Genomic DNA, 71068 nt, shown 5'->3' on the forward strand with positions numbered 1-71068 from the left:
TCTGTTCTGCCCTCAGAAAGGCTGTAGTTCTGCAACTCCTTCTTCCTCTTTGTTCTCACCCATATCCTCTCCCTTTCTCTTTCCCTTCCTCCTCCTCTTGCATTTTTTTCCCCAGAAGGGTCTTGTTCAATGCAGCCCACTAAATGCCTCGACTAAAGCTTGCTTAAGTATCTCAGGCTGGCTGGCTTCAGGCTTGACATTCTCCTGCTCTGACTGGGTCAACTGATGGGTGCCATTAAGTCTGCCCTCATTATTTTTTTTCCAGACATGGTTTCTCTGTGTAGCCCTGGCTGTCCAGCAAATCGATCTGTAGGCCAGGCTGGCCTCAGACTTGGAGCTCCAACTGCCTTTACCTCCTGAGTGCTGGACTTAAAGGCCTGCAACCACCAGTGGCCAGCAACACCATTGCTTTCGAATCACTGGTGTAAATTTCAACAGAGCAGAAAAAGCAAACCATATCCTAGCATTGTTGGGGGAGGTCTCATGGGTACCCCAAAAGAAACTTAGGTTCTGCTCTATATTAAAAAAAAGCATTTTCTATTATTTTTAAGTGTGTGTGTGTGTGTGTGTGTGTGTGTGTGTGTGTTTACACGGGAGTCTGTGCATATGATTACAGCATCCTGTGGAGGCCAGAGGTGTTGGATCCCCTGGACATGGAGTTACATCCTGGAGCTGGAGTTATGGAGGTTTGGAAGCTGCTGTGTGGGTGCTGGGAATTGAGCATGGGTCTTCTGCAATAGCAGCAAACGCTCTTATCCACCGAATCATCTCTCCAGCTCTCTTCTGCTCCAGATTTGTATGCTAGAAGAATACCTTTGTTCGTTTAAGGCATAGGTAATTAGGCTTTATTCATTTTTTTATCCTATCAGAAAAAGTTGGACTTTATTAAAAACACATTTTCAGCACAGATTTTAAGCACAAAAGAGAGGGCGTTGGGAAGAAGGCACGCAAGACAGCACAGGTGTGGGCTTCTCGCAGGAGAGTAGCGACCACGCCACGTGACTAGGACTTAGGCTTTTCAACACAGACTGGCTGTGCTGGATCGTTTTATGCTAACTTGACACAAGCTAAAGTCATTTGAGAGGAGGGAACCTCAATTAAGAAAACACCTCCCGGGGCTGGGGATTTAGCTCAGTGGCAGAGCGCTTGCCTAGGAAGCGCAAGGCCCTGGGTTCGGTCCCCAGCTCCGAAAAAAAGAACCAAAAAAAAAAAAAAAAAAAAAACACCTCCCTAAGATAGGGCCGCAGGCAAGCCTGTAAGGCATTTTCTTAATTAGCAGCTGGTTGGGAAGGGTTTAGCCCATTGTGGGTGGGGCCATCCGTGGGCTGGTGGTCCTGGGTTCCATAAGAAAGTAGGGTGAGCAAGCCATGAGGAACAAGTCAGTAAGCAGCACCGGTCCGTGGCCTCTGCATCCGTTCCTGCCTCCAGGTTCCTGCCCTGTGTGAGTTCCTGTCCTGAATTCTTTTTTTTTTTTTTTTTTTTTTCCGGAGCTGGGGACCGAACCCAGGGCCTGCCTTGCGCTTCCTAGGTAAGCGCTCTACCACTGAGCTAAATCCCCAGCCCCTGTCCTGAATTCTTTTGAGCCCCCCACAACTTGCTTTTATTCATAGTGTTCCGTCAAAGCAATAGCGACCCTATGACAAATTGGTACCAGGGTAGTGGGGTACTGTTGTGACAGGCCTGCCTATGTTTTGGGGAGAACTGTGGAAGGACTTTGGAACTTTGGGCTAGAAGAGCCATGGAGTGTTGAGAGCTCAGTGAACGGCTCTGTAGGAGCTTGGAGGATCAGAATATTGAGAGCCATGCAGACATTGGAAGCCTGGCTTGTGAGGTTTCAGAGGGACGCAAAGGCTCTACCAGGTCGTTTGTGTGAAGCATCTGAGGTTCCGGTCAGCTGGAACTGAAGAAACAGCTGTGATTAACAAGAGACCGGCACTGCTGAAGTAAAAGCTTTGTTTTTCTGGGACAATTGATGCTGGCCGGCTGGAGCCAAGAGGTTAGCAGTGACTAAGAAGAGACCAGCATCACTGAGGTGAAATCTTCTGGGAAGTGTTTCCTAAGAGTCAGCACACAGAAGCTGTGGTCCAGAGGTGACCAAGGTTGTACCTCGTGCTGGTATAAGAACTTGGTAGTGTGAGAGTCACCCAGGTGGGACTGTTTCTGAACAGTTTTAGAACTGGGTTATGGAGAGCAGCTGAGGCTTAGCACTGAGAGAGGCCAGGAGAGGCCATGGGTGAAGGGGCAGCCTCAGTGTCAGTTGAGGGCCCAGGATTGAAGGGGTCCTACTGAGAAGTTGAGGCTTTGCATCATGGAAAGAGACCAGGAGAGGCTATTGGTGGGAGAGCAGCCCAGTTGCAGCAGAAGACCCTAGCATGTTGGAGATGCCAGTACCATGGGATGACCACCAAGGACAGCAGCAGTCAGGAGTGGAGCCCTCCTGAGTTTGAAAGACTGGCTGTGTGTGCTGCAGAGGGCAGAGCTGGAATCGTGACCCAAGCCCCTTGGAGGATCCCCGAGAAGACAGTGAATGAATCCCAGATATTGGACATTGTTTGGATTTGATTTCTAATTTTGACTGTGCCCTGCTATTTCTCTCCTGAAGGATGCATTTAACTTACTTTTGATTTTATAAGGAGCCTACAGTTGAGAGACTGAATTTTAAAAGAAATTTTAGGGATTTTCTTTATTTGCTTGGTTTTTTTTTGGTTTGGTTTTGTTTTTTGAACATCGTAGCTCTGGTTGTACTGGAACTCACTTTGTAGACTGGCCTCAAATCAGAGATCTGCCCGGGTCTGCCTCCCAAGCGTCTGGGATCAAAGGCGTGTGCCACCACAGCCCGCTGAGATTTTTAAAAGAGACTTTGGGTTTTTAAAGAGGTTGCGTTTTCAAAATGTCTGAATTTGTAAAGACTGGAAAAATGTTAACTTCGTAAAATATTTTCTATGGTGGTGGTGTTAACGTGTGACCTTAAGGATAAAATGGAAAGGAAAGGATAAGGCTTAATGGTGACGTGCTTGTGTCAAGTTGACAAGGGATCAGTTGTGCTAGATTGTTTAATGTCAACCTGACACAAGCTGGGGTCATCGAGAGGTGAATGCCTCAGATAAGAACATGCCTCCATAAAGTCGGGCGCAAGTCTTTTCTTTTCTTTTCTTTTTTTTTTTTTTTTTTTTTGGTTCTTTTTTTTTTGGAGCTGGGGACCGAACCCAGGGCCTTGCGCTTCCTAGGCAAGCGCTCTACCACTGAGCTAAATCCCCAGCCCCTCCGCAAGTCTTTTCTTAATTGTAACTGAAGCAGAAGGGCCTAGCTCACCACACATACCACCCCTGGCCTGGAGGTCCTGAGTTCTATAAGAAGGCAGACTGAGCAAGCCATGGAGAGCAAGCCAGGAAGCAGCATCCCTCCATGGCCTGTGCATCAGCTCCTGCCTCCAGGTTCCTGTGCGAGTTCCTGTCCTGACTTCCATTGGTGATGAACAATGATGTGGAAGTGTAAGCCCAATAAACCCTTTCCTCCCCAACTTACTTTTTGGTTATGATGCGGTTAGGTTAGAAGACAGAGGCAGGTGGATCTCATAGTTCGAGGCTAGCCTGGTCTACAGAGTGAGTTCCAGGACAGCCAGGGATACACAGAAAAACCCTGTCTTGAGACACCAGAGAAGCCTTTTTTGACACCTACATTGAAGCTTACAAGTGTATATGATTCTTTTTTTTTAAGTGTCCAAAAATTTAACACTAGGTCATCCAATGTTCTTGCACATGGTGGACGTGTGTGTGTGTGTGATGACACTCACACATATAAAACAAAACCGCATAAATCCCTCTCTAAAAGCCTCATGTTCTCAGTATCTTTGTGCTGTACTCAAACGTAGATAGCATGGCCTTCTGAAACTGTTCTGCATGGAAATCAGGACAGCATGCTCCTTTGTACCTTAACTCCCTTGTTCCCAACTGTTGCAAATACAGTGAATATTAATTTGGTCCAAACCCACAGATAGCAAGGGAGAACACACCAGACTCCGAGTCTGTTCGGACTGCGCACTTCACAGCTGAGACCCGGGGCAGGTAAGTTACTTGGTATTTCTGCGTCTGAGGCTCTTAGATGTCCTTTAACTATTGCGGGAGGTAAATCATTATAGCACAGTGATCTTTGCATAAAGGTGCTTCAAAAATTTTAAATTGGCTTTGGTTTGGTTCCTAGAGAATTTTGTGTAGAGTCTAGAAGCCTGCTTCCCCTTTGCAGCATACCTAGTTTCTCCTCTCTTCAATTCTCCTTCAGTGGCCATAACTTTAGCTTCAGGCATAAGCCCCTCTGGGACTCGAAATCACTCTGAGTGTCTTCTTGTCCTGTGACTTCTTTTTCTTATGCTCAGAGCCATTTAAGTGGAGGACTGGGTATACTGTTAAGTGTGTGTGGAACATCACCGCGAAATTCAAAGCTAGCTAAAAATGATCCATTAAAAAGATGATGTTGGTAACTCCTTGATTTTGAGAGAGGTTAATCTGTTCATTTTGGATATCATTGGTGAGGTGACGTTACTTTATCTATTGACTACGCTGTTGAGAACACGCAAGCTGGCTTAGGATGAAAGCTACAACTTCAAACAAGTCAGAAGTGTGACTGGAAGGGCACAGTTTGTGGTAGTTTCTGTATTGGATCCTCTAAAGTTCTGAGGTCAAATTAGAATAGGACCTTTGTAGGTGGAACTGACAGAAGTTTTCTCTTTATTTCAGCCTTCTCAGTCTGACATGGCAGAAAAACCAATCAACACGTTGGTGCAAACCCCTGGCAGTGAAGATCCAGTTGAGTGCCTCTTTTGTATATCCCTGTGTATTATGTTCTTCAATAAGCAGTTTCAAAGTAATTGACTCTAAGTTGATTCAGGTCTGGACAGCAGAAGAGACTAGGAAGCGGACAAACCTTACCATTGGTTAGACTTAAATGGAAAAGCTAGTTTAAACAATAGTCAACAATGTTTCTTCTTCTTTTTTTTCTTTTCTTTTTTTTTTCTCGGAGCTGAGGACCGAACCCAGGGCCTTGAGCTTGCTAGGCAAGCGCTCTACCACTGAGCTAAATCCCCAACTCCCTCAACAATGTTTCTTGACTCTGTTGGTATGTGTTTGTGTTCAGGTGTATGCAAAACACTCATTTAAAAGCAAAGGAGACTACATCAAGATTTAAAGTTTTGCATCACTGTAACAAAGTACTTCAGGGAGAAAGAGGTACAGAGACCCACTCACTGTCTGGAGCTATTCATATTGTTCCTGGCACCACCCTCTGCACCCCTCCTTCCCAGATGGGAAAGCCCAGGGAAGGCAGGAGGCCCTGTTACAGCTGTGTGAGATCTGCCTCTCCCTAAGACCAGGAGATTCTCACCCCCCACCACACACCCCCGGAGCTGAGGACCGAACCCAGGACCTTGCGCTTTCTAGGCAAACACTCTACCACTGAGCTAAATCCCCAACCCCAAGACCAGGAGATTCTAGTTAATCGATCTCCAGTCAGATGACTAGCTGGAAAAGATTTCCTCCCAAGCTGTAGTTTGTTTCTTCACTTGTCAACCATTTCCTTCGATGTGCAGAAGACTTCTAATTTACTGAAACTCTACCCATCAATCTGCCTTCCACAGCTCTGGTATTCTGGGAACTTGTTGCCAAAAAGTAGTTGTGTGAAATGACTCACAACATTTCTTTCTCGATATCCCAGCTGACTTTCTGAGCTGCCAGTCTTGAAGTAAATCAGTCCTTGTTTACTCTAGGTGTCACAGACCAGTTTCTGAACTACAAGAAGCTCTCAGTGGGTTTGTAGCAGATGTTTTCCACCAAGGGAAAACTGTGTCTCAAGGTTGAATTGGTATTCAACTGAGGGGGGCTCCCAGTGACAGGAACACCAGGAGTTGTGACTCCTAGAGAAACAAGTTTAGGGATCTTCTCAATATAGCTCCCCATGATGCTTCTGTAAATATCATCTTAGAGGGAGTTGGGGATTAGCTCACTGGTAGAGCGCTTGCCTAGCAAGTGCAAGGCCCTGGGTTCGGTCCCCAGCTCTGAAAAATAGAAAAGAAAAAAAAGTATCCTCTTAGAGAACACAACTTCATTTTCGTTTTCTTGAGACAGCCCTGGCTGTCCTGGAACTCACTCTGTAGACCAAGCTGGCTCTGGCTACCCTTGCCTTTGCCTCCTGAGAGGCACAGGTCACCACAGACTTGGCTCAAGAACACAGAATTTCTTGAGTGTCAGTTTCTATGGGGATCCCATTTGCCACTGTCTGAAGGGACAGCATTTCAGTACAGTGTGACTCCTTTGATGGGTCCATTTAGGTTCTCCCTCATTTCTGACCCTGTTCTCTGCTAAGTGGCTGCATCATTAGTTCTGGGGCTCCCTCAATTCCACATCTAAGGTCTCTTGAATTTCTCCAAGCTTGTCTGAACTTTTGGGCAGCCCTCTAGGTGTTTTGATTCAATCCTCAGGAGAAATTGGTGAGTGCTGAGGGCTCTAACCTGCCATCTTGGATCTGTTTAATGTCCTTTTATATTTCTGTGAGGTCTATTAGAATGGATCCCTTTTCATCTTTGATTTTGTTTACTCAAGCCTTCTCTGTATTTTTTTTCACCAAAATGCATACTAGATAACTATACCAAAACATTTTAGAATTCCTCACCAGACCTTCCTTCAATACCATGGTCTTTGGGAACTATTGCTAGAAAGTTACTGTGTTCTTTTGGAATCGCCAGGTTACTTAAAAAACCGTATTTCCTATGCATCTGCATTCGTATTTGTATGTGTGTTAGGTCAGTTGTCTTGATCACGTTTAAAAGTGCCACAGTAGTATCTTGGCGTTTGAATTGGTGTGTGTCTTGACTTTGATTCCAACTGGACATGGCTGTCTCTCTACAGCATCTATGGCTGTAATTAATGGCTTTGGGGACAGTTCATGCTGTGATTGTCTGAGGAGAGGTGGTTGCTGAGGGACACTAGGGGTGGGGACATTCTAGCTGTTCACACAAGTGTGGTGCACACAACCATGAGTGCTCAGTATCCTTTTGTGGCTAGTCTGACAGTGGTAGCAGTGGCACTGAAAGTGGTACCAGGCTGGCCTTGAACTCACAGATATCCACCTGCCTCTGCCTCCTAGGTGCTGGCATTAAAGGCATGCACCACAACTCTCAGCCCTGTTCAATTTACAACGGCTAGGATTTTGCCCTGCACTTTTCTGTTTTCAAGTAATTTAGTTTTTAAGCTTCTTCACATGAGACAAAATGTGATACATTTTTTCTCCATGACTGAATAACAGTGACATGGGCCCAGTGGATGGACTCCTATTTTGAGTTTCAACACCCGCCGTCTGAGATGTGGACCCCGAGTGCATCCCTAAGACTGTAAAGGTCCTTTGCAGACACTAACCAGTTTAGAAAGCAGCCATGGTAACCAGGAGGCTGCCTTCAGCCTCAGTACCCAAATTTCAGGTATCATACTATAGGACAAAATCCTATTCATTGAAAGTTGAACAGGGGCGGTGGGGAGAGGCAGAGGCAGAGGCAGAGGCAGAGGCAGAGGCAGGTGGATCTTTGAGTTGAAGGCCAGCCTGTTTTACATAATGAGTTCCAGGATAGCCAAGGCTATGTAGAGGGACCCTGTTTCAAAAAGAAAGGCAAAAATGAAATGGGAGAGGAGGGGCGGGGAGGGGCGGGGAGGGGCAGGGAGGGGAGAGGAGGGGAGGGGAGGGGCGGGGAGGGGAGAGGAGGGGAGAGGAGGGGAGGGGAGTGGAGGTGAGGGGGGAGGAGGTGAGGGGGAAGGAGGGGAGAGGAGGGGGGAGGAGGGGAGATAGCAAGCACAGGACCACAGGACTTCAGCTTAGAGTCCAGTGCCTGGTGAGTAAAAGCTAACACTGGGCGAACTATCACAGTACCATCACAGATGGAGCTTCTGGATCAGCTACAGTGTCAGAAGATCTGTGGCTACAATCTAGTGTGTAGTTCCTACTATCCCATTTAAGCTCTGGGTGGACTGCTCTACCAGCCCCGTCCATGCTCCCTTGGATCTGCAAATGAAACACACACACACACACACACACACACACACACACACACACCCACACCCACACCCACACAGAGGCTTATTTTCGATATGCTTTCGCTCAATGGGCGGGCTCTTCTAAGCCTTCCTCAGCTATTGAACCCATACCACCTGTGATCTCACATGGCTGGTGACTCTCTCTCCCTCCAAAGCATGGTCAAATTTCTTCTCCTCCCTTGCATCTGCTAGCCCGCCCATGAGAAAACTGGAAGTCCTGCCCATTTAACCCAGCACATTGGCCGTGAGTGTTTTTTATTGATCGATCAAGAACCAATTGGGGAACAGGACCTTCAGCGTTCAGAACGTCAGAGCCACTGCCTACAGACTTCCATTCTATCGCCTTGGGACTCAACTTGGGAATTAATATTAATGTAGTTCCTTACATTGTGGTGACCCACAACAATAAAATGAGAGCAGAGTAAATAAACCTGACCAGTGCAGGGTGGACGCAGGCACGACAGCCATTGATTGATACAATTAATGTGCATTAACATTTAAAAAGCCCTGTAATAAATATATCTTCACTATGTTTTTGTGGAATTTTTAAATTTGTGACAGATTTCCATGCATAAAATGAATTAGATTATTCACAAAAATATATTTATTTCTTTTGAATTATTTTTCCGCCTTCTAGAATTAGCCAGTTATTTAGGTAAATGTTGGTGTACCTTCTAATACTCTTGGGTGGTAGCGTTAGCAGAAGGTTTCTTTCTTCAATCCGGTATAAGATGAGTTGTCCTCAAAGGGTGTATAAGAATTTAAAGTTGAAGCCATCTGCATAGCTTTTTGAAGATTTATTTATGTGTTTGTGTGTATATGTGTGGGTGGGTAGGCACATGCATGTATACACACACATATACATGCCCTTAGAGGCCAAAAGAGAAGTCCTTTTCCCTGGAGCTGGAGATAAAGGATGTAAGTGCTGGAAACCAAACTCCAATCCTCCAAAAGCGCAGGAAGTGCTCGTAACCACTGAGCCATCTCTCCAGTCCCCTTCTTGCTTAACTTTATATTTCCAATTGACTTTGTCTGTGCCACGTATATTAACAGGCGCTCGTTTCGTTTTGAGACAAGGGCTTCCTCTGTGTAGTCTTGGATGGCCTGAAATTCACTTTATTAGACCAGGCTGACCTAACCTTCCGGAGAGCCACCTGCCTTTGCATCCCTCAAGTGCTGGGTTTGAGGGCGTGTGCCACCATGCCAGGCTGTAATTGGTTTTCTTTATCATCACCCCCCCCTTAAAAAAAAAGGGTTTACTCTATACAGTCCTGCTGTCCTGGAACTCACTCTGTACACCAGGCTGGCCTCCAACTCTAAGATCTGCCTGCTTCTGCCTCTCAAGCTCTGAGATTGAAGATGTGCACTACCACATCTGGTGAAGATTTCTCTACTATAGAGATCCCATGTTTGGGATGGCTTCAAAATCACTAGGAAGCCGATGCTGGCCCGTAGCTTCGGATCTTTCTGCTTTCATTTTTCTGAGTGCTGGGAACACAGTTGTGTACCACTATACCTCCCTTATGTCCTTGTACTATAAATACGCACTGAATATTATTAAAACTTTTAATGCAGAAAAGCCATTGATCTTTTAGAATACTACCCTGGGGTTTCTCATGGTGTTTTCTTTTCTTCAATTTCTTCCTTGCATTTTAGAAGCATAGCCTCTTAAGAGTGTGATCAGAGGCTGGTCCAATTATTTATAACACGAGTATGAGCATCTTTGTGAGTTCTTTTTGCACAAATTCACTTCATGCATTTGCATCAAGCAGACAATAGAGGGATAACTAGTCCTGATCTTTTTTTTTTTTAAAAACATAATCAGCGTTGTCTTTTCAAATGATGTTATTTCTGATTCTAATGAGAACCTTTCTGTTTCTGTTGTAAGGAAAATGAGAACATCCGTTGCTTAACCACTCTTGGCCATTTTGGGTTTGAATGTTTGCCCACTCAGCTGGTGAACAAATCAATCCAAAAAGGATTCTCTTTTAATATTCTCTGCGTGGGTAAGTGCCAGACACTGCATTTAAATTATCGTTCCATTTGTCTCTTACTCATTTAAACGGATACCAAACAGCATAATATTGATCTTCAAGACCATTTTTATATGTATGTTTGTGTGTGTGTATATGCATATATATATACATACATACATATATACATATATATACAATACACATATATGCATATATACATATATGTATATATATTGGTTTTTTTCTCCTCTTAGCTGCATTGTTTAAATATTTAAGAACATTTCCGCCTCACCTAGTGGCAAGTTTCTTTAATCTCAGCACTTAGAAGGCTGAGCGGACAGATCTCTGTGTGTGGGAAGAGGCACTGTGACCACAGCAACTCTTATAAAGGAAAGCGTTTAATTGGGTCTAGCTTACAGTTCCAGAGGTGTTTAGTCCATGATCATCATGATGGCAGGGAGTACAATAACATGTAGGCAGATAAGGTGTTAGAGAAATACCGGAGAGTTCTACATCCTGATACACAGGTGTGTGTGTGTGTGTGTGTGTGTGTGTGAGAGAGAGAGAGAGAGAGAGAGAGAGAGAGAAAGCACGAGCGACCCCACCTTGGACTTTTGAAACCTCAAGGCCCACTCCCAGTGACACACCTCCTCCAAAAAGGCCACACCCTTCATCCTTCTCAAACAATGCCATTCCCACTGAAGCCAGTGGTTGAGGCTCAGCCTACTCCTATGCTGACACTTTTATGGTGTGTTTACATTCCCCACAGGAGAAACTGGAATTGGAAAATCAACTCTGATCAATACACTGTTCAATACGAATCTGAAAGAGGCCAAATCTTCCCATTTCTACTCGAAGGTTGGACTGAAGGTGAAGACATATGAACTTCTGGAAAGAAACATTCCCCTGAAGTTGACTGTTGTGAAGACGGTCGGGTATGGCGATCAGATAAACAAGGAAGCCAGGTTAGTGGTTTCTTACTTGCTTATAAATTAAATTGTAAAGTTAGCACAAAAGGCATTTGACTTTTTTTTTCTTTTTTCTTTTTTTTGGAGCTGGGGACTGAACCCAGGGCCTTGCGCTTGCTAGGCAAGTGCTCTACCACTGAGCTAAATCTCCAACCCCCCCCCTTTTTTTTTTGAGTCAGGGTCTTACTATGTAGCACTGACTGGCTTGGAACTCGTTATATAGAATCAGAGTGACCTTGAACCCACAGATATCTGCCTATCTCTGCCTCTCAAGTGCTGGGATTAAAGGCATGCACCACCATACTTGGGTTGAAGCCAGCCCCAATTAAAGGTTGTCCTTATAAGAGTTGCCTTGGTCATGGTGTCTGTTCACAGCAGTAAAACCCTAACTAAGGCAGTTTGATTCTTGTTTTCTCTCTTGAACCTGGGATTTTGCTATGTAGCCTAGGCTAGCTTTGCATTCACTAGGTAGTCCAGGCTAGTCCGGGTCAGAGCAATCCTCCTGCCTCAGCCTCCTGGTGTTAGGATTATAGGAATGTGTCGGACCAACTGACTTTGAATTTTAAAGTTTCATCTGTAATCCCATGTCCCCTAAAATAAAATCACACTCTTGGGGATTAGGACTTAGATATCATGCCTTCTACTGACTGAGCCATCCCTGTCCCTGGACCTGAAATTCTATTTTATGGCTGTGAAATGCATCAATTTTATCCAGTGGCAAACTCTTCAGAGCACACGGTGTTGCTTATCTCATAGTAAAAGGTCAGATTTTGATTTTAGCAATGTTCTGCTAAACGTTTAATTTTCTCTCTTTTTTAGCTACCAGCCAGTCGTTGACTACCTGGATGCTCAGTTTGAAGCGTACCTCCAGGAGGAGCTGAAGATCAAGCGCTCCATGCCGGACTACCACGATTCTCGCATCCACGTCTGCCTTTACTTCATCACCCCTACAGGACACTCCCTCAAGTCCCTGGACTTGATAACGATGAAGAGCATCGACAGACGGGTGTGTGAGAACTGCACGGGTCTCTTCAGGGTTCAGTGTATCTTGAAGCATATTTATACACTATGTGTGTGTGTGTGTGTGTGTGTGTGTGTGTGTGCGTGCAATATTTGAATATTTTTTTCCTGTTGCTCTTGAAAGCATTTGAATGGATTTTCTAGGACGTTCCCAACAAAATGCCATAGAGTGGATGGTTTAAACACCTCTTTGCTTTTCCTCACGTGACCTAGCTTCTGGTGTCTGTCTGAACATTTTTTTTTTTTTTTTTTTGAGACCGGGTTTTATGTTAGATCAGGCTGGCCTTGAACTTGCTGTGTGGCCTTTGACATCCTGCTTTTCCTGCCTCGGTTTTTCAGTGTTGGGGTTTAAAGCATGCACCCTTACACAAGGCCAAGTTTCTCCTCCTTGTAAGGTTGGTAATCATTCTGGATTAGACCCCTCTATAACAGTCTAACCTAAAAGTATCTATTACAAGCACTGATACATTTTTGAGAGATAGAAGGTTAACACATCCGTATATAAAATTTAGGGGAAGGGAAACTTAACATTTGATAGAGTTCATCTTTGGCTTTCGTTCCAGGTAAAATTAATTAAAACAATGACTGCTTGGAGCATGAGGATGCACACCTGCAATCTCAGCATTTACAGGGATGAGACAGGAGGATAGCTGTGAGTTTGAGGCCAGCCTGGACTGCACAGTCTTCAGGCAGCCTGAGTTGTAGAGTGAGACTTTGTCTCAAAAAAAAAAAAATGGGGCTAAGGAGATGGCTCAGTGGTTAAGAGCACCGACTGCTCTTCTAGAGGTCCAGAGTTCGAATCCCAGCAACCACATGGGGGCTCACAACCATCTGTAATGGGATCTGATGCCCTCTTCTGGTGTGTCTGAAGATAGCTACAGTGTATATAGTAAATAAATAAATCTTTAAAAAAATCAACAGCAGCAATAACAAAACAAAACAAAACAACAACAATGTTACCTGTTTGGAGAGAAAGAGATGCAGGAAAAAAACACTAAAATAAAACGATTTTTCCCCCCTGTGACTAAATTCTAATCAGATGACAGCCATTTGTGTATGTTTTTTTGAAATTGAATTTACCGTATGGTACTATAAAATAATCCTATGAGCCCTTTGACTGGTACCATTGATCAAATGAAACATGAAGTTTTTCTGATTCTGGTTTCAAATTCTCTCAGTGGAGACTCAGCATACAAAACACACATGGTAGTTGCAGTCTGCTCTAGACAGACAGACCCCAGACAAAACCTTGAGGGATACTAAGAAACCTGAGGACTTTCTTCATGGAGGGACTTGATTTGTAGCTCAAGTTGCTCTAGAATTCATGGTCCTCCTGCCTCAGCCTTCCAGGTGTTGGGATTACAGGTACTACATAGGAAGTTGGACTTCCTTTGACAGACTTCTTATCTCTAGGGTTTTAGAAGATTCTTAACATTTTTATGAGTCTCTGGTGTAAGGCCAAGATAAGATCCTTGCTCTAGGTGCCAGAACTAATGGCTTCATTCTTAAGGGAGAGGGTGTCCTGTAGTTGAGGCACAGAGGGGCTCTAGGCTCTTGCCCATAGCATGTATCTATAGCCACATGATGTACATACGTGACTTTCCCTCTTATCTAGAATGTACTGGAGGAATGACCAGAGCCTTAACCGTGTACATGATCCTGTCCTTCTGCTCTGACATATTCAGCCTGTTCTCCAGTTTGCACAGAGGTCCATGCTATATGGAAGAGTTAACTGAAGGCTAGGCTCACCTTATTCATAAGGACAGGGATTGGACAATAGATGATGGGCGCTTTATCTCCAGTTTTCTCAATCTCTTTAACACCTCGAATTTAAAGTTTTCATCTGCTTCTAGAAGACCACTAAGTTTTTAACCTTAAAAGTGGCCATTTATAGTAAAGTTGCATGGAGACACAGGATACACTGCTCACAGCTTCCTCAACTTCTCCTCAAGATCAGCACTCATGCCAGAATTCTTTCATTTCTAAACTTTATTTTCATTTTTCATCTCCACTGCTTGAATTTGTTGTGAGCATGTATTCTCATAGAGGGTTAACTATATTATATATCATATGTCATATATATGCATAATAGGTCATATATATAGTATATCATCTATTATATAATATCTAATTATAATATGTATATTACAAGTTTAGATTAAATTCTTTTCATTTATTTTTTTCTACTCATTTATTAGATCCACACCTCCCCTCAGTTTAACACGTTTGGAAAATGCGGGACTTGCCCAAGGATTTGAACAAATGTGATTTGAGCTCAAAGCTAATATCTATTCATTGCACTGTATAAAGGACTTAAACATATGAAGCTTTGAATTGGTAGAGCAAAGGTATATGAGGGAGATTGGTTAATATACACAATTATGGAGAAATGGTTAAATGAATGACGGCTAAGAGAGAGACTCCCTCCCCCTGCCCCCATTTTATTGAAAGGTCTTCATCTTTCAGTTTGATAAGTAAGTGGTCTACTGAACCCTACCGCTTAGGTCATACTAACAGAGGCCTGGGGACATGAGATGTTTAGAAAAGATACAAGATCAAGACTTCTTAACCTGGGTTCTGATGAAAGAAGATGAGGGTTCAAAATATAGCTCAAAGGTAGAACGTTTACCTAAAACAGTCAAGGCTTGAGGTTTAGTCCTGGGCGTTTCCCCAACAGAAAATTCTCTGTGGCCAATCATGATGGGGCACACCTGTGGGTACGCCCAGCAGTCTTCCCAGAATCCCATCGAAGATCCCGTCACAGCAGTAGCAGCAGCAGCCGCAGCAAACCATACACACGTTTCGTTTCTTGTGCTGGGTTTAGATGGAAAGATGAAGACAGTAAAATTTGCTCCCGCTTCCTCCTTAACAGGTGAACATCATACCGCTGATTGCCAAAGCGGACTCGCTTTCTAAGAACGACCTGCAGAGGTTCAAGAACAACATAATGAGCGAGCTGAGCAGCAATGGCGTCCACATCTATCAGTTCCTGGCGGATGACGAAGCTACTGCTCAAGTAAACAGCTCGGTAAAACGTTTATATCACCTGGGCTTTATTCTCACATGTATCTGACAAGCAACGTATTTTTTCCTCAAAGTACATTGTGGGGAAGTGTTTTGTCCCCTTCTCTCACCTCCCCTCTGTCCCTTCAACTCTCCCTCTTTCCCTCTTCCTCCCTCCCTCCTCCTTTTCCTCTCCTTTCTTCCCTTCCACCCTTTCTTGGTAGGCTTTCGTGTAGCCCCCTAGGCCCTGAATTTACTGTGGCATCCTGAAATCCCCAATTCTCCTAACTTTACCTCCTGAGTACTGGGATTTCTGTCCCAGAGTCCTATTGTAGATGCACCTGTAGGGACTGGAGTCCCCGACGCTACATTTTTATTGGTCGTGGTTTTCTATAAAGGTCTCTATCTGTTGCAAAGAGAAGCTTCCTTGGGGTTGGGGATTTAGCTCAGCGGTAGAGCGCTTGCCTAGCGAGCGCAAGGCCCTTGGTTCGGTCCCCAGCTCCGAAGGGGGGGGGGGGGAAAAGAGAGAAGCTTCCTTAATGAGAGGGGTAAAGACTTTGCTTATCTATGGGTATAGGACAAATATTTAGATGGTAGTTAGGGATTAAGCTGGTTTAGCAAAAATGGTGGCTGTAGATTCTTCTCTGAGATCATGATTTCATGGGTCCTGGGTGTTTGGCTAGGTTTCGACGATCAGACATGATTTCCTTTTGTTCATCAGGTTTTTTTTTTTTTTTCGGAGCTGGGGACCGAACCCAGGGCCTTGCGCTTGCTAGGCAAGCGCTCTACCACTGAGCTAAATCCCCAACCCCTGTTCATCAGGTCTTAAGTCCAACTAGGGAGTTGTTGGTTACTGCCCAGGTATGTGTGTCACTAGTGCACTATGGCTTTTTGTTCCATAATGGTTCTTGTCGTCCATAGGTGTCCTATTTGGCCAGAGCCTTTGGTTGCTTCCCTCCCTCCCTTGGAGACTTGCATGACACCTTCTTGGAAGCATGACACCAAGTCCCCGAGGAGGAAGCTTCATGTTAATTCCAGCTTAGGGTTTCGGGCCCTATGTCTGAAGGGCAGGGTATCTTTGGCACCTCTGAGGGGCAACCAAGGACAATAGAAATAACCTGTAATGTTTTGGGGGTTCTTTGGACAACTCTGACCAGCAACTGAGAATGTTTTCTCATGCTCGGTAGTGGGGTTTTGGATAGAGGGAACATTGTCAGCCCAGAGGAGGAAGATCAGTTACAGGTGTATATTTAAGTACCAACTTATGTGTAGTACAGGTATTTTTATTATATGTTTCCTCTTCTGGGTATTTTCTGTGAATGAACCACAGGTAGTCTTTTTAATCTATTGTATTCAATTAGGGCAATGTTTTCAAAATTTACAGTATTGCACATCTCTCTCTCTCTCTCTCTCTCTCTCTGTGAGTGTGTGTGTGTGTGTGTGTGTGTGCGCGTGCGCGCGCACATGCATATGTGGAAGCCAGGACACCACTTCTGGTGGTGTTTCTCCATTGTCTGCCTTTTGTCTTTGAGATGGTCTCTCAGTGGCTGAGATCTTACTGAGTAGGCTAGGGTGGCTGATTGGCAAGCCCTTGGGATCCAATGGCCTGTTCTCATTTCCCTAATGCCGAGATTGCAAACGTGTCTCACCATGACTGTTTTTCTTCAGACTCAGGTCCTCATGCTCATGCAGGAGTCATGTGATCAATGAAGCTATCTTCCTAGCCCTCCTGAAGACATACACAATATTGTCTATTAGCATATATTAGGCTGTGCATTCATTAAATAACAATAACAACAATAATAATTTTTTATAATAATAATTTTTGAGACAGGATCTCACTGGTTGGCCTGGGCAGTCTTGGAACTCACTCTGTTAACCAGCCTGAGATCCACCTGCTTTTGCCTTAGTGCTGGGGATTAAAGATAATGCACCTTTTAAGCCTAGCTTAATTTTTATTTTTTTATTTTTTTTTAAATTTTTTTCTTTTTTGAACCCAGGGCCTTGCGCTTGCTAGGCAAGCGCTCTACCACTGAGCTAAATTCCCAACCCCAATTTTTATTTTTAATAGTGTCTTCTGTTAACTTATACACCACCATTAAGAATAGTTTTCAGGGGGTTGGAGATTTAGCTCAGTGGTAGAGCGCTTGCCTAGCAAGCGCAAGGCCCTGGGTTCGGTCCTCAGCTTTGAAAAAAAAAAAAAAAAAGGAAAAAAGAAAAAAAAAAGAATAGTTTTCAGGGGTTGGAGAGATGGCTCAGCAGTTAAGAGCACTGACTGCCCTTCCAGAGGTCCTAAGTTCAATTCCCAGAGACAACATGGTGGCTTACGACCATCTGGAATGGGATCCGATGCCCTCTTCTGGTGTGTCTGAAGACAGCAACAGTATACACACATACATAAAATAAATAAATTAAAAAAAATAATTTTCAGCCGGGCATGGTAGGGTACATCTTTGATCCCAGCATTTGAGAGGGCTAGCCTGGTCTACAGAGCAAGTTCTTAGGGCAGCTGGGATTACAAAGAGAAACTGTTTTGAAAAGACCAAATCAAATCAAACCAAAACACAAAAAGAAAAAAAAAAGACAAAAATAGTTTTCATATCAACTCATCAACATTGTCTTTGTGCTTAGTATAAAAGATAATGTGAAATAATTAATATGTATTAACAATCCAACTCTTTTTATCTTTGTACTGCGTGCATCAGGATGCCTTGCTTTAGGAAATACTCGGTAGGTAGCTTTTAATTATATGCCAGCCTGGGATTAATGTTTATAAAAATCAATTAGTACGTATTTTCTGCTAAGTATTCAAACAGAACACAGGATCGATTGTGCGGTTAAGTGCACTAGATGAGCCTCACCTCTGTACTTTCTACCCAAGAAAGAAAAGAGCAGCAGAATAAGCCATGTTGTTTGGAGAGAGCTTAACTTGTATCTTTTATGCTTGTTTCTTCAGGGGCTGTTACCCTTTGCTGTGGTGGGGAGCATGGAGGAGGTCAAAGTTGGAAAAAGAATGGTCAAGGGCCGCCATTACCCTTGGGGCGTTTTGCAAGGTAAATATGAGACTGTGATTCGAGATGATGAAATCATTATGGGCTGTGTCATCGATACTCTCAAAATTGTGTTTTAATCTGAGCCGTGGTGATAAAACTCTAGCCGACTTGTAGTTAGTGACTGATGATGAGGAACACTGATTCCTTTCATTTGAGCTTCTTTTTAGAGTGACTACGATCTCTTCCTATATGACATTGGTTCTCAACCTTCATAATTCTGGGACCTTTTAATACGGTTCCTCAGGTTGTAGTGACCCCCCCAACCTTCAAATTCTTTTCGTTGCTACTTCCTAACTGTCGTCTCGATACGACTATGAGTAACAGTATAAATATCTCACATACAGGATATCTGATATGCAGCCTCTCTGGAAGGGTTGTTTGACCCCCAGAGGGGTCGAGGCCCACAGGTTAATAACTGCAGACTTAGGGCAGCTGTGATCCTTCTCTATAGAAAACTGCCATCAGCTGACTTCGACCCATAGCTACCAAGTCTCCGTGTTTAACCAGTAGGCCACATGCACACGGTCTCTGTCTTCCTGAAACATGCCAGTCGCAATGCTGGGACTCGCTTTATCAAAGCTAAGGAATAAATATTAGTACCTAAAGGTGTCACAGAAACTACTATCTAGATCCACCTGCCCAGCGTGGCACCCCCTGAAGCAGGCCGGCACCCTCCTACATCAGTTAGTAATCAAGAAACTGCCCAGCAGATATGGCCACAGGCCAATCTGATGGGGGGGCAACTCCTTCCCAGGTATGCCAGGTTGATAACCAAGGTCAGATATCCCATAGACTAAATCAATAGGAGAAAATAATCAGGGAGCTGATAGGTTCTGTTGAAATATACAAGACAGGAGAAGGAAGAGGGAGAGGGATGAGGGGAGGGGGAGGGGGAGAGGAGAAAATGGAGAAGGAAGAGGGATGAGGGGAGGGGGAGGGGGAGGGGGGAGAGGAGAAAATGGAGAAGGAAGAGGGATGAGGGGAGGGGGAGGGGGAGGGGGGAGAGGAGAAAATGGAGAAGGAAGAGGGATGAGGGGAGGGGGAGGGGGAGGGGGAGAGGAGAAAATGGAGAAGGAAAGAGGGAGAGGGATGAGGGGAGGGGCAGGGGGAGGGGGGAGAGGAGAAAATGGAGAAGGAAGAGGGATGAGGGGAGGGGGAGGGGGAGGGGGGAGAGGAGAAAATGGAGAAGGAAGAGGGATGAGGGGAGGGGGAGGGGGAGGGGGGAGAGGAGAAAATGGAAATGAATGAGGAGAACTTGGAGACCTCACTAAACAGAGCAACATGTTTGGGTTGAGAACACCCAAGTGGTGTAGAAAGCTTCTCCAGGAAAATAATAGAAACCCTCCGTACTGAATTTTTTACTGCTGATTATTATTTTATTTTGACCAGTGGAAAATGAAAACCACTGTGACTTTGTGAAGCTCCGGGATTTGCTTCTCTGCACCCATATGGAAGATCTGAAAGACCAAACCCACACTCAACATTATGAATGTTACAGGAGCAGCAGGCTGCAGAAGCTGGGTTTCAGTGACAAGGGCCCCAACAACAAGCCAGTGAGGTGAGGGCACACAGGGCTGGCGGGCAAGGAGAGATGGCTCCATGGTTGGGTGCACTGTGGAAGAGAGGGCCCGGGTTCAATTCCCAGCATGCACATGGTGACTCGCGGTCATCCGTGACTCCAGTCCTAGGTGACCTAACACCCGCTGCCGGCTTGTGTGGCCACCTGGCATGCGCAAGATTTACATGGGCAAATCAACGCTCACTCACGTAAAGTGAAAAGTAAACCGCTTCAGAAAAATGGCTGTTACGTAGAAGTCGATCATTTAGGATGCTCGCAAAACCACAAGGTACGCTCGTTCAAGAATAGGGGTTGGGGATTTAGCTCAGTGGTAGAGCGCTTGCCTAGGAAGCGCAAGGCCCTGGGTTCGGTCCCCAGCTCCGGAAAAAAAAAGAACCAAAAAAGAATAAGGCTGCGGGCTCTTCATGAAGTTTTAGGTTTTTAATAGTTTTGGGACATAGATGGAGACAACTCATGGGAAATACCACCCTGGTGATCTCCTGACCTCACAGCCAATTCCACAGTCTAAACATGTCTCTTCCTACAGAGTGTCCTCCACCCGCCACAACCGCTGACTCCCTTTAATACAGTCGGTAGGGGCTCTCAGAAATCTCTGGGGTTTTTCTTGTTCTCTTGGGTACGAGATCTCCTCTTTACCACCCTCATGAGGTGGCCATTCCTTCCTGAGGTGCAAATACTTTCATTGGGAGGGAATGTCACAACTGGCAGGCACATGTCCTACAACAATTTGTTGTGGGTTAGAAATGTTTGTTGGATGTCTTCTCTATCTGTGTCTTTTGGAGACAGGATGGCTCATTAAATTTGGAGGTCACAGATTTGGCTAGGTTATCCGGCCAGCAAGCCACAGGGGTCCTCCTGAATCTGTTTCTGCAGCCCTGGGATTATGGGCATGTACGGCAGACACCTAGCTGTGAAGGTTTTTCCTTTGGCTTCTGAGGATCCAAACTCAGATCCTCGTGAGCATGCGTGATGGGGCCACTTTACAAGACTGAGCCAGTGATTCTCAATTTCCCTAATGCTATGGGCCTTTAATGCACTTTCCCATTTTGTATTGATTGATGTTGGTTGTAGGTGTCGCAGAAGAGAGAGAAGCCCGTCAGGATTCTAAGCCTTTGTTTCCTGAAGGGGCAGAGGGGTTCACCCTTGGAAAAGACTGATGCCCAGCTACCTCTCTCAGTCCAGTCATTTTATTCAAAGAACTCTACAAGGTTATTGGGCCTGGGAAAGATTCCAGCTACCAATGTTATCTTGTCCTTGCTGCCCGTGAGAATAGACAGCCCACAGAAATCTCAATCCCTTCTGACCATGGCTAGTTGTAATCAAAACTAAGAACTCCAGGTTTGCCAGGAGTGTGTCTTAGGACCAAGATCTGTGCAGCTGCGAGCTCCCACGTTTTACCCGGTGCAGCCCTTCCGGAGAGATAACATTCTTCAATGTTTCCTGATTAACTGATTAACTCAAATACAGCAAAGGCTTTACTGAAACATCTCAGTCAAAGCCAGACCCAAAGGCTTTCCCGTGAAGTCAGACACAAAGCCTTCACTTTACATATCACTACAACGTTGTGGTGACCCTTATACCATACAATTATTTTGTTACTACTTCATACCCGTCATTTTGCTAGTTTTGAATCATAATGTAAATATCTGGTATTCGACCCCTATGGGGGTCATGACCCACAGATTGAGAACCACAGCACACCAAACCCTCTCAACCTAAACCATATCAAGTGAATTGTATTTTAAGGGACCTCTTGATTGCTTTGTTTTGAATTATTTTGAAAACAGTCTCATACCTTAGTTTTCCTAAAATACTGTTGTCTAAAACATAAGAAACATATATAGCAGAGGACGGACTGATCTGACCTCAGTGGGAGAAGATGTGCCTAACCCTTGAGAGACTTGAGGCCCTGGGGAGTGGGGAGTCCTGGTGAAGGTGGTACATCCTTTTGGAGACGGGGGGGGGGGGGGGCGATGGGATGAGAAACTGTGGGAGGGGGGATTGGGAGGGGAGCTATGGCTAGACTGTAATAATGATAATGATGATGATGATGATGATAACAACAGCTGGATGTGGTGGTATGTGCCTTTAATCCCAGCACTTGGGAGGTAAAGGTGGGTAAGTCTCTTAAGCTGAAGGACAGTTTCTTCTGCATAGTGAGTTTCAGGCCAGCCAAAGCTGCCTCAAAAAAAAAAGAGAGCAGCACAAACAAAAACTTAAACCAAACCACCACCACCACCACCACCAACAACAACAATATCAACAAACCCCCAGGGAAATAAAATTTATCAACTACAGGAGTAAAAAAAATCACTGACCCTGGTGTTTCAAATTTTAGTGTTCAGTCACATACTCACACAATTAATGTCTCATTGTTTTTTACACCCCTCCTATAGAAATTTGGGGGTGTCGCTACACAGAATATTGGTGAGTGCCACTTTAGAAACACAGATTTATAGTTCGAATGCTGATTCACGTTAGCGTTTAAAAATAATTTTTTTTTTTTGGTTCTTTTTTTCGGAGCTGGGGACCGAACCCAGGGCCTTGCGCTTCCTAGGTAAGCGCTCTACCACTGAGCTAAATCCCCAGCCCCTAAAAATAATTTTTTTACCTCATTTATTTTGTATGCGTCTGTGTGTGCACACGTGGCGGAGGTCAGAGGACCACTTGCAGGAGCTGGTTTTCTCCGACCATGTGGATCCTGGGGGGGTCAGCTCAGGTCTAAGCTGCCCCGCCATCTCCCTGGCCATTTATTAGCACTTAGATATGAGAATAACAAAGTGATAATCCTTCTCCCCTTCAGTTTTCAAGAGATGTATGAAGCCAAGAGACAAGAGTTTCACGATCAGTGTCAGAGGGAGGAGGAAGAACTCAAGCAGACGTTCATGCAGCGCGTCAAGGAGAAGGAGCTGACCTTTAAGGATGCGGAAAAGGAGGCATGGATTACCCACCTCACGCCCACTTTCTACTTTCCTGATCCTCTGGGGGATAAGTTTTAGAGACCTAGTGGATTTTATCTTGGATGAAACTTTACATCTCTCTAAAAAGCAGCTATTCACTTGAATAGGATCTTAATATAGCCTTTATGAAATTATAGGGTGAGATTGTATCTTTTTCCGTGAGCATTCTGCTTTTTTTAATGCTCCATGCCTCTGATGCAATTGGGCAGGGGCTGCACTCTCTACTCACCCATCACCTCTGCTGTGTGTAGCTCTCCCAGCATGGGGTTGCTTGCTAGGAGCTGACTTCTAGAGTTTTACTGCTATGAAGAGAGCCCCACGACCATGGCCACTCTGGGGCTGGCTTACAATTCAGAGGTTTAGTCCATTATCACAGTAGGAAGCCTGATAACACACAGGCAGACAGTGTTGGAGAGGTAGCTCCTCTCCATCTTCTACATGGGGTGCCACAGGCAACAGGGAGAGAGGGAGGGACAGAGAGAGAGGGGCAGGCTTCAGCAACTGAGACCTCAAAGCCCACCCCCTAGTGACGCACTTCCTCCAACAAAGCCACACCCACTCCAACAAGGCCACACCTCCTAATAGTGCCATTTCTACCGATCTGTGGGACCAGTTTTATTCAAACACCACAGGGATTTTTGGGGACTGCCTCATCTCCATAGCTCCATTAGGCATTGTCAAAAGTGGAATCCCTCTATAGCAGCTATAATCCTGTGACAGGGCTCGGGGCTACCTATGATACCTTCTGAAATCTATGTGAAGACTTCTTGATCTCACAGCTCTTGCCTTGCGCATGTACACAGAGTTAGCATCACCAGGTAGAACCCAAGATTTATAATTGGTTACCTTCAAGGGCATCAGATGGAGCCATGCCTGGTCTCCCGTGATACTGGCTGGGGTTACTAAGGAGAACTGTGGCAGGACACAGCATGTAGCCCAAGGTCATTGGGATGCCAAGCTTCCTGCAAGACCTCTCAACCCCCTCAAGGCCATTCTCCATTATATTGATGAATACTTTATTAATTTCTAACTCTATTAATCTCTTTAGCAGAGGATTACCTGGACATATCCTGAGCATTATTTTGAGAACTTCCTTAAATTGCTGATTTCAGTTGCTGATTTCAGCTTTCCATAACTTTTACTATTTCTTTTTTTTTTAAAATGTGTTTACTTATATGTTTATGAGTACGCTGTCACTGTCTTCATGCACACCAGCAGAGGGCATCAGATCTCATTACAGATGGTTGTGAGCCACCATGTGGTTGCTGGGAATTGAACTCAAGTCCTCTGGGAGAGCAGCCGGTGCTCTTAACCACTGAGCCACCTCTCCAGCCCCCAACTTTTACTATTTCTACTTAGTTATGAATTCAATCTTTAATCTCTGCTGTCTCCCATTTTACTATGTGCAGTTTTATAAAAGCTCCACGGCACCTTGTGTGTTTTGCTAATTTAATATCTTTTTTGCACTTAACCACCAGGTCTCACAGACTGAATTCGATCCCCGGAATCCACATTCACACTGTAGCACTGTTCAATCAACCCATTAGAAATAATTTAATAAGTATAATCATTTTTTTACAACATCTTTAAAAAATATAAGACTAAACCAGAGTGGAATCACCATGTTAAATGACATAATCAAATACAGCTTCAAAATGGACCAGTTGTAGTCCAGCATAAGGTGACTTAACAAGTATAAGGGTGCTTAAGCTGAGCCTGGTGACCTGAGTTAGATCCCTGGGACCTCCATGGTGGAAGGAGAGAACCCATTGCAGACAAACTCTTGAGAGAATATAGTCAACCTGAGTTAGCAAATAAAGCTTCTCTTTTAAACTTGTAAAAAAAAAAAAAACAACTTTTAAACACCCATCTGGATTTTGTCCTTGGTTTCTGTGTCTCTTCTGTCTTTAAATGATCACTCTGCTCATCCCCTTGGCATCCCATTATATTTTGTATTATTATATAAACTTATATAAACTATTTATAAAATTATATAAACTATTAATATAATAGGTCCACAAGAATGGCCCATTGCCTGACTCTAGAAACAGAAATAGAAGCCAATTATTAGAATTATTAGAAGCTTAGTTTTTAAAAATTTATCTTTTGACTTTTTGGGCCACTCGAAAGGTGACTGCTAATGACTTCCAAACCTCGAACAGTAGAGGAACGGTACCCTTGATGCCTCTTTAAAAATTTCTGTATTCGGGGTTGGGTATTTAGCTCAGCGGTAGAGCGCTTGCCTAGCAAGCGCAAGGCCCTGGGTTCGGTCCCCAGCTCCGGAAAAAAGAAAAAAGAAAAAAAATTTCTGTATTCCTCATGGAAGCACAAGGATTTTTAAATAAGTTTTGCTAGGGCTAGAGTCTGCCTTTTGGATTTTACGAATCTCTGTGACAACGGTTACTTTTCATTGTCTAGCTGCAGGACAAGTTCGAGCACCTGAAGAGAATCCAGCAAGAGGAGATCCTGAAGTTGGAAGAAGAGAGGAGAAAACTGGAAGAGCAAATCATAGATTTTTATAAGATGAAGGCTGCTTCCGAGTCAGCACAGGCTCAGGTGTGCATGAACGTAAAGAAGGACAAAGATCGTAAGAAATAGTCTTCTCTTACCTTGCCGTCTGATTTCAGAATGTCCCGTCTGATTTTAGAACCCATTATCCTCTACTCCTATACCTGTGAGCTTGTCTTCATAGCACTTAGTTTTGACTGAAATGCTAATCTTTTTTAAAAAGTGACTCCGCACATGTCGTTCTCCACAAGAGTGTCAAATACTTGGGAAGAAGATACGGTTTTTTGTTTGCTTGCTTGTTTCTTTTTTTTTTAACAAAATTTCAATTGTGGGAGGAAGATATGTTGTTGTTTTTTTTTTTTTTTAAAAGCAAAATCTCAAACATTCGATTTTACCGATGAAGGCTCAGGAGTCAGATGCTGGGTGAAAGCCTGCTAGCTCAGAGAGGCAGAGAGAGAACCCAGCTGACCTTTCTCCAGAGCTGAAGTGACCCTCACTGAATTCCCCTCTCCCATGCCACCTCAAGTAACCTCCAAACTGAATGTTCCTCCCTTCTGCTTCCTGTGCAGCTATCTCTGTCCTGACTCTCTATGGTTTTTTCCCTTAGTAATTCTATGTTCCCGTCCTAACAACTGGCTGCTTGCTCTATCTCTTGACCTATGGTTGACTTTATTAAATCTTATCTACAATATTCAAGTAGAAAGCTCTTGGATCAAAGGTGTGTGCTAAGGCTGAGCTGCACCACAACTAGAAACAGGCTTTTCTATAAATAACAAAATCTCGGGGTTCGCAGTGTAATCAAATATCCTGCAGCATTTCCCCATTTTTTGTCTAAAAAGGAAAGGTTTTTTTTTTAACTCTAACACAGTTTAGAACTGCTTTAAGTTATAAAAATAAAGCTGATTCTTTAATTACACCATTATTAGAAGTTGTGGCTATAGAGACAACAGTTTTAGAGACATAGTCTAAAACTGTTTATAACAATGTAGCTATTTCTGCCGAGCTTTCTACAAAGTCTAGCTTGGTTGTATTTTGCATTCGTATGATTAAATATTTTTTAGTTCAAAGTTCCTTAAAATGTTTCTGTCAGTCTCATATGAACTCAGCAATTTGAATATCCTAGTAGTTTTTAGTGTGAAGCCGATCTTTGGGTGGTGTTTGTCAGATAAATGGCAATCCTGATCAGGCAGAACACAGCAGTCAAGCCCAAAGGCATCCATTGTTCGCACATCAGTAGCAAGAAAGCTATCCTGGGACAAAGTCTCTGGTGTTGTGCCTTTCCAGGCTATACCCATTGTAGCTGAGCAAGATGGTGGGCTGTCTTCAAGATGCTCATTCCCGAGTGGAGTCCACCACAACCCTAACTCTAAGAGTGGGGGTTTCCTTTTTTGGCAGGTTATATCTTTTCTAGGGCAGAATGTTTTTTGGCAACAGAGAAAGTATTATGTTTTGATTGAAATTAGACTCTTGAAAATTTGAAACTAAATATACCTTAGTCTGAGTGGATAAATATACCCATATTCCCCTTTCTCTTTGTATATTGATTTGAGGCTTAAGTGTATTTATTTTTAGATCACAATGGACATTCACTTTAAATTTCAGCCTGCCTTTTTTGCAAAGCATCTTTTAAATCAAAATCACTGTAATTCTTATGGGCCTGCCTCTCAAATGTTGGGATAGAAGATGTGAACCACTACCTGGCTATGGGTCCCTTATAATAGTCCTTTTCATAGGGTTGTCCTGCTTTAATTTGTTTCTCCGTTTCTCGGTATTTTTTTAGTGTTAAGGGTAAACGTTGACTTACCTTGTTGATTCATTCTGAATTTCTTCTCTAGCAAATTTTAACATTCTAGTCTTAATTAAACACGATGCCAATTTATCCACTATTTTATTATTTTCGGATGTTTTGTCCATCTTGCCTGAATGGACCACACTAAATTTAATGCTTTTGCTAAGTTTTGATAGGTTTTCCACTTCCATTCATATCTGCTAGTTAGTGGTTTATCCATTTTGATGTCCGTATAGTTAAACCTTTGCACACACACCATGAATTGGATAGGATTGTGTGGTATACCTGTAATATGCTTTATGTTGTAATATGCAAAGAATTTCATTTTACTAGAGACCTATGCCTAGAGCATTATTAATTTGTACAGGTATCTGCCGCAGACCACCCAGGGGAGTGTGTCAGCAGAGGGACCAAGGCTTGGATTTCAGGTAGAGAACGGATTCGGCGTGACAGACAGACACAAACTTGAGGTGTGTGCTGCTGTGAAAAGCTTTACTTCTTGGCATAGATTTAAGCAGTTATAGAACAGGCACCTCATAATTGGCAGTCATCCAGCCCATTCATTCAGTCATTCATCACCCAACCCATGTCCCTTGCAAAGAGGAAAGCTGAACGTACAGTCTAGGAAACAGTTCTCAACTGCAAACAATAGTTTAAAAAACAGCAGTTATACTGCCAGATTTGTGGGCACCAGGTATGTGTTCATCATTTATCTTTGTCATAATAAGGTTTAAACTCTATATTTATGGCCCCTCAGATTAGTAAGGAAACTTTTGTAACCATAGTTAACTCTTGATAAGTTTGTTCAACTTGTTGGAACTTGTCTATGATCTTTTTAAAAGAATCATTACTATTTTGAATCATGCTAAACAAAACTTTTCCAAAAGGGGGGAAAGGCTTTTCTGGAACAGTCATGTTGTTAGTAACTGCAGGGAGCTAATGGATACAGCAGTTGAATTCATCGCAGCCATTGAGTTTATCAGGATCATGGTTGATGTGAGACGTTTCCGTCTCTGAACTTTCAGTTCCTGAGACATCTGAAGGTACATGACCATCTTCCCACACTGCTATATTCTTAAAATCAGATATTGTTGACAGGCTTAAAGTTGCTAAGATCACCAAGGCTAAAACACAGAAGGTACCTCCACTGCAAGCAGAGACCCTAGTCATCATCTATTTGTAGGGAGACTGCCAGGGACCTCCAGGAGGCCAACCCATTCTAGGCACATGCCTCTGTTCTGGATAAAAACAAAGCATAAGAGTTTCATGTCGCACAGACTCTACTGGAGTGGGTGTGGCAGGTATCCTCATAATAGCCACAACTTCTAATAAAGGTGTAATTAAAGAATCAGCTTTTTTTTTCTTTTTTCTTTTCTTTTCTTTTTTTTTTTTTCGGAGCTGGGGACCGAACCCAGGGCCTTGTGCTTGCTAGGCAAGCGCTCTACCACTGAGCTAAATCCCCAACCCCAGCTTTTTTTTTTAATAACTTAAAGCAGTTGCTTATTGAAATCCTGAATACAGTATGGTACAATACTTTAATTTTCCAGACTCTGAAAAATGAAACAAATCTGTTTGCCAAACTTCATTTCTTTGGGTAACTTTTGGATTACTTCCTACAGGTAATGGAGTTTGGTTATACACAGAACAGTTAGGACACTTATAATTTCTTGGCTTGTTCCCAAGTGATAGAAAACCCTTTCTTCAAACTTTTGCTGTTACAACGTTTCTTATAAAATTCTGAAGCTTCTAGCATGTTTCCTATGAGTAGCTGCTCAATCTTATCATTGCCTTGTGCTAAGGGGCCTTGTAGACCCGTATGGGATCTGATATGTGTTATATACAATGTATGACTTCTATTTCTGATTACTTGCTGCTGTTGCATAAATACAGAAGTTAATCTTGAATCATCTGGAATAAGCTTAAAGGTTTCAGTGTGTAAAATAACGCTTTCTGACCTATAAAGAGTCAGTAACTATATTGAGAGATTCAAGAAAATCAAATACTATGCGGCATGTTTCTTACGTTTCCTGACTTATAACCTGCCTTTCCTGATTTATTTGCATCAGTATAGAATGTAAGGGCTTCAGAAATTGGTGCTGCCTTTACTGTATGAGGCAGGGTTCAGTTATTTTTATAAACTGAAGTCTCATGTTTTGGGGATATTTGTGTTAATCTCTCCCAACTGAAGTCTCATGTTTTGGGGATATTTGTGTTAATCTCTCCCAAAAAGTTGTTGCAAGTTCTTATCCATAATAATCTGGAGGATATCCATAGCCACCTCTACCTCCATGCCCTCGATCTCTTTTTGGAGCGGGCGTATGAGGTGGACCATAATAGTAGTAATCATTATATATTTGACTCTTTGCTGCTTGCCTCTGAGCTTTCCTTTCTTTCCTCTTTCTTATCTGGTGGCTTAGCAAAAACAATTTCAATATTTTCTCCCTCCAAGTCTTTACCATTCATTTCTTCCATAATTTCTTCCTTGATAGCACCATCTCTCTCTTCTGTTAGTGTTGGCAAGGTTGCGTACAAACAGCACTTTTACCTTTGCCGTAACTTCAGGATCAGGATCTTCAATAGGATCATTCAACAGTTCCAACATTTCCCCAGGCTTTAACTTTACCACTCATTAGCCTACGCCTTGCCTGGGCAGCTGTTTTGTGATCTTCATATTCAAGAAAGCAAAAGCCTCTGTTTTTTTTTTTTTTTCCTTGTCATCGGGTTGGTGGTATAAAATGACATCTGTGAGATCCTCTGTCACTTTACTAAATTCTTCAAGAATCTGTTCCTTGGTTTTACCCTTAGGAATAGAGCCCACGAAAAGCCTATTGTTGGCAACGGAGATGCAGACACCAATATGCTTCCCAGAACGAATTTCATGATTCGTTTCAGCCTCTTGTGCTGCTTCTTTTGTACAAAAAGGGACAAATGCATAATCTGTTGAGACCAGTATGTGGATCCATCATTAAACGAAGATCCCATGTAGGTCCAGCTTTCTCAAATCATGGAACAAGTTCATCTTCAAATAGATCTCTGGGGATCTTCCCCACAAATATCTCAGTGCCAACAGAAGGCTGCTGACCTGAATAAACAGAATCTGGAGGTGGTCCCCCATCCCATACTTCCTCTGACCTGTAGTCACATGAAGTGTGTAGCCTGTTCTTTCCAAAAGTGCCTTAATCTTCGCCTCATCTGGTCCTTTACTAGAGTCTGCTACTTTGGTCCCTTGTTTCTCTCTCTGCCTGTAAGTCTTCATGACTCCACATGAAAAGGCACTTTTGTTCTGAACATGAGAAGAGAGCACTGCCTTTGAACTGTTGAAGCACTGCCAATGAGCCGTCTTCATTGAACTCTCTTAAAGCTTCTATGATAGCTCTCTCCTCTAAATCACTCTGTGCAACTAGCCCTGCAACGTAAATTTCATCTAGTTTTTCCAGCAACTTTCTGTGGTAAACCAGCATCAAGCAATGTCTGAAAATTTTCTGAATGGATAACTGCTGAAGTAGTATCCATGGGCTCTTCAGTACCATTTTCATTAACATGTTCTGTAGCCATGTTTCCAGAGATCTCCCCGAGAGGCTGGGGCCAAGGAATCCTGTCCGACCGGGTCGGGTCGCGGGGAACGCGTGCTGGCTGCTTCCTGTGTCCGTACGAGTGGAGCTGTTGTAAAAAGGCAGCCGAAGATCACGCCGCTGGCAGCAAACCCGATCCAGTTCCACGCGCCTCCGAGCGCGCTCCCATTGCGCGTGCGCGCCCCCGCGTGACCCTCCCCTTCCCTCCCCTCCCTGGCGTATCAGCTTCTCTCACTCACTCCTTCAGCCCCTGCCCTCCTACAGCTCCTCCTCCTCCCCTTGCCACTTCCGCCGCCGGTCGCTTGCCACCCCGTTCTCTTGGCCTTCGTCCTTCCTTCCCTGCACCACCTCCCCCAGCTTCCCCACTCTCGTCAGCCCAGGCATAAGTGGCAGCCTTTCTCGCTGGCTCTCTGGCTCACGCCCTCCCTCGCTAGCTCTCTCGGCCCCAATACTTACCTCTTGAAGAAGCCAATCTGGATACCAAGATTTTAGTGAAATTATTGTTACACCTGCTCCTGTGTCTACTAAACCTCAGATTTCAGTATCATTAATTTGGATTTTTAGCATCGGTTTTTGATCATTTATAGCAATTTGCCAAAATACTTGTTTTCTGGTCTGTCCTTAATTTTTTGTTTTATCTACTGAAGTTGTTCTGTCCACGATTACATTCAGAGCAGTGTTTTTAAACAACAGGCATTAAATCTTTTAATTGCTCTGTGGACGAGTTTCTCTTGTGCTAATGGAATGAATGAATGAAATTTGATATTGGAGTCTGTGGAAGCCCCCTAAGGCGTTTCCCAATAGCAAATGGTTATCTTGTCTGTCCCTTCTTAATAAGCATTAATTAGTCCATTGCTGGCCTTTGCCACAGATTCTGTATACTTCAGAAGGCTGGGACCTTCTTTTCACATTATCACTAGAAAAAACATTGTTTCTAGGAATGCCATACCTACAATCCCTTTTCTTTTTTTTTTTTTTTTTTGGTTCTTTTTTTCGGAGCTGGGGATCGAACCCAGGGCCTTGCGCTTCCTAGGTAAGCGCTCTACCACTGAGCTAAATCCCCAGCCCCTACAATCCCTTTTCAAATGACCTTGCTTACCACAAGTAAAACATCTAACATTCTAGTTTTTCCTTAACGTTTAGAAATTACTTCTATCAGAGTAGCATAATAAATGTGAGATTCAATATCAGCCATATTTTTAATCCATTCATCTATTGGTGCTGATCTTGTCTTTAAAGGCCTAATCACCCTTTTGTATTCTGAATTAGCATTTTCAAAAGCCAAAGATTTGATTATTATTTGTCTGCCTTCTGAACTGATACTATTATATTTACAACTGAAATCAATCTTTGCAATAAATCAATGAAGGTTCTTTTGGGGCCTTGTATAATTTTAGTAAAGGACTCAGACTTTTCTGATTCTTCAACCTTATCCCAAGCATTTAAAGCTGTTAAATGACACAGAAATAAGAGATAATCTTCAAATTCAAGCTGCCCTTGTAACTCAGCATATTAACCCTTACCTAGCAACTGATCTTGAGAAATATTAATACCCCCAGCCTTATATCATTCTCTGGCCCTAGCTTCCCCTTTTCATCATGTTCACCTTTGTAACTAGGGACCAGCTTCCAATATCGCTGTTGCCAAATCTTTCCAGTCTTGGGGAATAAGTCTGTTCTGAGTTGCCCATGATTTTAATATCTGGTTCACTAAAGGTGAATGCATACCATATGAGATGACAGCTTCCTTAAGTCTCCTCAAATCCAATACATCTATAGGATTCCATTTAACTTCTCTATATCCTTGGTATTGCCTATTGCCTGTTAGTAGTTCTTGTATAGTAACTGGATAAACTAAGGTTTCTTTTCTCATAATCTTGGCCTGCCCTCCTTTAGTTTCATCATGCAGCGGTGTGGTAGGTTCTTATCTAAATTCTTCTGTCTGTGTCTGAGTATTTTTCTTATTTTCATCTATAATTCTTTCTAAGGCTTGTATCAATCCACTTTTAATATGTGGCACAATTATCAAGTCATTTTTCATATTTGCATTATGAATATGACATTTCTGTATTCATAACAAATAAAACAATCTTGGGATTTAGTGTGATCAAATACTATGGAACAAATTGGCATAATGTATATGGCATTAAGGATAAAATATGAATTACCAGACTGATAACTAATTATAGTCAATATTATATCAATCTCAGTTATGTCATTTATCTTTTCATTTTCTGCTTCTATTTTCAAGCCATCTAAAATAGCACTATACAAGGCCCTAACACCCTGTATTATGATATTTGCCATTCTTAACATGGGAACGATTTTTCCTTTTAATATTACTTAACTCTCTTCCTTGAGGGCTCCTCTGGTGTCTTCCCAAATCTGATGGTTTCTTGGTTTGTCCTTAGCTGTTGTGATTTCTGTCTGTTTCTTTGTTCCTGTGGTCCTGCCCCATGTTGGGCAACAACTGTTTTGTCTTTTTTTTTTTAACAAAATTTTAATTGTTCAATTTTATCAATGAAGACTCATGAGCCAGATGCTGGGGTGAAAGCCTGCTAGCTCAGAGGGGCAGAGAAAGCACCCAGCTGACCTTCCTCCTCAGCCAACATCCCACCATGAATGCCCATCTCTTACACTGTTTTAAACAACTGCCTTCAAACTGAATGTCCCTCCCTTCTACTTCCCTGTGCATCTCTCTCTGTCCTTCTGCCTCTCTCTTACTCTGTTTCTTTTTCTTAATAATTCCTGTCAACTGGTTGCTTGCTCTACCTCTTGACCTGTGGTTGACTTTATTTAATCCTGTTTATAATATTCAAGCAGCGAGCTCTTAGATTAAAGGTGTGTGCTAAAGCTGAGCTACACCACAACTAAAAAATGGGTTTTCCAGTAAATGACACAATCTCAGGATTCACAGTGTGATCAAATATCCTGGAACAATGATACCATGTGTATCTTGCCAGATGATTCAACATAGACTAATACTCAGTAATACCTAGTAAATATTTTATTAATCAAAATAGCCAAGGACATATAGCATAGCATAAACAGATATGGTCAGAAGGAGAGAACTCCATTTTAAGCAAAGAGTAATGAGAAAGAGAAATCCACAATGAGCCTCATATGTGTTGGTAAATCACCTTAAGATGGGAAGATTCTTTGTTCTGATCATTTATGTATCCATCCCTAGGCTTAGGACAATTCTTGACATACAGTGAATATTGTCAGCTGAATAAATATCTCCAGAGGCAGTGTATTACCTGTATTTTATGCATGGATAATTTAATTCAGATAATTGACTTTTAAATATTCTATAGTGTTAACTGCTTTTAATCATGGCTGTGAGTTTCATTGCTTGAATGCTTTTATATTGCTATTCTTTAATTTTAATGAATTGTTTGTAAAATTGGTACTGACAATGTTAGATAGATAATAAAATCAATAAAATTCATGTGTGCTAGTTATTTTTCCACCCCTCTTACAAATTACTTTACATAAGTATCTTAAAGGAGAAATCCCTATTCTAACTCATGGATACAGGGGTCCACTTTATTGTGGCTGGGAAGAGAATTCAGGGCAGCTTAGTTTACACCATGGTGGGCTAGAAAATAGAGATCAAGACAGAAAGTGACTGAGATACATTCCCAGTGACCAATTTCTTGTTGTCTCACATTTTCTAAAGCCTTTTTGACCACCCAAAGTAACAACATCAACTGAGTCCCAACCTTGAAAATGTGAGTATATAAGAACAATTTCAGACTCAAGCCACAGCATTATGTCAGTGGATATGGCGATCTCATCATACAAGATGGATTTATTCCATTTACAAAAGGACCCAAGATGTATCTGTCATCACATTTTCTCAATACCTAAGTTCATAATCTCTTCTGTATCTGCAAACAAACTCCTAGCTGTGATCCCTTGTAAGATAAAAAAAAAATTAAACAAGTTTAGATATCTAAGATAAAATACCAAACAAGATCATACCTCTGCAAGGAGCGAAGTAGGGAGCATAGAAAGGAGGGATCAGGCCAAATTAAGACAAACATAGCAGGGGAAGCTTCATGTTCAGCCTCTGGGTCACGTGCTGGGATCACCTGACTGCAATGCGTGTTCTCAGGCTCATTCCTGTGGTCTTGCCACACAGCCTCTCTTAGGCTGGCTTTGATCATTCCCTGTACCTTTGCTTAAAAAACATTCCTTGTTCCCAGCACCTCCAACATTGATGTTTTGAAGCTTTAGAGGTACCCTTACCCCGACACACACATTCTTTGTGACAAGGTCTCACAATGTATTCCTAGATGGTCTGAAACTTGTTGGCCCAGAAGTACAGAGATCTATTGCAGGGCTTTTGAGATCATGTTTGAGGTTTAAGACATGGAGGTATCTATATGGTTTAAAGCTGTTGGTCTGTCTACTGGGGCATTGTCTCAGCTAGCTGTCTAGACTTATCCTGACTTCTCTGCCATTCCATCTCTCTATGTGGCTCTCACTTCTGCTTCCAGCTCTGTCCATCTCCCTTCTACCTCCTTTCCTGTCTCCTTCACTCTGCCACATCTCCTGGTCTGTACCTGACTGCCTGCCTGCCCGGAAATTCTGCAGTTATTCATCCTGCCCCAGCTCCACATTCCTTACTCATCTAGAGGGCTGAGGAAAGTCACCTTCCCCATGGCAGCTTGCCTTTCTTTTAAAGGCAGGTGATTACTTACCCTGCTAGTAAGTGTTGCTGGTGTGAGGTCCGAATTGAAACTCTACTGAGACCTCCTGAAATGAGACTCACAGAGGCGGTGATCAATGCAAAAACAAGAGGAGTTTAATCATTCTGACATGTTGGGGTCATCCCACTTCAAGGGGAAATGACCCTGAGCAGACTCTAACAGGGAGTTATATACCTTGCAAACAGTTGGGGCAGAATTTGCACAATGGTAACTAGGCAGGGTACTATTGGTGGGAAGAAGTGACCTCCAAACTGACTCTTTCAGTGGCTCCAAATAACAATTGAAAACAGAATTTGCTAGAAGGCTACCTAATCAAAGACAATATATTTCATATTAAGATATTTCAAGAGGGTATGGTGGCTTGCATCTTTAATTCCAGCACTCAGATCATGTAAGCTTGGGAATTGGCAATGAATTCTTCTTCTTCCTCCTCCTCCTCCTCCTCCTCCTCTTCCTCCTCCTCCTCTTCTTCTTTCTTCTCCTCCTCCTCTTCCTCCTCCTCTTCCTCCTCTTCTTCTTTTTCTTCTTTCTCCTCCTCCTCCTCTTCTTCCTCCTCCTCCTCTTCTTCCTCCTCCTCCTCTTCTTCTTCCTTCTCCTCCTCCTCTTCCTCTTCTTCTTCTTCCTCCTCCTCCTCCTCTTCTTCTTTCTCCTCCTCCTCCTCCTTCTTCTTTCTTCTCCTCCTCCCCCTCCTCCTCCCCCTCCCCCTCCCCCTCCATTATCCCTTCTCCTCTTCTTCCTCCTCTTAAGACTAATGTGAGCCTGCTCACCTAGAAAAGGAAAATTCTGAAAGAGGAAGCAAAAGCAATCAAGTCCATATAGCAAACTAATCATGTTCAGAGCTTCAGTAATCACGAGTGCCAGCAAAAAGGCTATTTCTTGTTTCAGCCAAGGTTAGATAAATGATTTCTGCCATTTAATGAGAACAGAAGTAGGAGAAAGAAGAAGAGGAGGAAGAGGAAGGAAGAGGAGGAGGAGGAGGAGGAGGAAGAGGAGGAGGAGGAAAGGAGAAAGAGAAAGAAGAAGAGGAGGAGGAGGAAGAGGAGGAGGAGGAGGAGGAGGAAGAGGAGGAGGAGGAAAGGAGAAAGAGAAGCAGCAGCAGCCTGCCCCAAGTACCATGCCTCCTTCAACAAGTTCCCACCTCCTAATCCTTCCCAAACAACTCCACCAAGTAGGAACCGAGTATCCAAGCATATGAACCTATGAGGGCCAATATTCAAACTGCTACACTGTGATTTAGTGCTAATGTTCCCATTACTGATAAGCTACTAGAACTCAATAACATGTCAAATGCACATTACCCAACAACTGGAACTACCTTATAGTCTCTGATTCCAAAGCCATCAATTTTAATGTTCCCTTACAATTCGATCTACATAAATGCATGCATATGGTTGATGCTTAAATGTGGAGAGCACTCTACAGCACGAGAAAAAGCAACTCAGTCTGACCATTAGATCCACAGCCAAGATGCAAAATAAATTTGCCTTTAATCTGTTGTCCAGCACTTTGCACACCACAGGGCACATCAGGTTTTCTCTTTCTGAGCTCCTTTATTTGGTGTCTGACCTCTGAACCAGGGATTGGCCTGTACTCAGCAGCAGCAGCAACTTTGAAGCAGTAGTCTAGTAGCTTTGGATGCTTTTGAGGTAGCAGCTTTCTTTCCAGTCTCTCTCTTGTTCATGACAAAACATGTTGCTAGGGCAAGGGGCTCTCTCACCTCTGGCACGAAAAGGAGGCACTCAGGCCCCTCATGTCCCTGGGTTCAGAGGAGCTGTGGCTCTCAAAGATGGACTGTGGGTATTCCAGACTGAGTTGTGCTAGGGTCTTAAAGTACAGTTTGGAAGATGTCCACGCTCCATTCTCAGTAAACTTTCTTACAGGGGGAAGCCAAGACTGCAGACTGTGGGGGAAGGGTGGCCTCCACAGCCTCCTCCAGGGGTGATAACCTAGTACCCCTGATGGCTCATCTGCTTAGCACAGGGCTTTCCCAGCTGTATTGTTTAACCATTCATGTCTTCCTTGAATTTCTCAGGCTTTAAAATCACTAAGAAAGTTATGAGCGCAGCATACAGCTTCCTGTTAAAAGTTCCTCTAAGGGGAAACCAGAAGAGACTGCACTCTGTGCACATCCAGACGCCAGAGGAAAACACCAAACGCCATCTGGAACCCTGGTGCACGGAGGCTCCCGGAAAGAGCGGCGCAGATCTTCCCGGTTGCTGCCACAGCGGAGAGGACTTAGCAGGTAGGACCAACTTTTCCCCTGCAAGAAACCTGCCTGGTGAACTCAGGACACACAGAGGCAAAATTCCTCTAGGACCGGGCACTTCCTGTGTTTACCGGAAGTCCCACACCCGCGGATCCCGGCCCGCAGCAGCTCTCTGCTCCCAAACCCCGTGGGAGAGAGACCTCACCGCCTGATCAGGTGGGCACTCCTGAGGCTGCAGAGCGGAGGAGACCACCAACACTGCCCACCCCTGCCCACATCCCTGGCCCAAGAGGCAACTGTATAAGGCCTCTGGGTTCCCGTAGGGGAGGGCCCAGGAGCGGCAGGACCCCTGCGCCTGAGACATCGCCGGAACCTGAAGGAAACAGACCAGATAAACAGTTCTCTGCACCCAAATCCCGTGGGAGGGAGAGCTGAACCTTCAGAGAGGCAGACACGCCTGGGAAACCAGAAGAGACTGCACTCTGTGCACATCTAGACGCCAGAGGAAAACAACAAACGTCATCTGGAACCCTGGTGCACGGAGGCTCCCGGAAAGAGCGGCGCAGATTTTCCCGGTTGCTGCCACAGCGGAGAGGACTTAGGCAGCACCCCACGAGCAAACTTGAGCCTTGCAACCACAGGTAGGACCAACTTTTCCCCTGCAAGAAACCTGCCTGGTGAACTCAAGACACAGGCCCACAGGAACAGCTGAAGACCTGTAGAGAGGAAAAACTACACGCCCGAAAGCAGAACACTCTGTCCCCATAACTGGCTGAAAGAAAACAGGAAAACAGGTCTACAGCACTCCTGACACACAGGCTTATAGGACAGTCTAGCCACAGTCAGAAATAGCAGAACAAAGTAACACTAGAGATAATCTGATGGCGAGAGGCAAGCGCAGGAACCCAAGCAACAGAAACCAAGACTACATGGCATCATCGGAGCCCAATTCTCCCACCAAAGCAAACACGGAATATCCAAACACACCAGAAAAGCAAGATCTAGTTTCAAAATCATATTTGATCATGATGCTGGAGGACTTCAAGAAAGACATAAAGAACTCCCTTAGAGAACAAGTAGAAGCCTACAGAGAGGAATCGCAAAAATCCCTGAAAGAATTCCAGGAAAACACAATCAAACAGTTGAAGGAATTAGAAATGGAAATAGAATCAATCAAGAAAGAACACATGGAAACAACCCTGGACATAGAAAATCAAAAGAAAAGACAAGGAGCTGTAGATACAAGTTTCACCAACAGAATACAAGAGATGGAAGAGAGAATCTCGGGAGCAGAAGATTCCATAGAAATCATTGACTCAACTGTCAAAGATAATGTAAAGCAGAAAAAGCTACTGGTCCAAAACATACAGGAAATCCAGGACTCAATGAGAAGATCAAACCTAAGGATAATAGGTATAGAAGAGAGTGAAGACTCCCAGCTCAAAGGACCAGTAAATATCTTCAACAAAATCATAGAAGAAAACTTCCCTAACCTAAAAAAAAGAGATACCCATAGGCATACAAGAAGCCTACAGAACTCCAAATAGATTGGACCAGAAAAGAAACACCTCCCATCACATAATTATCAAAACACCAAACGCACAAAATAAAGAAAGAATATTAAAAGCAGTAAGGGAAAAAGGTCAAGTAACATATAAAGGCAGACCTATCAGAATCACACCAGACTTTTCGCCAGAAACTATGAAGGCCAGAAGATCCTGGACAGATGTCATACAGACCCTAAGAGAACACAAATGCCAGCCCAGGTTACTGTATCCTGCAAAACTCTCAATTAACATAGATGGAGAAACCAAGATATTCCATGACAAAACCAAATTTACACAATATCTTTCTACAAATCCAGCACTACAAAGGATAATAAAGGGTAAAGCCCAACATAAGGAGGCAAGCTATACCCTAGAAGAAGCAAGAAACTAATCATCTTGGCAACAAAACAAAGAGAAGAAAAGCACACAAACATAACCTCACATCCAAATATAAATATAACAGGAAGCAATAATCACTATTCCTTAATATCTCTCAATATCAATGGCCTCAACTCCCCAATAAAAAGACATAGATTAACAAACTGGATACGCAATGAGGACCCTGCATTCTGCTGCCTACAGGAAACACACCTCAGAGACAAAGACAGACACTACCTCAGAGTGAAAGGCTGGAAAACAACTTTCCAAGCAAATGGTCAGAAGAAGCAAGCTGGAGTAGCCATTCCAATATCAAATAAAATCAATTTTCAATTAAAAGTCATCAAAAAAGATAAGGAAGGACACTTCATATTCATCAAAGGAAAAATCCACCAAGATGAACTCTCAATCCTCATCTTCGGTTGGTTTATATACAAGTGTGCAATTTCTAGGCTTGAAAGTAAAATGATGCTATCTGGTGCTGGATAGAGGAGCCTTATTTTTTATTATGGCAGCTTGCTATTTTTGTAACATGGTGATTTGGTTGAACACAATAAAGTACAGTAGTAACTGAAAAAAAAATTTCCTCTAAGAACTCTGGCTCGACACAAAACATCACATTGCCCCTGGGTGACCTGGGCAGAAGCAAAGCCTGCCGCACCTTTCTCCCATCCCCTCTTGGCTTCTCTTATATTTTCTTTTCTTTTTTAGAATATATATATATTTAGAATATATATATATATTTAGATATATATATATTTAGAATATATATATATATATATATATATATATATATATATATATATATATAAAGCTGTCTTCACACACACCAGAAGAGGGCATCAGATCCCATTACAGATGGTTGTGAGCCACCATGTGGTTGCTGGGATTTGAACTCAGGACCTCTGGAAGAGCAGTCAGTGCTCTTTTTTTTTTCTTTTTCTTTTTTTCGGAGCTGGGGACCGAACCCAGGGCCTTGCGCTTGCTAGGCAAGTGCTTTGCCACTGAGCTAAATCTCCAACCCCGCAGTCAGTGCTCTTAACCATCTCTCCAGCCCTCTTATATTTTCAAAACTGGGGTACCTGCTCATCAGCCTCACTCAGAGCTGCCAGGACTTCCCTTCTGCATACAGATTATATTCTACCATAATGCTCAGCAAAACCACATATCAACCCTAAAGTCCCAAGTGTCTTCGAACTCCCATATCATCCCTGAGGTCCATCACATCCATGAATCCCCACACCACTCCTGATATGTCAGCTAAATCAACCTCTTAAAAACAATACCAACCACCACCAACAAAACAGTCCCTACAAAACGTCTGCTGTGAACACAAGCTTACCAGACAAGGTGAGCTGGGCATTCAAACACTGACTTTTGCAAACCCAACTCTCACTCTGGCCTCTCTTTTGTCTTGTTTTCTAGATGCTGATATCCATGGCAACCTCAGCTAGTGATAGCCCAGTATCTCTAGTGGCTTGTATAAGCCAGTCTATAAGGCCCGATTTCTCTCTCATTACATGAGTTTATAGCCCTGATCTCAAGTGCTTTCTTTGACTCAACAGGACTCCAACAGGTCCCTCCTGTCCTGTGTCCCACAGACTCTTCAGCCAGGCTAGGAGGGACATGCCATTTCTTTTATTCAAAGGATGCTCCAGGAGGGCTAGAGAGATGGTTTAGCAGTTGAGAGTGTTTCCCGTTCTTGCAGATGACACAGGTTCAGTTCCTCACACCTGACTGCAACTCCAGTTCTGGGAGATCCAACACCCTCTTCTGGCCTCTGTGGGCACTAACTACACATGTGGTACCTATACATACATGTAGGCAAACACACAGAATAAGAATAAAATCTTAAAGCCTTTCCCAATTCAAACAGGTCCTGAGTATTCCCTTGTTATCATAACTTCTTGTATGGGGTCATTATTAAGGCTCCTGTTTGCATATTAACAGTTGTCCTGAGTTTAATATTACGTTACTTCTCTTGAGTCCTTTTCCTGTTCATCATCTGATCCTTCCCATGGGTACCATGGGTTGGATCCTAGAAAGCACTCCAGTTTAGGTCTAAATTTTAACTTTCCTTTGCATCCGTAAAAAAGTGCAAGTTAGTGGCTCCATATTCCAGTCCCCAGTTTCAACTTTCTTTGCTAAGTTAGACACCCACCCAGCAGATAGCACCCACAGGTCATAACCCCTCCTATACACCGACAAGTTCATTTTGAGACATCTGAGCCTCAGTTGCATTTCTTCATGGCCACACAGCTGAAAGACACCACAGCTGAAATGCCACCCATCCCGTTCGGGCTGCTTTCAGAGACCGCAGCATATTCTTTATCCACCATTTTGAAGCATCCTTATACTTACATGGTGCATCATCATGCATTCCACCCCTTGCCACATACAGTTAGGTGCCCACTCTGGGATTTCCCAATCAAGAACACTATACTCAAGGAGGTGGCTGGCCTTTGGTTGGATAGCCTATCATTCATCACAGAGAGCACGCAACTGTTGCAATGGTGAGGGGGCACCTCATCCCCTACCATGAGAGGTAAGGTGGCCATATTGAGATGGCCTCCATGGGCCTCATCATCTGTGGCTGGGACATTCAACTACTCTTCCCAAACTCACTTCGGTCCTTTGTGCTGTGTGACTCTCCACACGGGACTTGATTAAAGGCTTATTCTCCTCAGAATTATTCACTGATCACACACCAAGGAAACTCTATGACCCACCAAGCTCAGCGTAGTGAGACAGTGAGTTGACTCGGGTTATTCAGGGGTCTATGGGTAAAGCATTACAGGAGTGAGGAGGACCAAGAAGCAGATGCGTCTCTGAAAGCTCATCACGGCACGCGTGATGACTCCAAAAGCTGTGCGTCTGCGCAGCTGACGTCACGTGGTCATCGAGCTGTACATGTTTTTACTTTTTAATCTCAGGAGCTGCTGTCACTCAAGGATGTGTCCATCGATTTCTCTCCAGGAGAACGGGAATGCCTAGACCCTGCTTGGTGGAATTTGTATAGGGACGTGATGTCGGAGAATTACAGAAAGCTCGTCTCTCTGGGTGAGAGTCTCTCCCCTACAGAATTCTTACTGTCCCCCCCCCCCACGGGTCCATATTTCACTCCCTCCTTTTGTAAAATATTTCTCAGGAGCTTGCACCTGGCGTGGAAGGCACGGACAGGTTCATTTTACTTGTTTTTTTTTTTTCTTTAAAAAATATCTCCTTCCTTGAGGGAGCATGCTTCTTACATTCTCGACTGGTGGTGTTTTAGGAGTTTGTTGGCATGAAGTGTTAGGAACTGCAAATTACAGTTCAACTCTTCCCTTTGACTTAGTCATACGTGCAAGTGAGGCTTTCATCTCCAAACTGAAGATTCTTAAGGGGTACTCCACTGTAGGAAACCACTGGGGGAAATAATTTCCTAGAGACTCCTGTTGTGTGCCCTGCCCCCACCCCCCATAACTCCCTCCCGCCACAGCTCAAGGTGGGAAAACTCCAAGCAAACATCATTTCTGTATTTTCAGCAAATAGGTCTTGCTGTGTGCAGTTCTTACCTGGTCATATTTCTGGAGCAGAGGAAGGAGCTTTGGAATGGGAAGAGACAAGAGTCAGTGACCGTATGCCCAGGTAGGTAGGAATGAACGAATCCAAGGACACAGGTGAGTGGTCCAAAGATCCTGTCTTCCAGACAGGCTTTGAGATGTAGACCTCTGATTCAGTGGAGATGATTCTTCAAGGGATGGGGAAAGACAACTGCCCCGTGTCTGTCACACTGCCCAATCTTCAAAGTCTCCTCTAGTGCTCTCACTGCACATCAGTGGTGATGGCAAAGTCCTTCCTTTGAGGGTCTACATAATCCTCACTGATTTCCTTTTCTTTTCTTTGTGGGCCTCAGAATTGTGCATATTTCTAAAGGCCTCTGTGTTAAACCAAACACATGAAATATTAACATCAAAAGAAGCTGCTCTTTGAGATGACCTGAGTTTGATTTCCAAAACCCACATCAGGTGGCTCACAACTGCCTGTTCAGTGGGCATGACTTCCTCTTCTGGCCTCCCTGAGCACTCTCACCATGTGGCACACATGCACGTGCGCTCAGGCGTGCAAACACACACACACACACACACACACACACACACACACACGGTAAAAAGATTGTTTTAATGTCGTTGATATTTCTATGCCTTACAGTTGCTTCATCAGAGCTTTTTGTCTGATCTCACTGCTTTCTTGGTTGGCTTGGTTTTGTCTGTGGGTGTTAAGATTTGTTTTTTTTTTAAACCTCTGAATGTCAGTCACTTAAAATGCTCATTATTCATGGGCCTATTATCAAGATTGAAAATTGTGCTTATCTGGGAAACATTCTTCATAGCACATTACTGTTTATTAATTCTATGAAGTCATTTTTCTTGTTTTCCAATTCCACAGTGTGTGTTCTGTTTTTCTAACAGTGGGTTCTTTCACATCAGCTAATAATAATTTTAGGTTTTAAGCTTCTTGTTACTGTTGGTTGGCAGTTTTTAATAGTGTGTACATTAGGACAACAAAAAGTGAAATTAAAATGTCTATTATTTCTACAGTTCCAGAAAGAGTGTGTATACTTTTATTCACTTTAATAAAACTTCAATAAATACCCGTGTGCGCGTGCGCACACACATGCACGTGCATGTAAGAGAGAAACATACACTTGGCTGAGGATATAACTTCATTTACTGAATCCCTAGTGCACCTCCCCACTTGTGGGCCAGTGCTCTTTTTTTTATTTTTTTTTTTCCGGAGCTGGGGACCGAACCCAGGGCCTTGCGCTTCCTAGGCAAGCACTCTACCACTGAGCTAAATCCCCAACCCCATAACTTCATTTACTTAACATAGCTTTATTTGCTTATCATAAAGTATCAAGTTTGATATCCAGAACCCCAGAAAATGCAATACACTAAGAAGAATTAGAAGTACCATTTAGTCTGACAATCTTACTGCAGGATTTATAGTCAAAGAAAATGAAATCACATCCCAAGGAGACATCTCCGCTGCCTTGTGTAGGGTGATGCTTTCGTGGTTATGATGCAGATCAAATCAAAGTTTTTCCTTCAGTGCACAGGAGCACATACAACCATCAAAAGACAAAGTGTTCCCATTCGTTGCAACATGAGGAAGCATTCCAAGTGTTATGATGTCTAAAACACCCAGAATCACTCAGTCTGGCGACGTGACCTGTTTTTATGTGGACTCTAAATGTAATCTCAGGTATATAGAGAATAAGTGGTGTCTCCAAGAATCCTGTGAGTTTTGGGAGAGGGGTTGGGTGATGTGGGTCAGACACTACGAGATCTTATTTGACCAGGCATAACACATGCAGAAGAGCTGCCATACAGTAAATCGAGTCTGGCTAACATTCTGTATCATTGTGAATTCTTTTTTTTTTTTTTCTTTTCTTTTTTTTCGGAGCTGGCGACCGAACCCAGGGCCTTGTGCTTGCTAGGCAAGCGCTCTACCACTGAGCTAAATCCCCAACCCCTCATTGTGAATTCAAATAGGGGATCTATAAGGTGTTTGAAATAACACAGAAATGATGTTATATATTTCAAAACCTCATGATGTACGTGGCAAAGTACATTTGTTTAAACTGTATAAATAACATTCAAATTAAAAATCTATAATTTTTCTCTATTCTGTCGATTGGGATCGTCTGGGTAATACTCATGCCAATCAAGTGTGCTAGAGTTCATCTGAGCCCTGAAATTTACTTTTGTTGTATGCTTTCTATAGATTTCTATTTTTATTTTCCCCGTTGGAATAGTTTGAATATGTTTCTTTTTAAAACTTTTATTTTTTTATATTTCTGTGCATTAGTGTTTCGCCTGCATGTGTGTCTGGATGAGGGGTTTTGGCTCCCCTGGAACTGGAGTTGCAGACAGCTGTGAGCTGCCGTATGTGTGCTGGGAATTGGACCCAGGTCCTTTGGAAGAGCAGCCAGTGCTCCTAACTGCTAAGCTATTTCTCCAACTCCCTTGAACGTGTTTCTGAAGCCTCTGTGAACTTCCCTATTCTCGTTGCCTAAGCTACTGACATCTCTTTGGCATTGTAATTATCGTAATTTAGCTTTCCTCTCACCTTTCCTGGGATGTGATCTAAAATATCTATTAGTCTTCTATATTGTGTGGCAAAGTATACGGAAATCAATTCCCGCATAACCTGGAAGAATTTCAGAAGCATAACAGTATGTTCTTTTTTTTTTTCTTCCCAAAAGGTAAGGATGGTGTTGGGAGATTTTAAAATCTTGTAAATAATAATTATTACCATTATCACCGAGAATTGTGTTGGGGAAGGAAGAGCTCACATTCGTTATCTTTTTTTTTCCGGAGCTGAGGACCGAACCCAGGGCCTTGCGCTTGTTAGGCAAGCGCTCTACCACTGAGCTAAATCCCCAACCCCTGGTCATCTTCTTAGGGTCTTCTTTTTCTCTTCCTTGTCCTCTTCGTCCTCCTCGTCCTCCTCCTTCTCCTCCTCCTTGTCCTTCTTGTCCTCATCCTTGTCCTCCTCCACTTCCTCCTCATCTTTCTCCTCCTCTTCCTCCTCCTCCTCCTCCTCTTCCTCCTTGCCATCTTCCCCGTCCTCTTCCTCCTCCTCCTTTCCTGTAAGCTTTGTACTTACTTGGGGTTTAGTGAAATTCTAAACAGCTTTAGGAGTCTTTACAATGATAATTACAAAGATAATTATTTACAAAGTAATTCTCTTTTGGCGAGTCTTATGTACCTGTATGAAAATGAGCACACATGAGTTTTCATCCACCATTTTCCTAGCATGTATGCAGAGTAAAAACTATTCCTCCAAACATGTCCTTAGAGAAATGTGGGACCTGTAAGTCTTGACAGTTGACACTAGGGAATATATGGGTGAGTGTGGAGGTCAGAAAGCTTGGGAAATGGTAGTGTAATAACTGTCTGTATCAATAACCTCACTGTTAGCAGAGGCTTACTGCATAGAGCAGTCCAGAAAGTATCCCAGCTTATGGCGGTTATTGAGGAGCAATGTGTGTATATAAATTAATATATACCCTAACATGTATTTTTCAAAGAATATTCGGGAATCGGTTGACAGAGTGCCTTTCATGTTTTCATTAATACCTTCTGTGATTTAAAATATAGTATTGCACTAAGCTTTTATTTAGACATTTTTATTAGAAAAAAAGGTTCAAAAAATGAAGGGTCCGGAGCTGGAGAGATGGTCAGGTGGGTAAGAGCACTTGCTACTCAGGTCTGAGTACCAGAGTCTGGATCTCAGCCTGTCATATAACAAGTGGCCGTGGTCCTACACACCCCTGTAACTGCAGCATCACATGGGACTGGGATGGGGGCTCACTGAGAGCTTGCTGTCAGCCAGCTTAGACACAAATCATGAGCTTTGGTTTCAGGGAGAGACTCTGTCTCAAAACAAAATGGCAGAGATTTGTAGAGAAGGACCCCACTGCCCTCCTCTTCCCTCTGCACACACATAAACCACTCATACACACCCTCCCCACACAGAGTGAAACATTTATAAATGTGATTAATCCTGATTCTTTTGAAAGAGTCATAACTTTCTCAGTAACAAATGACTTTTCCTTGTGCCCCAAAGCACACATTTAATAAATATAGGAAGCCTCCCCCCTTTAAAAATAGGGTCTTATTCTGTAGATTAGGCTGCTCTGGAATTTTCTATGTAGCCCAGACTAGCCTTGAACTCATGACACTTCTCTTGCCTCAGCTTCCCAAGAGCCAATGTTATAGATGTGGGCCACCACACCCACTTCGACACTCCATTTTTCTAACCTAAATCCAAATAAGGACATGGAGAAAATTTAGTGTGTGTGTGTGTGTGTGTGTGTGTGTGTGTGTGTGTGTGTGTGTGTATGTGTATATATATATATATGATGAAACTAGGAAGCTATTCAAGGAGGGTCCTCCTAGGTAATTATAAAAGACATTTATATCAGAGAGAAATACTTGTTATTACAAGTGTATTCACAACTGGGGTGATGGTTCGAATCCTGCAGACATCAGTATACTCTTTTTCCAGAGCAACCCAGCAAAAATAACCCATGTGGGAAGGACTTTGTTCAACACTCAGAGCTCACACTGCCCAACCACATGTACATACATGTTCAAGAGAAGCCTCACAACACTACAGAATGCAGCCAAGCTTTTAGGAATGACACAATTTCTAGTCAACAACAGAGGGCTCATAAAAGACAGAAGCTTTACCAATGTCAGGAATGTGGCAAAGCCTTTAGTAAGCGTTCAACCCTTAGTCAGCACCAGATAATTCATACAGGAGAGAACCGCTATGCATGTCAAGAATGTGGCAAAGCTTTTACTAATCATTCAACCCTTACCTGACACCAGATAATTCGTACAGTTAATAATAGTTCAATACTCACCCAGCACCAGATATTTCACACAGGAAAGAATCCCTACAAATGTAAAATGTAGGGTAACTTTTCCTCATACTTTAACCAACACCAGCAACTTCATTCTGAAGAGACCCCATACAGATGTAATGAATGTGGCAAACCCTTTAGTTGTGCCTCACAACTTAAGCAACACCAGAGAATTCATACTGGAGAGAAACCATATGCACGTAAAGACTGTGGCACAGCCTTTAACCAGCACCTTAACCAGCATCAGAGGATGCATTCAGGAGAGAGACCCTAGAGGTGTAAGGAATGCAGTTGAGCCTTAAGTTCTTCACACCTTAGCTTCTTCACACCTTAGCCAACATCAAATAGGTCACACTGCTGAGAAGCTCTACAAGTGCAAGTCATGTGGCAAAGGCTATAATTGTTCTTCATACCTCCACCAGCATCAGAGAGTGCACACTGGAAATGTGTAGATGCCTCTACAGATGTAAGGAGTGTGGCGAGGTTTGTAACCGCCCCTCACACCTGAGTCAGCATCAGGATTCACACCGGAGAGAAACCCTACAGGTGTGAAGACTGCGGCAAAGCCTTTAAGTGTTCTTCACATCTGCATTGGCACCAGGTCATCCACCTGAGAGTCAAACACTACCAATGTAACGAGCGTGACAAAGACATCTCGATGCTCTTGTGGCATCAGAGAATTCATACTGGAGAAAGACCCTGTGAATGCAAACAGTGTGGGAAAGCCTTTAACAATCGTTCAACTTTTACACATCATCAAAGGACTCACACATGAGGGAGACATGACATGGGTAACGAGTGTGGTAAAGGGAGCTGGATGGATGGCTCAGTCGTTAAGAACATGAACTGCTTTTGTGGAGGACCTGAGTTCAGTTCTCAGCACTCATATTAGGTACCTGAGAACCCTTTATAAATAACTCCAGCGCCCTCTTCTGGCCTCCAAGGGCACCTGTAGGCACATACCCATACACAAACACACGTATACATGTAATTTAGTTAGGGTTTTACTGATGTGAACAGACACCATGACCAAGGCAAGTCTTATAAAGGACAATATTTAATTGGGACTGGCTTACAGGTTCCGAGGTTCAGTCCATTTTCATCAAGGCGGGAGCAGGGCAGCATCCAGGCAGGCATGGTGCAGGAGGAGCTGAGAGTTCTACATCATCTGAAGTCAGCTGTTGGGAGACTGACTTCCAGGCAGCTAGGAGGAGGGTCTTATAGGCCACACCCACAGGGACACACCTTCTCCAACAGGGCCACACCTCCTAATAGTGCTACTCCCTGGGCTGAGCATATACAAACCATCACATTATTGAACACCCAATTCACAATGAAATGGAGTTTAATAGATTGCACTGATCAAATCCAATTATTGTATGCGAGCCAATTCTCATTGGATAGAAACTTTATACATTAAAAATGTTAATTTTGTTTGTTTGGATGTTTTGTGCACATGGACACCACATGCATGCAGTGCTTTTGGACGGCAGAAGGGAGTTGTGAGATGCCATGTGGATGCTGGGAACCGAACCCAGGTCCTCTGCAAGGGCAGCCTGTGCTAACTGCTGAGCCACATGTCCAACTCCAGAAGATGTATATGTGTAATAACTCAGAAAAAGACCATTGCCCGGGATCCGCAGCTCAGGAGGGCCACCTATTCACTTCGGAAACTCTTTTACAAAACAAACGGCACATGAATGCTTTGACTCCTAGTTTAGTTTTTAATGCACATAGGGAATTAGTATAAGATAGAAATCCTACAAATACATAAAATATACCAGAGGCATCAGGCAGGCAGCTTATCTGTGAATGGATATAAGCACGACCAACCCCCATTTACTAACTCGATAGCCTGACACTGCTCACTGTCCAAGGCAGGACTCGCTGGTCCTTCCATCAGAAACATGGAACTGCTTCCTGGAAACTCATCTGTTTTCTCCACAGATCGCAAAGGTGGCTTTTGGAATGTCGTGTAGATCTCACATGATGTTGGTTTTCGTAAACAGAGAAAGGCTTTCAACATGTTAGCACTGGCGTGTATTGAATGATATCTCATTTTGTCACAGAAATGGAGCCACCATACTCAAGAAGGCAGGTGGCAGATTTCGCTTAGTAGGGTACTGGGAACTAGGACCCTATTAATTGATTTCCCTGTGTTGTCATATATTAAACAATTCATAGGAGACTATTTTGTATGAATAATTTTATTCACCTATTTTAATAATTATCCCAAAATTATGAGGGTTACAGGAATAGAATAACATGTTCTAAAGTTCTGGATCTCGAATCACTATTTATAAAATTTTATCAGAACCCCCCCTCCCTCATATCACCTTTTCGGTTTTAAAAAAGCACACATAAATATTACTATGAGTGGGAACCTCTCTTTGTTTTCACTGAACATATTTCTTCAAAATGACATAGATCTTGGTTTATAATTTCGTTATTAATTAGTTTTGATTTACCTGTTACTCATGGAAGACATATGTGACCTGCCTCATGAATTTTATAGCTTTGTTCATATATCCAGTTGCCAGATTTTTAAGAAGGTTTAATTAAATTTTGTATTAGAACTTGATTCTACAATGCCATTTATGTATAATACCATAGTGAGTGTACATAGAGAGATTTTTAAATTAGTACATTATATTCTTTTTTTTCTTTTCTTTTTTTTTTTTTTTCAGAGCTGGGGACAGAACCCAGGGCCTTGCGCTTTCTAGGCAAGCGCTCTACCACTGAGCTAAATCCCCAACCCAGTACATTATATTCTTTATTTTTTTTTCCAAGACAGAATTTTACTGGGTAGCTCTTGCTGTCCTGGAACTTGTTCTGTGGAGCAAGCTGGTCTTGAACTCACAGAGCTCTGCCTGCCTCTGTGGATTTAAGTACTGGGATTTAAGACATGCACCACCACACCAGGGATCATTTTTTTTCTATTTCTCTTCTTTTTTTTGATTCAATAAAGTTTTATTTTCCCAAATGTACAGCTGATTGAACCTGTTCACGCATCTTCACCAGCAGCTGGGGCATCTCCACCCTTTGTGTCAATTCCTTGGGCTCTGTGCTTTGAAAGCAGCTTCATAAGTCCTTTCCTGAGTAGCTCCTGAAGGGCTGCCCTGGTCACGGAACCTCAGATCTCCAGTCTCCTGGAGACCACAGCTGGAGTCATAATGGGAACATCCTACAGAGTTTGCCGGATGTAGCTTTGTCAAACAGGACCAGATTGTTTGGCTTGTCCTGAACTTTGCCTTTGGACCACTTCTTCTCTTTGGCCTTGCCACCAGATTTGTTTACTGGGTGTTTGTCTTTTTTGGCCGACTTTCCAGCATCTTTCTTCTTCTTGTCATCTTTGGGTGGCATGGCGAAGGTCAGAGAGTAGTGAGGACTACTGTAGCCTCACTAAGATGTTGTTGTTGTTGTTGTTGTCGTCGTCGTCGTCGTCGTCGTCGTCATTCTCTCTCTCCCTCTCCCTCCCTTCCTCCCTCCTTTTCCCTCTCCCCTCTTCCCCCTGCCTTCCTCTCTCTCCCTCTCCCTCTCTCTCTCTCTCTCAAGAATTATTTATTTTATTTATATAAGTACACTGTTGCTGCCTGCACACACACCAGAAGAGGGCATCAGATGGAGGAGGAAGGTGGATCTCTGTGAGTTCAAGACCAGCCTGGTCTACATAGTGAATTTTTTTTTTTTTGGTTCTTTTTTTCAGAGCTGGGGACCGAACCCAGGGCCTTGCGCTTCCTAGGTAAGCGCTCTACCACTGAGCTAAATCCCCAGCCCCTATAGTGAATTTTTTTATCTTCCAGGGATACACAGTGAGATCCTGTCTCAAATAAAATAAAATATTAAAAAATGCTGTTTGGATGGCTGACGAGTTTTATGGAAATGTGTTAAATGACGTTTTGCTTAGCATTAGGACAGAATTTCCAGTGGTTTCTGAAAGGTCCTGTCTTGGCTACTTTTCTCATTCCTGTCAAAAAATACCCTCCCCCAAGCAATATACAGAAGGGTGGGTTAATTTTGGCTCAGTTTGAAGATCTAGTCCAGGGGCTGGGGATTTAGCTCAGTGGTAGAGCGCTTTACCTAGGAAGCACAAGGCCCTGGGTTCGGTCCCCAGCTCCGAAAAAAAGAACCAAAAAAAAAAAAAAAAAAAAAAAAAAAAAAAGAAAAAAAAAAGAAAAAAGAAAAAAAAAAGAAAAAAGAAAAAAAAAAGAAAAAAGAAAAAAAAAAGAAAAGCATTCATGGGGGTTGGGGATTTAGCTCAGTGGTAGAGCGCTTGCCTAGGAAGCACAAGGCCCTGAGTTCGGTGTCCCCAGCTCCGAAAAAAAGAACCAAAAAAAAAAAAAAAAGAAGATCTAGTCCACCAGTGCTGGGAAATGGCTACAGAAACACGAGGAGGCCGGCCATACCAGACCCACAGTCAGCAGCAGAGAAGTTCACTCTGACATTTAACTACTACTCTCCTTTATCCTTTGTTATCCAGAGTGGGCCCTGGCCTGGGGTGGGGGTACCATGAACTTTCAGGGTACATCCTTCCTCCTCAGTTCAGCCATTCTGAATAAAATAGGTGTATAAACTAGACATAAAAAAACCAGAACTTTATTAATATCAAATCATCATTTTAAAGTAATCTTCCACATTATTTGTTATTAGCAAATGTTAAGAAACTCCAAAGTCATTACCTTAGTTGCTTTTTTCTATTGCCGTGATAATATACCGTGACCAGGGACATAGGCCTTTGGTTCCAGAGGGTTAGAGTCCTTGATAGTGAAGCAAGGTATGAAGAGGCAGATATGACAGAGGAACAGCCGAGAGCTCACAAACTGAACCACAAAGAGGAAACAGAGAGCACAGTAGGAATGGCTCAAAGTCCATTCCCAGTGACACGCTTTTTTTTTTTCAGCGAGGCCACACCCCCTAATCCTTTGGAAACAGTTCCACCATCTGGGGACCAATATTCACACATGTAATCCTATGGGAGCCACGCTTGTTCAACCCACCACATTCCACTCTCTAGATTCCATAGACTCCTGACCACATCATAATGCAAAAATGCATGCGGTCTAACTTCAAAAGCCCCCGTAGTCTTTCGGTCTCGACGCCATTTAAAAGTTCAAAGTCCAAAATCTCTGAGATGCAACGCAATCTCTTTACTGTAAACCCCCCCTATAAAATAAGAAGCAAATAACATACTTTCAACATACAACGTACAGAACGTGCATTCCCATTCTAAAAGGAAGGATTCATTATTGAAGCCCAGCAGGGCAAATTCCAAATCTTGTAGCTTCGTGCCTGATGTCAGAGGGCCAAAGTGGCCCCGCCCTTCCAGCTTTGCTGCCTGGTAAAACTTCTCGCCAGGGCAGGTCGCGCTCTGTGTCTGTAACCTTTCTTATCGGATATTCCAAGGCTCCGGCACCTCTAACATCTCAGGATCTCCAACAACAACAACAAAAAAAAACCAAAACAAACAAACAACTTTCACACAACGGCCTCTCAGGGCTTTCATGCAGGGCGGCCCCCACCACACATTTGTCTCTGTGGCTCTCCAGGACCCTCTTCCTAAAGTATCCTTCATGATTCAAAAGCCAGTACCACAGAGATGGCACTGCCAAGTTTGCCGATCAGCTTCTAGTGAAACCAGCCCACCCAAAAGTCACATTTGCAGCAACTTAATTTGCTCTTTCTTCATAGGGGCAGAACATTTCTTCAGGCTTTTCTTCTCACAAGTTGGAAGCTTATCTGGGTGAGGTCCTGTCCCGAGGACACCCCTCCCTTAGTCTGTGCTGATCAGGCCTCTCCTTGAACTCTCTCATCTCTTTCAGCACCAGGCTTGGTTCCAACATTAAATTCCCTGGTGCTCTTTTTCTCTTTGCTCCGCCTGTTCTTTTTCATTGTAGACTCACGCAAGAGCGATCACTAATAACCACGCAACAGAGTCAATATTAGACTGTCTTGGAATCTCCTCCACCAAAGTAAGCAGTCCATTGCTTTTCTTTTCTTTTCTTTTCTTTTCTCTTCTCTTCTTTTCTTTTCTTTTCTTTCCTTTTTTTTTTCCGGAGCTGAGGACTGAACCCAGGGCCTTGTGCTTGCTAGGCAAGCACTCTACCACTGAGCTAAATCCTCAACCCCAATTTAACACCAGGCACGTTCTTAGAACTAGGGAAAAAGTCAGCCACATCGTTTGCAAAAATATCACAAGAATGGTCCCTAGCTCAGTTATTAATATTATCCCCCTGTAAAAACCTCTTGATTCGGACCTCCTCGGTCCACAAAGCTCTCATCATTATTGTCTTCCAATTCCTATATGGATAGTCCATTAAGCTCTGTTTACAATGTTCAACCACTTTTCTAGTCTAAACTCTCAAATTCCTCCAAAAAACCAACATGGTAATTTTTTTTCATGGCATTCCCCCCACTCCTGGTACCAACTTTGGTCTGTTACTTTTATATTGCTGTGGTAAGACAAATGAAATGTCTTCCATTTAAGTCTCTGGCTCTTGAATACATGGATATTTAGTTGGTGGCTGTTTGAGAAAGAGTGATTGATGTGGCCTTTTTAAAGTAAGGTGTCACTGGAGTGGCAGGCTTTGAGGTTTCAAAAGAGTTGGGCCATCCCCAGTGTGCCTCTGCTCTTTATTTGTGCACTAGGATGTGAGTTCTCAGTTGCTACTCCAGCACCATGCCTGCCAGCCTACTGCCACGAAAACTGCCATGATGCTGATAGATTTCTCTCCTTTTATTACTGCAAACTCCAAATAAACCCTCACTTCTATCAGTTGCCTCGGTCGTGGTGTTTTATCACAGCAATAGAGTAGTAACTAAGACAGCATCATACTTAGCTTAAGCTGTCAATTTGACCCACCCAGAGTCAATTTGGAAGAGACAACCTCAATTGAGGAGAAGCCTCCATCAGCTTGACTGACTGAATTGCTAATTGATGTAGGAGGACTGAGTCCACTGTGGGTAGCACCATTCCTATGCAGTCGGGCCTAAGAGAAGTAGCTTCTTAACGTGACATCAAAAGCAAGCAAGTAAGTCATGTTCCTTTTGTAACAGGGCCCCAGAACTTCATAGGTCCCCAAACTTAACATGACCGACTCCATGATGGAAGTCATTCAGGCCCTAAAACTGAACACGTAGACAGTTCCACCAGCCAAAAGGGAAACAAAGCTCTAATCCGCGCAGGTCCATAGCTCCTGGAAAGTCTCTGAATGTACTACCTTGCTTTTCGGCTGCTGTAGTTCCACTTCTGGCTAACCGTCCTTGCATCTGAAGTATGTCAACCCACGATATCGTTCATGTCCTGACAAGCTCATCCTGAGAAAGGCTTAGGGCGACCCTGGGATCTTGAAAACCCAGTGTTCATAGCTGTCTATATTGCAGCGACTCTATGTTGGCTTAAACCCATGTCCAAGTAGTCTTCTCTCGTGGATACCCCACAAACATTTCTGGAGGCCGTGCCAGTGGTTCTAGTGACTTGTAGTATATAAATGACTAGCATCCCCTCCTACCGTACCTCACTGGAAGCCATTAGTTATAGGACCTCACCTCTCTGCACATAATTTCTTAGAAATCAAGCTTTAATTTGCATCTTATTAGGAGGGCTTCCTTTCTAGACAGCTCATCTTTTGACACGAAAGCTGATGTTTGTCTTGTGATTTGAAATGCCCTAAATCCCACTCTCGTCTCTCTCCTCCTCCTCTTTGTTCTCCTCCTGCCCTTTTTCTTTTTGTTCAGTTTGACACAATGTAGAGCTGAGAAGAGGAAACCACGATTTAGAAAATACCGCCATAAGACTGGGATACGGGCAAGCCTGTGGGAACATTTTCTTAGTTAGTGTTTGGTAAGGGATGGCCCAGCCTATTGTGGCTGGTGGTCCCGGATTATATGAAAAAAGTAAGCTGATCAAGCCAGCAAACAGTACTCCACCATGGCCTCTGCATCAGTTCCTGCCTTCAGGCTCCTGTCCTTTTTCAGTTCCTGTCCTGACTTCCTTCAGTGATGAACAGTGCTGTGGAAGTATAAGGAAAAGAAACACTTTCCTCCCCCAGGTGCTTTGGTCATGGTGTTTCGCAGCAATAGTGACCATAGTTACACCATAGCTAAACTGGAAACATTCAAAGATTAACCGAAAACCAAGAAAGAAACCAGCAAAATCAACACATATCTAGGCAACCTATGATCTCAGTTACAGAAATATGAAATCAGTAATAGAAATTAAAAAAATGAAGCTGGGGGGGGGGTTGGAGAGATGGCTCAGCAGCTAAGAGCACTGACTGCTTTTCCAGAGGTCCTGAGTTCAATTCCCAGAACCCACATGGTGGCTCACAACCATCTGTAATGGGATTCAATATCCTCTTCTGGTGTGTCTGAAGACAGCTACAGGGTACTCATATAAATAAAAATAAATCTTAAAAAAAATGAAGCCAGTGGCGGTGGTATATGCCTTTAATCCCAGCACTCAGGGGCAGAGGCAGGCAGATTTCTTAGTTTGAAGCCTGCATGGTCTACAGAGTTCCAGGACAGCCAAGGATACATAGAGAAACCCTGTCTCAACAAACAAACAAACAACATAAAAAACAAAGTTACATGTATAAAGTCAGAGAAAAAGAATATCAATACAGGATTCTGTGTCTATCAGAGTATTCTTTCCAGAACAAAGTGGGAGTCATGTTGCCATGCTATGATATTTAATTCATATCTAATAGAGATTTGAAGCTACTATATGGACATGCAAAAGATACAGGAGTAGATCGGTCAAAATACATTGTACGAAATTGAATTGCTAAAAATTCAATTGCATTGAAGAGAATTGCTAAAAATAATCTATACAGCAAAACCTATCATTTTTGTCCCTACTCAGCTTGGAAATGATTGCACTGTCAAGCAAGGCTGTGGAAAGCCCAGAAGTGGTCTCCATTCAGGACCTCTAGCTTGAGAACTGCCATGGAGACAGGCTCCAACCTAGGCGAGCCTTGTGTGGGTTGCCACCGACATTGGAGTCCGTTTCCTATTTGCATCTCCGGTCCAGCTTTTGCCGGTCAGCCTGTGCCCTCACAACTTGGACTCACGGGGAGGATTCCTAGACAAGTCGGAACCCAAACACTCCGGAACGGCTCACCGTGTAACCCGGAGATCCGGGAAACCCAGATACCCCGGAATGGAACCCTGCGGAAACCGGAGACGGGAGAACCCGGACACCCCGGAATGGAACACCGCGGAAACGATCCGTTCCGGAATCCGGACATGGTGAGTCGGGGCCCGGCCTCAGAGCCAGGAGGTTTTGCTGTAGCTGCAGCCGTGCAGGGTTGGAGGCGAGTCCCGGGTCGACTCCTTCTGGGGCGGCTCTTTCGGCTCGCGGCGAGGGCACAAGTCTGGCAGCCCGATGGCGGGATACTGGGGACACCCCGACTCCCCGTGTGCAAGTTCTGCCCGAGAAAAGCTTTGGGCTGGGGTCCGCGCCCCCTTCTCCTGAGCTTCCTACATCACTGGCAGCGTCCATTCAGGACAGTGACTTCCTAAGACTTTTCCATGCCAGTTTCCTGTCTTCACATTAAGCTGTCCCCGTGTAGATTTCAAACAGACTCTGTGCTTTTTATATTTCTCCCCCCGGTGCACACCAGGTGGCAATTTGAAAGAACTTGTTTTGTGTTCGTGGACTTTGCGCCGGTGCAGAAAGCACGGGACTCCTGGTAAAACTTTTCACGTCACACTTCTCCCTAGGCACAGACATTTTAGCACGAAATCTTTGGGTTGAGCTTTCCCCTGGCTGATTTCAGAGGTGATGGGTCTTTTATTATTATTTTTTTTTTTCGGTACCGGATTTCAGTACTTCGGATCTCAAGTGCAGATAATAAATGCTACCGGTGCCAGGTTTCAGGATAGGAGTTGTTAAGGTCCCTGGAATTCTGCCCTAGGGCGGATCTGTGAGCCCGCAGCTTTTAAGGCTGGATACCAAGTGGATAGGGGGAACGTTTGGTATATTTTATCTGAAGACATTGCGTTTGTTTACATATCTTGGCTACTATAATATTATAACTGTGTCCTTGTCCTGGTGTACTTACTCTGTACTATGACTTTTGGGTCATATAGTAAGTCAACTTTAACTTCTTTATGTAGAGCTTTCACATTATTTAAAAATTCATATAGTCAATTTGCCATCTTACCAATAGTTCCCAAGGGCTGCCCCTCCCCATGTTTATGTTCCCTAGAACCTCCCCGCCCCGCCCCCCTTTTCCTTCTAATGACGTCTCTCCAGGTAGCCCATGCTGGCCCGGAGGCTTTTTTTTTTTTCTGCCTGTCTGTCTGTCTGTCTGTCCTTTTCTTTTCTTTTCTTTTCTTTTCTTTTCTTTTCTTTTCTTTTCTCTCTTTTATGCTTCCTGAGAGCTGGTTTAACTTTTTGATAAGAGCTCCCAGTCTGGGGTTAAATTACTGTTGCAAAGAAATTAGAGCTCATGCTTTTTTGTAGCTCCTGGAAGTATATACCAGAAACACTTTCTGGGACTGTACAGGGACCTGTCACTTTTAGCTTTTCTACCTCAAACTACCCTGTGGATGTGCTTACACACGTATGTATAGCTACTCACTGCCTGAGGTCTAGGGAGACCTTCCCTCTCCTTCGTTCCCAAAAGCTTGGCAGTTCATATACAGCCCCTTTAATGAAAGAGGGTATATTTATGTCACTCAGTGCTCCCCACCCCACCCTACCCCCAGCCCTTGCACCGCCACCATGTCCGGATTCCGTGACTGAAACACTCAGGACCTGTGTAGTCAGTGTATCAATGTGGCTGAAACCCTCACATGCCTTCTATATTTTGGCCAGTTGGTGTTTTCTGTACCGGTCTCCATCTGATGCAGAGAGGATTTTCCTTGACGCTGGGCGAGAGCCACATTTATCTGTGAGTGTAAGGATGAGTGTTTCGCATGCGGTTAGAAGCCATGCTAGCCCAGGAAAGTGACAGTTGTAGGTTCCCCTCCTCAATCCATGGTCTCCCTGGCTCTGGGTAGTTGGTTAGGTTCCCGGTACCAGGCACGATTTCCCTCTTGGTTAGAAGGATCAAGTCCAGATGAGTTGCTAGGTAACTTCCAAGCTATTTTTGTGGCTTATTGTGTCATGATCCCATGGTGTCATGTATAGGCATCCTAGCTTATAGCACTATTGCCTGCCTCTCTCCTTTGGAAACTTGCATGGCACCATCTGGTCCCTTGAAAGCTAGTCCTCATGGAGGGGACTTTCAGATCACATCCTCTGGGTCCTGTATTTGAAGTACACAGTGTTCTGCAGAAGAGAACCGAAGGCAATGGCAGTAATTTATCATGTTTTGGAAGTCTCCAGTGTTCCCTGTAAATTCCCTTTAATATATATTTATTCTGTTGGTTCGATTTTTCTAGGGAATCCTAACGAATACAGTGTGTTAAGGTCATTTAAGCTGACAATTTGTGTTTCAAGTGTGCAGGGTGATTTTCCATAAACAAAGTCTCACAGCCATTTCAAAATCAGGGAAGCCACTAAACCAGTGGTTAGCAACCTGTAGGCCATGGCCCCTCTGGCAAACTTCTCTCTCCAAAATTATTTATATTACGATTTAGAACTAGCGGGATTACAGTTAGGAGGTAGCAACAAAAATAAGGTTGTAGTTGGGGTTCACCACCATAAGGAACTCTTTTTGAAGGGTCACAGCATTAGGAAGGTCGAGACCTACAGCTACTAATGTAATTTGCTCTGCTTAGCCAAATATTAGAAATGGTGGAGACTCATCTAGTCCCTTGGTACCCAGAGTCTGCAGGTACTCCAGTAGTCTGTGTAATGACGGCATACACAGACAAGCCACAGACGTCCTCTGGGAGACTTTATACTTCTCAGAGCACTTGTTCTAATAGAAATACTACATACTACCCATTAGCTTTTCTGCACTGGCACACAATAACGACAAGAAAAGTGTGTGCTTAATTCAGGTGTCTTCCTACAGTCCTTCTATCATCTCGTGTTGGGTGAATCTGCAGATGTGAAACACAGAAACGGTCACCTAGAGTTTGATTGTGAAGACACTACAGTGGTTGTGGTTGCCTGTTGTTTCTCACACGGTTGTGAAGTTGGGACGTTTTTCTTGGTAGTAGATGGGGGTTGAACCTTGGGGATCCTGCTTATGACGTGTGTGCTCTTTCACTGAGCTATGTCCCAGACCCAAAGTTATTCCGCGACATGAAAATAATATTGACGTGTGGACTTCACTGATGCTTCATCCATTTTGATGTGCTGAGGTAGGGTTTTACTCTCATGCCCTGCCTAGTTGAGACTGTGCTGAGTAGCATAGGCTGGCCCAGTGTATTTGACCCTCCTGAGTGCTAGGATCCCAGGCATGTGACAGGCTGTGCTTCTCATCTTCTGATAGAGTTTGAGCAACTTTCCTTATCCTTAAAGCCACAGAATGTGATGGTGGGGATGGGGGAGGGGAAGCGATGGGTGGGGGTTGAGGGGAATGACTTGTGATATCTCTCCATTCTGGTAACCTTGCCTCTGTTCTATCGAAGGGATGCAATTGTCAGTTGTTATTAGTAAAGTTCGCTGTTTTTAATGTGATCGCTCGTTTCCCATTGCTTTGCGATTCTTATTTGTGTTTAAGCTTTGAAATGGATGCGCTCAGAGGTCTCCATTTCTTCCTTTGATTTTTATTCATTTTCGTGCACATGCACTGTGTCTGCACAGTCGTCTGTTACTGTAGGTGTAGGTGGGCACACAGACATGGCGACACGCGCTGAGGCCAAGTGCCAGTGTCAGGTGTCTTCCTCAGTTGTTTCTCCCTGACATACTAACCCAGAATGTGCCGATTTGTCGAACCCAGCTAGCCACCCTGCCCCGGAGATTCCCGAGCAGTCTCCTGAGAGTTGGGATTCCAAGGAGGCCTCTCGACCCACATGGCATTTCCACGAATGCCGTGCCCCCAAGCGTTTGCTCGCCAAACCATCTCCCTTCGTATGAATTTTAACTCGTATGAATTCTTGGAACTTGGTTTCCGTTCTCAAGGCCATCGCCAGCGCTGAGCTGTGAATCCTATGGTTGTGCAGTTCTGTTGCTTCTGTGCACGTGGCGGGAACAGGAATTTACATTTAAGTTATTCCATTCCTGTGCTCACTTGACAGTGTTTACCGAAAAGTCTGTGGTTCTATAACCAAGATTTCTGGTGACATCTGTGTGGAAATGGCCTTTACTTAACTTGCTTTTTGGGCTTTCCCAGGATAAAGGTATACTCATTAGTTATACTGAGTCAACTATGTTATCCAATAGCCTCAACTTGAGGGGAGTCCAAACACCGACAATGTGTGTCAAATAGCCGTGAGGCTGCAGCTGGTCCTTGTGGGTTGAAGGAAGAAGAGCTGCTTTTTAAAACTATGAAGAGGGCTGGAGAGATGGCTCAGTAGTTAAGAGCACTGACTGCTCTTCCAAAGGTCCTGAGTTCAAATCCCAGTAACCACATGGTGGCTCACAACCATCTGTAATGAGATCGGATGCCTTCTTATGGTGTGTCTGAAGATATATATAAAATAAATCTTTAAAAATGATGCAGATGATTTCTCCTGGCAGCTCTTGGTCCTTCCTTAGTTTCTCTGGTTGTGGGGTATGTGTAAAAGGATTTATAAACAGACCAAACCCCAACAGGTACTTGAACATCTCTGGAGAAAGAGTACTGAAAATGAACGACCAGTGTTTGCCAGACTCTCACATCAGTTCATAGCTCTGGGCAGGGACAACCCTGAGATATATGCATTTATTGCTTTTTACTACAATCCAGGACTCCCATCACTTCTCTGGAGACCTTTCTTGATTCAGCGACCTCAGAAATGAAAGAGAACTTTTAGTCAAATCTACTCAAGGTAGCTAGTGTCCATCTGCTGAACTTGTTTTCTAATGTCGTGGTGACTATTCTGTGTCTTTCCTTTTTGTCCTAAAGTTTACTTTTTTTCACTCTATCTAGTGTGTGTGTGTGTGTGTGTGTGTGTGTGTATGTGTGTGTGTGTGAATGGGGCTGTCCCCGGCATGCTTGTGGAGGTCAGAGGACAACTTGTAGGAGTTGGCTCTCTCCTGCCACCAGGTGGGTCCTCAGGATGGCACTCAAGTTGTCTAGCTTGGTCAAAAGTACCTTTACCCTCTGTAGGGAGCAGAAATCCCTGAGCTATTTCTCTAGCTCCCCAGTATGTCTCTCTAAGCAGAACACAAGCGTCCTGGTTAGGTGGTTTTTTTGTTTGTTTGTTTATTTTTTGTTTTTTGTTTTTTGTTGTTGTTGTTGTTTTTGTTTTTTGTCAACTTGGCACAAACTCAAGTCATCTGAAGAGGGAACCTCAGTGCCCCATCAGACATTGGTCTGTGGGCACCTGTGGGGCATTTTCTTGATTGATGATTGATTCGAAAAGAGCCAATCCACTGGGGGAGGTGCTGCCCTAGTACCCTGCCCCAACCTTGTGACTTTCATGTCACAAGTATTACACTGTTCCTCCTCTGTTGAGACCTCACCCGCTTCATCAGCCCCTGTTTAGCTTCTTGACCTCCAGAAACACCCCAAGTGAAGCGTATAGTTCAAAGCTAGGATAGCATATAGGGAGAACATGTGGCGTTTGTCTTTCTGGTCCCCTAGTGAATCTCATTGTCCTTCACAACTGAATAAAATCCAACCATGTGTGTGCGACACATCTCCACTGTCCACTCGTCAGCTGATAGACAGCCAGCTTGGTTCCATTTCCAGCTGTTAGGACAAGAGCAGCCATGGTCATGGACAAGCAAGTAACTGTGACATGTGGCTGTCTGTCTTTAGCTTTCCGAGGAGCCTCTCCGATTCCCACAGTGGCTGTCCCAGTTTACATTTGGCATCAGCGGATTGGTCTCCTTTCCCACATCCTCATCACCCTTTGAGGCCATGTTTTCTTGATTCTCCCCATTCTGACCGTGCCAAGACAGAACCGGAAAGTACTTTACATTTGTATCTCTGTGATGGCTGACGATGATGAACCACTTTAAAAGTACGCCTTGGCCATTCCATTCGCGTTTCTTCTTTGGAGCATCCTCTGCTCAGTTCCTTAGCCTGCTTTTTTTTTTTTTTTTTTTTTTTTTTTGATTAGGCCGTTTGTCTTCTTTTCGTTTAGTTCTCTCTGCTATCCACTTATGTTTCAGGAGCTGTTGTCCTTCAAGGATGTGTCCGTTGATTTCTCTCCTGAAGAGTGGGAATGCCTAGACCCTGCTCGGTGGAATTTGTATAGAAATGTGATGTTGGAGAATTACAGAAACCTTGTCTCTCTGGGTGAGGATCTCCGTCTACAGAATTCTTAATTGCCTCTTAACAGCGGATTTCCGTCCTCTGTAGACAGTATATGAGGGGCTTCCATTTTGCATGAAGGCAGTTTGTATTTCCACCCACAGAGAAGTATTTAGGGCTGTTATGGTCAGTAGAAGGCCATTTTAATTGTATTTACCCTGAAATCTCCTTTCTTGAGGAATATCTTCAGTCTAGATCAGCAGTTCTCAACGTGTGGGTCATGATACCCTTTCAGGGCTCGAATATCAGATGTTCGTAGTATGATTCCTAACAGTTTAAGATTACAGTTATGAAGTAGTAACAAAACAATGTTATAGTGGGGGCTCACCACAACAGGAAGAACTGTATTAAAGGGTCGCATCATTAGGATGGTTGAGGACCACTGCTCTAAACCACTGTAACTGGCATGAAGCACTGTGCCTGAATCTTAAATTCCATCTCCCCTTCTGCTTTGAGTTGGTCAAGTGCGCAAGCGAAGTTTAGCATCTCCAAGTTGAAAATCCCTCACACATATTCTAATGTATATGTCAGGGAATAATCTCGAAAATCATTTCCTCAAATCTCTTTTTACATTTCTTTTTTTCCAGTACAGTACGGTCAGAGAAATGTGTTTACTTATTAGGAGACTCGTAACTGAACCACCGTTCTCTGTTTGCAATAAACAGGTCTTGCTGTGTGTAAGCCTTCCCTGGTCACACTGCTGGAACAGATACAAGAGCCTTGGGATGTGAAGGGACAGGAGTCAGGAACCATGTACCCAGGTAGGTAGATATGGCACAGAAGACACAGAAAGATGCCCGGCTTTCAGATGTGGACTGGGAAGCTCTGTTTCAGTGGAAATGATTTTTCTAGAGCTGGCATCACAGATAGTTGTGAGCTGCCATGTGGGTGCCGGGAACTGAACCCAGGTCCTATGGATGAGCTACACATGCTTGCAACTGTGAGCTATCTCTCCGGCCCTAACCACATAACCTTTAAGTGTATAAATAATGAATTAAAAGAATAGTAATGGGGTTGGGGATTTAGCTCAGTGGTAGAGCGCTTGCCTAGCAAGCGGAAGGCCCTGGGTTCGGTCCCCAGCTCCGAAAAAAAGAAAAAAGAAAAAAGAAAAAAAAAAAAGAATAGTAATATAAAGTCTATCATCTGTTCCTGTCTCTCTGGGCCAGGGCCATCCAGATAATATGCCAGTGAACCACATAGAATTCATCAGGGTCCTTCAAATAGATTTTTGTTTTCTGTAGGGTCTTACTTTTATCTTTATCTGCTTAGGACTCCAGGGCTTAGACTGGAGGGAATTCTCTGTGGTTGAGAACAAGTCCTGCTTTTGTGGAGGACACAAATTTGATTCTCAGTGCTCAGTTTGATGGGGAGCTCACAACTTCCCATAATCCAGGGGCTCCCTTGCTCCCTTCTGGCCTCTGCAGGTGCGTGCACATACATTCTCCTGTTCTGACTAGACTGAAGTTACCTGTCAGCCCTCAGACACCTCATTCATGCCTCAATCCTCTCTTTTCCTCTCCCAAGAGGGCAGACTGATGTGGGAAGTAGTTTATATTTTGGGGTGACCATGGAATGCTGTTTTCAGAAAAGAGGAGCTGTGGTTGATGACAAAGATAAAAAAACAAAACAAAACAAAAAAAACTTCCCTCAGGTGGCCTTAGTTGTTGTCCTCACTGGGGCATGTCCGTCCATGTTAAGTTCTTTGGGGATTTACCACAAAGGCAGTTGACTGTTATCTGTTGTTAGTTTCACATTCCTGTGGGGCCATGGAGAGGCTCCTCGGTCTGCTCTTCTGCCATCCCAAGGATGTGTCCTCTTGGCCTGGCTTTGATGTTAGATTTAGAAGTAAGCCACCTTAGTGTAGCAACTGAGGTGACTGGTTATTTTGTAACAGCTGAGGTGACTGGTTATTTTGTAGCTGCTGAGGTGACTGGTTATTTTGTAGCCAGAGGTGACTGGTTATTTTGTAGCCAGAGGTGACTGGTTATTTTGTAACATCTGAGGTGACGGGTTATTTTGTAACAGCTGAGGTGACTGGTTATTTTGTAACAGCTGAGGTGACTGGTTATTTTGTAGCCAGAGGTGACTGGTTATTCTGTAACAGCTGAGGTGACTGGTTATTTTATAACATCTAAGGTGACTGGTTATTTTGTGACAGCCGAGGTGACTGGTTATTTTGTAGCTGCTGAGGTGACAGGTGTTTCTCATTATCCCTAGGCTTTTCACTAGAGCAGGACAAAACAAACAAACAAACAAACAAACAAACAAACAAAAGACATTTATTCTAAACTATGATAGGGAGAAGATTTGGGAATTATGACCTTAACAATTTGTATTAAAGAAAGACAAGAATGTAACACAGCCTTCTGATATCAGCTAACCCTTACTTGACACAAAATTGTTTCCACTGGGGCAAAACCCTACTGATGCCAAGAGTGTGGCAAAGGCTTCAGTAATAGCTCAACTCTTAGTCGACACCAGAGAGTTCATACAGGAGAAAGGCCCTACAAATGCGCAGTTTACAGTATGGTACAACCCTGCAAAACCAACAGCCCATGATCAACTGAGATCAAGAGCATACAGCATCCCAGAAAATCAGTTAAGAGACTATATGTTTGATGAAATAGCCGCATCACATCTGGTAATGTAAGTTTCTACTAATGAAGTTTGGGTAATTAATGCACCTGTTTCATGCTTTAACTAGGAACTTGAACAACTGAAATGCAGCCGGACTGAACTTTGAAGCAAATGTTCATTTAGAAGGAGACTGGGGAATGAGGCTGCCATGGTTTTGGGGACCCCATTGCTCTGCTGCTGGCTTTTGTTTTCTCTGCACCGCAACATACAGCTGAACACACACAGAAGTGTTATTGTTGTTTTGGGGTTTGTGGTGCTTTGAATATGCTTGGCCCAGGGAGTAGCACTATTAGGAGGTGTGGCCTTGTTGGAGGAAGTGTGTCACTGTGGGGGTGGGCTTGGAGACCCTCCTCCTAGCTGCTTGCAAGGCAGTCTTCTGTTTGCCTTTGGAACAAGATATAGAACTCTCACTCCTCCACCATCATGCCTGCCTGGATGCTGCCATCTCCCACCTTGATGATCATGGACTGAACCTCTGAACCTATAAGCCAGCCCCAGTTAAATGTTGTCCTTTATAAGAATTGCCTTGGTAATGGTGTCTGTTCACAGCAGTAAAACCACTTAAGACACTGTTATTAGGTTTTGTTTTTTGTTTGTTTGTTTTAGTCGTCGTTTATTTGTTTTAAGACAAGGTCTCACCGTATAGCCCAGGCTATCCTGGCCCTTGTTATGGAGTCCCTGCACCCCTTGAACTTGCCTTGATCTTTTTGCTTCACCATCCTCAATGCTGAGCTTACAGTTCCCACACTCAGTTAACCCCAATCAGTTCTTTTCTCCATGCACATCGTCATCGGATCCTTGGAGAATCCAGCCCACGTGTAATGAAATAGGCCGTTAATGAGGCTGTGAAATAGCGCCTGGGAGAAAAAATGCTGTTAGTCTAATGTCATTCATAGCTTTAGCCATGAAATTGTCTCTTCTCTTTCCTCTCCAGAGAATCTTTCTGACTGTAACAACTCAGCAAAAGACTTTGATCAACATGCAAAACTTACCATCCATCAGTGTGCGCACCGCAAAGAGACGTCAGACAAGCAGGAAGACGGTGACGAATCAGCTTCTGATCAGCATCTCAGGGTGCGTACAGGAGACATGGTCTACAAGTGTAAAGACTGTGGGAAAGCCTTCAAATACCGCTCAGTCCTCTACCAGCACCACATAAGTCACACGGCTGCAAGGCCCTACAAATGTAAAGAGTGCGGCAAAGCCTTCAAGAGAAGCAGAAACCTTGCTCAGCACCAGGTGACTCATAAGAGAGAGAAGCCACACAAGTGCGAAGAGTGCGGCCGAGCCTTTACCACACTTTCTGTCCTTACGCAGCACCGAGTCACCCACACCGGAGAGAAGCCCTACCAGTGTAAAGAATGCGGCAGAGCCTTTAAATATAACTCAACCCTCACTCAGCACGAAGTCATTCATACTGAAGCCAAACCGTACAGATGTCAGGAATGTGGCAAAGCCTTCAAGAGAAGCCACACACTCAGTCAACACCAGGTGACTCACAAAGGAGAGAAACCGCACAAATGCGAAGAATGTGGGAAGGCCTTCAGCAAGCATTCGTCTCTTACCCAGCACCAGGTCATCCACACTGGAGAGAAGCCGTATCAGTGCAGAGAGTGCGGGAAGGCCTTCAAGTATCAGTCAACCCTTACCCGACACCAGATTGTTCACACCGGCACGAAGCCCTACAAATGTCCGGAATGCGGCAAGGCCTTCAATAACAGTTCCACCCTTAGTCGGCACCAGATAATCCACACGGGAGAGAAGCCCTACAAGTGTCAGGAGTGCGGCAGGGCCTTTTACTGCTCCTCCTTCTTGATCCAGCACATGAAGATTCATTTTGAAGAGATGCCCTACAGATGTAAAGAGTGTGGTAAGCCCTTCCGGCTTTCCTCCCAGCTTATCCGACACCAGAGGATCCACACTGGAGAGGAGCCCTACATCTGCAAAGAGTGTGGCAAAACCTTCAAGTATCAGTCAAACCTTACCCGTCACCAGATACTTCATACTGGCGCGAAGCCCTACAAATGTCCGGAATGCGGCAAGGCCTTCAATAACAGTTCCACCCTTAGTCGGCACCAGATAATCCACACGGGAGAGAAGCCCTACAAGTGTCAGGAGTGTGGCAGGGCCTTTTACTGCTCCTCCTACTTGATCCAGCACATGAAGATTCATTTTGAAGAGATTCCCTACAGATGTAAAGAGTGTGGTAAGCCCTTTAAGTGTTCTTCCCAGCTTATCCGACACCAGAGGATCCACAGCGGAGAGAAACCCTATATATGTAAGGAATGCGGCAAGGCCTTCAACTGTACCTCATACCTTACCAAGCATCAGAGGACCCACACCGGGGAGAAGCCCTATGTGTGTCAGGAGTGTGGCAAGGCCTTCAACTGTTCTTCCTATCTCTCCAAACATCAGAGGATTCATCTTGGAGACAGACTCTATAAATGTAAGGAGTGCGGCAAAGCCTATTACTTTTCCTCCCAGCTCAATCGGCATCAGAGAATTCACACCGGGGAGAAACCCTACGTGTGTCAGGAGTGTGGCAAGGCCTTCAACTGTTCTTCCTACCTTCAGAAGCATCAGCGAATCCACATTGTAGAAAAGCCCTATGTGTGTAAGGAGTGTGGCAAGGCTTTTAACTGTTCCTCATACCTTACTAAACACCAAAGGGTTCACACCGGAGACAGGTCCTACAAGTGTAGGGAGTGCGGCAAGGCCTACTACTTTTCCTCACAGCTCACGCGACATCAGAGGACTCATACCAGAGAGAAGCCCTATCGATGTAAAGAATGTGGCAAGGCCTTCATTACTTCCTCCAGCCTTAAGCGACACCAGGAGACTCACACGCTCCTGAAACCGAGCCACGTCTAGAATTGGTGTATGTGTATATGTGTAGAAGCGACGCCTTAATGGGAAGAGAGTTGTTACTGGGTGTCTCATAAAGGAGGAAAACTCGTTCATGCACTTACTGTCTTTAAAAATTGCTGAATCTTCCGTTTGCACCAAGAGGCCCATATATGAGCGGAGACAATGCAGGTATAAGGGATGCGGCAAAACCTTTAAAAGGTGCATGGCACTGTTTCAGAACTGTTACAGATGTGATAATGTGGCCTGACCTTTGATCAAAGCCCTTCTTTGTTGGACAATGGGAAATTCATATTGGAAAGAGTATTATTGTCCTATGTCTAACCCCTAGAACACTCCAATACTATACTGTAAAGCCCCTCATAAAATGAAAAGATTAATATAGCTTTCACTAATACATCAGCAAATCCTTTTTTTTTAAAGACAGGGTCTCTGTAATAGCCCTGGAACTCACTTTGTAGACCAGGCTGGCCTCAGACTCACAGAGATCTTTCTGTCTCTGCATCCAGAGCACTGGGACGAAAGGCTGGCATCCCCGTGCCCAGCCCATACCTCAAAAATTGACGTGTATAAAGAATTATCATAGGCAGTTGAAAAACTGTGTATTATGTAGAGACTCTATTTTAGTACATACACGGAGTGAATGGTTCTTCGTTTGTCCTCTCTGGTATGTGTTGTTGGACCTGTTATTTTTGTCACAGAGATTAAACCACCTTACTGTAGCATGCACAGAAGAGATCTTAGTACTATATCATTGAAGAATACTGAATGACTGGCGGTTCTTGTTCCCCTTGTCTTTATCCCTCCAACAGATGTATGGATTTGGAGATGTTTTTGTATGTGATATTTTAATCCATCCTTTTTGCACTTAACCCAGAAATTACAAAGGATGTGAAAGTGTAATAAAGTGTTCTAGCTTTCTGAATCTTAAATCACTTGTTCATTTCTTTGTCATATGGTTTATGTCCACTCCTTTGGATACATACAAAGAACACAGAAATGTTGGTATTCGTTTGTGTTGACTGAGATGTACAAATCACAGTCCAGTGGTAAACCTTAGGAGTAGAACTACAGAAGCAGTTCCATGTTTATGGATAATGATTAAGACTAAGAGGAAAATAGAAAGACCAAAAATAATTTTAAGGGAGTTGATAATTTAAGGCAAGGTAGAACCCTTGTGCTTGGGGGGAACAAAATCTATTTTGTCTAAATGGCACTCATTTAAACAACTTCATGGTTCTCTGTTTAGAATAGTGACTTCCTGATTCTATGTCTGTTAATCATAAGGGCATGTGCATGAGTTAAACAGTTTATGACTGTTTATGTGACCATTTGTCGGTCATGGTTATCCTCTGAGCCAATCAACCACAAACTTCAGTTCAGCTGAGTCTGCTTGCAAAGCATCAGCCCAGCGGGGTTTGTTGCTGTGGGAAAGCCGTTGTGCTTTCTGGGGTAGCCTTTGGTAGGGGGAAACACCCACACCGTAAGTAACCCCTTACCTAGGTTCTATAAGGAAGCCCAGTAAACTCACTGTTCCCCCAGAGTGAACTCGGGGGGACACATGCCTCTGATTGTTGTTGGGGCTTTACGAGAAGAGGTAGATGTTTATATCCGACCCTCAGAAGGAATTTTGGCAACACTTGGTGTAGTTGGCAGAATATAACAAGACCAGGGTTGCTTTTGGGTAGAGTAATGGTGGTGTGCCTGGCAGGGGGGACGAGACAACCAGAGTGAAGTTGTGCATGAGCATGGGCGAGCGCGCGCGCGCGTGTGTGTGCACGTGCGTGCGCGCATGCGGTGAAAATGTGTACAGATCATGGGTACAGTGGCGGGGCATGAACAGTGCAGAGGGTAGTGAGACATGTAACTAAGGGAGATTTCCTGGGCGGGAGCCATCAGAATGGCAGTCTTCTTGGAGGTGGTGTGGAGTCGCACACCTGCTTGATGGGTGCGGTCCTCCCTGATGGTTTGGAGAAGCATTAAGAGCAGTTGAAGGATTAGATCAGTGTTGGCCAGTTTTATGTCAACGTGACACCAGTTAGAGTCAGTTGGAGAGAGGGAACCTCAGTTGAGAAAACACCCCCACTAGATTGGCCTTTTCTTGATTGATGTTTCATATAGGAGGAGATAGCACACTGGCAGTGCCACCAGCCCTGGGATGGTGATCTGAGATGCTATAAGAAAGCAAGCTGTGTGTGTGTGGGGGGTGGGGGGCACAAGCTGAAAAGCAACACTCTTCCATGCATGGCCTCTGGATCGATGCCTGTGTTCCGTTCCACCGGTGTGCATAAGAGATGGCTTCCAACCTTTCTGGTAGATTATAGGAAGTTGCTTTTGGCCTCTGTATCTGCTGCTTTTAGCAAATGAGGCACATGCATTATCTGTGTCAGGGCCTTAGGAGAGTATATACTTTAAAAATTACAGCTGTGCCTTTAGCTTGTGTTGTAAACATTGATTATATAGGAAATCCAGGGTTAGTACGGGTGATCGTTCCACTTTT

The 71068-nt window shown here is 43.7% G+C and overlaps 2 protein-coding genes and 1 pseudogene across 6 annotated transcripts; 2 read left to right on the top strand and 1 right to left on the bottom strand.

The window, feature by feature from the left end:
• The first annotated feature begins 3159 nt into the window (after positions 1–3159).
• Septin14 (septin 14) lies at positions 3160–33951 on the top strand. Of its 3 annotated transcripts, none has more exons than XM_039089767.2 (11): positions 3160–4064; positions 4734–4802; positions 9961–10078; positions 10818–11013; positions 11836–12022; positions 14909–15064; positions 17996–18092; positions 19482–19650; positions 22475–22607; positions 25050–25187; positions 30480–33951. In XM_039089767.2, exons 2-11 carry the CDS (start codon positions 4749–4751, stop codon positions 30690–30692), a joined length of 1461 nt encoding a protein of 486 aa, XP_038945695.1. In that variant the 5' UTR covers positions 3160–4064; positions 4734–4748; the 3' UTR covers positions 30693–33951. The 3 variants fall into 3 exon arrangements, with proteins under 3 accessions (XP_038945695.1, NP_001355598.1, XP_038945696.1); XM_039089768.2 differs by having other exon boundaries at positions 3968–4064; positions 14909–15052; NM_001368669.2 differs by lacking the exon at positions 30480–33951 and having other exon boundaries at positions 3946–4064; positions 25050–27355.
• Positions 33952–50509: 16558 nt separating this feature from the next.
• LOC108352440 (40S ribosomal protein S25 pseudogene) lies at positions 50510–51237 on the bottom strand (annotated as a pseudogene).
• Positions 51238–56871: 5634 nt separating this feature from the next.
• Positions 56872–69500, top strand: Zfp11 (zinc finger protein 11). Of its 3 annotated transcripts, XM_006249287.5 has the most exons (4): positions 56937–57010; positions 62925–63051; positions 63732–63827; positions 66638–69500. In XM_006249287.5, the coding sequence occupies exons 1-4, from the start codon at positions 56969–56971 to the stop codon at positions 68572–68574; spliced, it is 2202 nt and encodes a 733-aa protein (XP_006249349.3). In that variant the 5' UTR covers positions 56937–56968; the 3' UTR covers positions 68575–69500. The 3 variants fall into 3 exon arrangements, with proteins under 3 accessions (XP_038946026.1, XP_006249349.3, NP_001395685.1); NM_001408756.1 differs by lacking the exon at positions 62925–63051 and having other exon boundaries at positions 56983–57010; XM_039090098.2 differs by lacking the exons at positions 62925–63051; positions 63732–63827 and having other exon boundaries at positions 56872–57010.
• Positions 69501–71068: the final 1568 nt, after the last annotated feature.

Source organism: Rattus norvegicus, chromosome 12 (assembly GCF_036323735.1).
Source record: "Rattus norvegicus strain BN/NHsdMcwi chromosome 12, GRCr8, whole genome shotgun sequence".
Classification (NCBI taxonomy): Eukaryota; Metazoa; Chordata; class Mammalia; order Rodentia; family Muridae; genus Rattus; species Rattus norvegicus.

Excerpts from the sequence above, each read along its gene's own strand:
- Septin14 (XM_039089767.2), top strand. The coding sequence starts at position 4,749 with ATGGCAGAAAAACCAATCAACACGTTGGTGCAAACCCCTGGCAGTGAA. Across the intron at positions 4,803-9,960 it reads CCCCTGGCAGTGAAGATCCA|GAAAATGAGAACATCCGTTG; the intron begins GTTGAGTGCCTC and ends TTCTGTTGTAAG. Across the intron at positions 19,651-22,474 it reads CCCAACAACAAGCCAGTGAG|TTTTCAAGAGATGTATGAAG; the intron begins GTGAGGGCACAC and ends TCTCCCCTTCAG.
- Zfp11 (XM_006249287.5), top strand. The coding sequence starts at position 56,969 with ATGGAACACCGCGGAAACGATCCGTTCCGGAATCCGGACATG. Across the intron at positions 63,052-63,731 it reads CAGAAACCTTGTCTCTCTGG|GTCTTGCTGTGTGTAAGCCT; the intron begins GTGAGGATCTCC and ends TGCAATAAACAG. Across the intron at positions 63,828-66,637 it reads GTCAGGAACCATGTACCCAG|AGAATCTTTCTGACTGTAAC; the intron begins GTAGGTAGATAT and ends TTTCCTCTCCAG.